Source organism: Castor canadensis, chromosome 2, assembly GCF_047511655.1.
Source record: "Castor canadensis chromosome 2, mCasCan1.hap1v2, whole genome shotgun sequence".
Classification (NCBI taxonomy): Eukaryota; Metazoa; Chordata; class Mammalia; order Rodentia; family Castoridae; genus Castor; species Castor canadensis.
Window position 1 is genome coordinate 135,490,551 of NC_133387.1, and position 71,554 is coordinate 135,562,104.

Consider the following 71,554-nt stretch of genomic DNA (forward strand, 5'->3'; position numbering starts at 1 on the left):
ACAGAATATAATCTCTAGCTGAGTAATAGAAAATATGTCTCAGGAAGATGATTGGCTTATCATTATTAAAATAATTAACATATATGTCTGGCAGTATGGTAAATGCATTGTGTGAATTTAATTATCATGATATTGCAGTATTCATACAGCAAATGGTAGGTGCTCAATAAATACTTACTGGATAAATGAATCTATGAGGTAGGTATTAGTTTTCTCCTCGTGTTAAAAATGATTAAAACTAGATATAGAAATGTTAAGCTTTACCTAAGATTGCATAACTATTAATTAATAAACCTGGTTTGCAAAGCCACACTTGGTCATAACATAGCATAGTGCAGTGGGTCAGACTGGGAACTTTGGACCCAGCTTCAGTGCTTGTTTTGGAATTCTCGCTGTGTCAATTACTAGCTGTGTGAACTTGGGGGAGCTTACTTAACCTTTTAATGCTTCAGTACTCTCATCTATAGAGTAGAAATAATAGTTCCATCCTCCTAAGGTTACAGAGAGGATTAAATGAAGTCACTCATATAGAGCACTTAACATGGTGCCTGGCTCTCTACAATTATTGTTTGGGAGAGCCTTATATTATAGGCCAATAGAACTTTAAGATTTCAAAAGAAATTTCCATAAATTATTTCATAGTACCCTTACAAGGCAAGTGATAAAATTGCAATTAATATAATAGTATGTCACTTAGCAAACATGATAATTTAGTTTTTGGCTTATAAGAATCAGGCTCAGAGGTTAAACAAATTGCTCAAGGTCACACAGCAAGCCAGTAGCTGGCCCCTGTTGGAAAAAGAGATGAAAGATGACTAACACACAGTATCGATTCTGCAGCCCTGCCATTGTGGAAAACAACTAACTCATTCAAAGCGGAATGAAGCCAAGTCCTAAAAGGGGTGCAGGTTACGTGCGGAGGAGACTGAGAGGGAGAATCAATGAATTCTGTTTGGAAGTAATATGTTTGCCAAAACTCCAATCCAACAGCCCCAAAGTGGGTCAAGCACTATTTCATGGTTCTGGAACATACTGAATTTTCTTTCAGTTTTTTGCTTTTACTAGCATACATGAAGCCAGAAAAGTTAGAAGGTCTGGGAGTAGCAATACAGAAAGAAGGGACCAAAGAAAAACTTTGAAAAATGCCTAAGCATTCATGGCTACTCCTGCACATTTTTGAGTGTGGGAGGGAAACAGTGAGATTCATTACAATGGACAAATGAAACATTCAGTCCCAAGGATAACATGAACTATGTGATTGTTCTAAGGAAAGTTCCCTATCTACTCAATTTGAGAGGATTCAGGACATGTATCGTCCTCTCTTTATCTTTAGTTTTAGAACTCAGTGGGTCAACTTCTTTGGGAGGTAGTCCTCCCACTTAAGGGTAAAGGTCATGAGATTTCTTTCCTCTCTCCTCTCTCGGGGTTTGTACTATTTTAGTGAGATCTTGTCAATCAGTAAATATAATGATGAGGCAAAGAGATATTTGTGTCTTCTCTTCTTGATCCTGGTGCCTTAGAAAATAGAAATGAAAAATTTCATCTCATTTTTTGGATTGAGTATAGCAAATCACTGGAGGAAATTTTGGTAAAGTAGGTACCTATGAATCACTTGAATAAACCATTTTCAGACAGTCTCTTCCCTATCTCTAGGTTGGGCCTTGTTTCTACTTCAGCCTATAAGGCCAGATCTTATACAATATTACTACTAGACAAGGAGTGATTATGATTTACTAAAATTCTCAGCTCTAATATACCTAGGTATAATACCCAAACCAGATTTTCTGAGATCATCCAAGCTCATCCTCCTAAATTCAAACAAAAACTAGATAAATCTCTAGAAATTGAGAAAACAGATTTAATTATTGACCAGCTAGCATTTTGCCCAATGGTGGAGTGGGGAACAAAAATGGTAAATAAAGGATGTGTACACATTTCTAGCTCACTTAAAGATCTCACTGGAGAGATGATAAAAGGTCACTTTAAATAACTGCCTTATGATACAAACAGAATGACACCACATGCATAAATGTGTGGGCAGTGCTAAAGGACCTCATGTGAAATTAGGACAAATCTGAGCCAAGCTGTGAAGGAGCTCTTCCTGGAGGAAGTTAGATTTGTATCGAGGCTTTATAGATGGATGGGCTGGAGTAAAGGATTCATTTGGGGGAGTAGATACCATTAAGTCTGCCCTCTTAGCTACTATAAGCACCCTGGATGCCATTTCCCTCCCATTTCCTGGCACACAGAATGAACAAGTGAAATGACATTGGAGACTTTCCACGACAGAGTCCTGTTTTACCAATCTATCCCTGCCATTACTCATTCACTCATTTAGCAGATTTTTATTTTATACTTAAAATAATTTAGGTTTTATGGTAGGTAAAGGGTATCCAGAGGAGAGTAAGACCCACTTTCTGTCGTTAAAGAGTGCAGACAGACAAGAATGCCATAACTAGGATACAGAATGATGGCTGCTCTGAGGAAATTCAGAGCAGGAACACTTATGTTGGAGCAGGGAACAGAGTCAAGGAAAGTGAGCAGGAAAATTGCCATAATCAAACCATTTTCAGATAGTGTCTTCCTTATTCTTTCCTCTAGGCTTCTCTGTTTTCTGACTCAGTTCCCCAAATCAGTTCTTAAATAATATTGGGCCAATGCTTAGATAAGTTTGAGGGTTTAAGCTCTAGGGTTCATTAAAATAGATTAAATTCTCAGCCCTAATATACCTCAGATATAATCCTCAAAGCAAAGTACAGCAGTTTTCTTAGCTGGATTAATACAGTGGCAAGAAAAGGAAAGACTGGAGGGATGGAGTTTAATCAAGAGGTTGTTGCAATAATCCAATTAAATCAATAAAGATGCCTATTGATAATAAGATTAGAAAAGGGTAAATAAATATTCAGCAAGTGTGTTTCTAATTGCATGTCATATTAGAACATCAGCGATGATTGTGGAGGCAATTCTGAATTTTCTTAGATTCTTGTAATGATTGATTTAACCAAAAACTTAAAAGTGTCTCAAAAGTAGAAATGATGAGTGACAAAAGTGGCAGGATGGGTGGCCTGTCAGGTGAGGGCCACCGTGAAAATCAACTTTGAGGTTCACCATGTGTACCCTGAAGAGAATGGAATGTGTCTGGATTGGATAAGATCTAATCCCCACAGCATGAGTCATCAGACTTGATTCCCTTCTTCAATCGAATTTTAGTCAACAAGAATTTATTGAACACCAACTATATGTAACAAAATTAGAAAAATATTAGAAAATAAGTGCCAAAGGGGTGGTAAAGACAAAATTGGCTGCCTTTTAGTTTCTTACACATGGAAAGCATATTCAACCTCAGGACATTGGCATAGGCTTTTCCTTCTGTTTTTTTTTTGGCTTTTCCTTCTTATTGGCACAGTCTCCCCTTACTCCTCCAGTCTTCTGCCTACTCCTACTCATCCATCAGGACTCACCTGGACTGTTACTTCCTCAGAGAGGCCTCCCCTCTTATGAAATGATGAGAAATGTACATACTAGTTCCTCTCCTGGTCCCTGAAGGGAGCTTCTAAATCCCTTGGAATTTCCTAGGTGATAGAAGTATCATTCATTCTAACAGTGTAACTTGCTGGGCCTCTAAGTAGGGGCTGGTCAACCAGAAAGACCAACCATGATTATCAGCTTGGACCTTCCAGTCCCTATCTCTGTTCTCCAGGGAGGGGGGAGGAGGTAGAAATGGAATTAATAATCGATCATGCCTATATGATGAAGACTCCGTAAACATCCATAAACTATGTGACTTGGAGAACTTCCAGGTTGGTAAACACATCTATGCAGCTAGGGGTTGGTGCACCACAACTCTACAGAACTAAAGCTCCTGAGCTCAGGTCCCTACTAGACTTTGCCTTTTGTATGTCTTCATCTGGCTGTTCATCTGTGCCCTTTTATTAATAAATTGGCAATTGTAAGCAAAGTGCCTCCCCGACTTCCATGAGCTATCCTAGAAAATTAATAAACTTGAGGTCGGGCACTGGTGGCTCACGCCCGTAATCCTAGCTACTCAGGAGGCAGAGATCAGGAGAATTGCAGTTTGAAGCCAGCCCTGGGAAATAGTTCATGAGACCCTATCTCTAAAACACCCATCACAAAAAAAAAAAAAAAAGGGCTGGTGGAGTGGTTCAAAGTGTAGGCCCTGAGTTCAAGTCCAGTACCGCAAAAAAGAACAAAACCAAAACCAAAACCAAAAAACTTGAGGAGTCAGGGAACTCCCAATTTATAGTTGGTCAGTCAGCAGCACAGGTTACAACCTGGGACTTGTGACTGACACATGAAGTGGGGGAAAGGCTTCTGGGACTGTGTCCTTAACCTGTGGGAGCTGATGCTACCTCCAGGTAGACTGTATCAGTATTAACTTGGAAGCTGAATTAGAGGACACCCAGTTGGTGTCTTCCACAGAAGTGCTTGGAGTGTGGTGAAAACTCCCACACACTTGGTGTCAGAAATATTGTTGAGTGACTCAGTGATATATGAAGGCAGAAAGAATACTTTGTTTTTTCCCTATCCTTAATATCTATCTAAAGTAGCCCTTTTCTATTTATTTCTTTCATGGAATTTTTTTTAGGGGGTAGGATTTGGGGTTGAACTCTGGGCTTTGCACTTGCAAAGCAGGTGCTCTACCTCTTGAGTCACATCTCCAATCCATTTTGCTCTGGTTACTTTGGAGATGAGGTCTCTTAAACTATTTGGCTCAAACTGCAGTCCTCCAGATCTCAACCTCTAAGTAGCAAGGATTACTGGAGTGAGCCACCAGTGCCGGGCACAAAGCAACTTTTTTTTATCACCTTTAATTATTTGGTTTATTAACTTGTTTACTGCTTTAATGCCTGGTTTCCACAGTAGACTACAAGCTTTATGAAGTTAAGAATATATATTTTTTGTTGTTTACTGCCTTATATTCAGCCTTTGGTATAGTATCTAGCATGAAGTAGATCTTCAACAAATATTTGTTTAATAAATACACAAATATAAATGTATTTATTAGATGGACAGTGCAAATCAGCATAAAGAAATTATCTTAAAATTAATTTCTAAAAATGAAGAAACAAGTAATTTCCTGAAAAATCTGTAAGAATAAGCTTTCAGAATGAAGTTTTGTGAACCAGTGCTTACAAATCATCTGTAGTCCAGAAAATATTTTCACTCCCCTTCCCTTGTCTTTATATCGTCTCAGAATAATTCTAGTATGGATGCCTGAGAAAAAACAAAAATGAAAAAAACACTTTTAGTGATGTCCTATTTGGGGGGATTTTCATCACATATTTAAGACAACACCTTTTTAGCATATTGGGTATCTGTGGAAATAAGTCACTTGATATATCTGCATGAACATGTTGAGATGAAAGCATTTGAAAATCATGCTTTTTCCACTGTGAATCTCTATATCTATCACAACTCATAATCACTGCTGATGTTCAAGTATGTCAAGGGTTGAACACAATAGGAAAATGGAAGTACACAGATTAGCATTTGTTGATTATAGCTAATTTACTCATGCTCTGGTTTAACCATTTTTTTATGCCTTCTCATAATTATGGTATGCTTCATGTACTGAAATATATTTAATATATAATATTATAGATGCTGAAGGCACAAATTCATGTATAGTCATTGTCCTAAAAAAGAAGCTGGTTTCAGTTCTTTCTTTTGAATTCTAGACATATTGGTAATTAGGAATTTTACAATTAATTATATTTAAATATAGTTATTAAAATACAGTTATGTTAATTTTAATATCAATTAGACAGATTATAACTTTGAATGTAGCAATAAAATAAACTATTGTTACATGTATCTCTTAAGAAAAAAATCTCAGAAAGGATTTTATTTAACAAAGCTGTTTAAGAAAAGCTATTTAAGTTGGAAATGTTTCTAGTCTGTAGCAGAATGAATTGTTGGGATTTTGATCTACCACTAATTATAGGATTCCAGGAAGTCTCATTTTTCTATTTAATATGGAAATTAGAATTAACTTGGAAGCTGAGTTCTACATGGACTGAGGCATATAGGAATTGTGAGAATAAGCCACTTACTGCTATGATCTAAATGTTTGGGTTTGCTACAAAGTTCGTATGTTGAGATCCCCATCCTCAAATGATAGTATTAGGAGGTGGGACTTTGGGAGATGATTAGGTCACAAGGTTGGAGTCTTCATGATATTAGTGTCCTTAGGAAAGAGGTCTCAGAGAGGTAGGGACTTCTTTCCACCATGTGAAGAAATTATGAAAAGACATATAAACTAGAAAGAAGACCCTCAGAGGACACAAATCTGCCAATGGTCTTTGACTTCCCAGCCTCCAGAACTGTATAATTTTCTGTTGTTTATAACCTACCCAGCTTATGGTATTTTGTCATAGCGGCCTGACTGACTAGGACAATATATAAAGACAACAGATTGCTTCATACACCTGGGAATGAATAGGGGAAAACCTAGTAGAAGCCACAGTTGGGAACACCAGAGCTAATGTTCCTGCAGCCTTCAGGCTTGTTGGTTCTGGACTCCCTCTAGTGGCTCAAAATTTTGGTGCTTTAATTGGGGCTCTTTAATTCATAGAATTACCAGATTTGGGGTCACACTACAAACAAATAAAAGACCACACGACTCCTATTAGAATGGTTTTCCAGAAGATTATTTAATTGAATAGTAGGATAAGTGTGGATATACAATGACTGAAATAATAGTGTTGAGAATGATCTGACCCAAAAGAAAAGAATGAATTTTACTGGCTGACTGGAAAACAGACACAGTTCTCTTGAGGATGACTGGCAAGAGTTCAGGCCCAGGAACAGGATCCCTTGTTGAGGAGGGTGAAGTGAATGCTTTTTGGCCATGAGTCCTGTAAGGTCAGAGAATTCTAATCTGACCCTGTATCAAATCAACCTCTCACACCAACCCAAAGCAGCATGTAGTTTCCTCCACATTATATCCTTAATATTATAGCCTCCACCTGTTTTAAACCAATGTAGAAAAATCTAAGGCTGATTCAATCTTTTCTTCCTTATGTTTGCTTCTGTATGTTAGCATTAGTTTATATCTTCCATATAACCATGCTCAAAATATGAGGAGGAAAAATCTTAAATTCACTACATTAAACTTTCATTTCCTGGCCAGTTCTGTACTATAGACATACATAAAAATACTAACTCTTTTACATGACAGCTCTTTATGTACTTAAGACAGTTATTGTGCCCTTATTAAGTCTTCTCTTTTCTACATCCTCAAGGCTTCTTGGAACTGGAATAAAAGAAATTTCATGAGTTACAGGCATTGTGATAGAATAATGTGACAGTCGTTTTCTTTACACCTTCAAGGGTCAGTTTAGAAAAAGCTTTTTACTTCAGAAAATGCAAGACTATTATTGAAAAGTCTGAAAACCAAAAGAAAGAAGCTAATGAGATTAAGAGAAAGAAGAAAATAGAAACGTCTGACTCACCCATCTTAGGACTTCTTCCTTCTATGTACTTTATTTTCTGGTACCTTTTAGGCATTTCCAGCACAGAAGCTGGGAAAGTAGAGACCAGATAAGTTACTGTGGAGTCTAAAAGTCTGTCATACTATCTGCCACTACATTTAGATGAATGAGGCCACAAATTGCCATTGGTCTTAAGGTTCCAAATCCCACAGTACTTTCTCTTGATAAGATACTGCCATGGCATGGGAGTTATTTGCGTAATAACAACTCCAAGCAATTTAGGCACTATCTCCAATATCAATTTTGTTATCTCACACATTTGGTTGCAGTGAAGGTGGGAAAAAAAGAGGGTGATGTGAGTAGGATTAAAAACTAAGGTCTCTCTTTCTCTCTCCATTCTCTCATCCTCTCTGCGGTACTGGGGATTGAAGTCAGGGCTTCATGCGTCCTAGGTAGATGCTTTACTGTTTGAGCCACGCCTCCAGCCCCTGTAGTTCTTTTTGAGAGAATTAAAAGAGATAGGAAATGAATTTCCTGATAAAGAGGAAAGAATTCCTTGTGGAATGGGGAGAGGGAAGGCAGAAAGCAGGTGGAAACATAACAGCAGTTGTTTTAAAAATGTAAAAGGACATAGTACTGCTGTGTTCCAAACGGGCATGAACAGAAGAGGCAAGTGATTAAGTTGTTGCCGAAGAACATTTCAAGGAGCAAATCTTGAAATGTGGAAGCAGAGCCAATAGGTGTATTACAAATATATCGATAGCCTAGTTTTCCTTCTTTCCCCTCTCCAAGGGATTTTAAATGCCACACTGTGCTTCTCTCCTATGTGGTGCTTTTCTATAGAAAAGTTGTGCCTGGACGGCTCAAACAGGTGGAACACCGGTTGTAGAAGGCGCCAGGCGGCAGTAATCACAGCTACTCCGTTAACCCAAGACATCAGCACTAGAACATTAAAAAATACCTAGTCTATGGGGGGGGCGGTAGTTGAGGTTTCATTACAAAATAGGAGTCTATAGGTTGGTATTACAACAACAGTAGTAGTGATGGTCCAGTGAAGGCCAGGAAGAGTAAGTAATGCCGGTGACGCCAACGTATAGGTGACCACCAAGGTACATGTTTAGCGCTCTCGTGAAGTTAGCTTACGTTGCCTCTCTGCAAAGACCATCTTCATCAAGCTCGGGGAAGAGAAACTGTGTTTCAGCAAAGTGGATCAAAACTACCGGAGGGCGGGCGCATTATCTTGCTTTCCCATTGGCCCTTTCGATTTTCACTCAGCTGCGAGTCATCCATGACGCATGCGCGTAGCCTGCTTCCGGCCTGGGGGCGCGGTGTTCCTGCCTTTACAGCCCGTGTGGAATTCTTGCCCCAGTTTCCTAGGCCTGCTTTTGCTTTGCGTCATGGCTCCAGACTCGGGTCCCTGCCCCGAAGGGCAGCTTTTAAAGCTGCTGCCGGTGGATGCCAGGGATCGGGGTACTCAGCGCTGCCGCCTAGGCCCGGCCGCCCTCCGCACTTTGGGCGCGCACTTGGGCTCGGCGGTGAGGATCACGCTGCCCGATGGCGGCTCCTGCCTCTGCACTGCCTGGCCGCGGCGGGATGGAGCGGACGGCTTCGTGCAGCTGGACCCGCAGTGCGCGAGCCCGGGGGCGACAATGGGGATGTCGGGGTCCGGGAGGACTCTCCATCTAAGCAGCCTCCACGTGGTGCCTTGTCCGCCCCTGCGGCGCCTCGCCGTGTGGCCGGTGTTGCGAGAGCGGGCGGGCGCGCCGGGCGCCCCGAGTCCAGCCGTGGTGCTGGAGGCTGCGCAGGAGCTGCTGAGGAACCGGCCTGTCTCCCAGGGCCACGTGGTGGCCGCTCCACCTGGTGACCCAGGTCCCGTGGCCGCCCTACACATCGTCAGCGGGGCGCCGCACCCCTACCCGGCGGGGCTGGTCACCCCTCAAACTCGCATCGCCCTCAGCGGGGAGCCGCGGTCGGAAGCGGAGCCGCGGTCCGAGGTGACCCTGGGGGGCCTTTCGGAGGCGGCCGCCTCGCTGCGGGAGCTCCTCCGCCTGCCGCTCCACTACCCGTGCGCCCTAGCCGCGCTGGGGCTGGCAGTGCCCCGCGGGGTGCTCCTGGCGGGGCCCCCCGGAGTGGGCAAGACCCAGCTGGTGCGGGCGGTGGCCCGGGAGGCGGGCGCGGAGCTGCTGGCGGCGAGCGCTCCTGAGCTGCAGGGCGCGCGGCCCGGGGAGACCGAGGAGAACGTGCGGCGGCTCTTCCAGCGCGCCTGGGAACTGGCCCGCCGCGGGCCCAGCCTCGTCTTCCTGGACGAGTTGGACGCCCTGTGTCCCCGGCGGGGCGGCCCTCACCGAGCCTCCGAGAGCCGCGTGGTGGCCCAAGTGTTGACGCTGCTGGATGGCATGGCCGGGGACCGCGAGGTGGTGGTCGTGGGAGCCACCAACCGGCCGGACGCCCTGGACCCTGCGCTGCGCAGACCTGGGAGATTTGACCGAGAAGTGAGTCTTGGCTTAGCCCTCATTCCTGGAAGTTCGCTTTGTGGATTTGCTTCTGGGAAGGCTGTGGATTAGGGCTCTTGGCAGTGAGCTCATATATAGGGTCAGTGAGACAGGACCTCATTTTTCCCAGACAAGTCAGATCGTTCAGGGAAGCAGGTATTAGTTCTGTTGTGCAGGTCCTGTGGATGAGCTCTGTAATCAATAATTTAATTATTAAGGGAACTAGGTCTGTTACAAGCCTATTAAACTAATAAATTTGAAGTGAGAATTTTAAGCAGAAGGATAGCCTCAAAAAGGGTGTTGAAATTAAAAAGAAAAGGCATTTACTCTGATTTAGTCATTCTTTCTCAGTCTGTCAGCATCCCATTCTACACCTGCTTGCAAGGGAAGATAACTGTCCTATCTGACAAGCTTGGTCCTAAATTGATTTCTAAAGAATACTTTGGGCTGGGCACTGGTGGCTCACACCTGTAATCCTAGCTACTTGGAAGGCTGAGATCAGGAGGATCATAGTTTGAGGCCAGCCCAACAAATAGTTTGCGAGATCCCATCTCCAAAATAACCAGAGCAAAATGGACTGAGGAATGGCTCAGGTGGTAGAACATCTGCTTTGCAAGTGTGAAGCCCTTGCTCTCTCTCTCTCTCTCTCTCTCTGTCTCTCTCGCACATACACACACACACACACACACACACACACACAATATTCTGAAGGTTAGTGATTTAGTGAATCCTTGTGTGTAGGATTCTAAACAGAATTGCACACTTTGAGTGTAATCTTCAGGATGAGTGGATTTCCTCCTCATACTGACTATTATATGTCTCCTGAATAAGTTCCAAAGGGCCAGAGACATATATTATCTGTCTTATTCGATCAGTAATTCCTAGATTCTGTTATTTCAAAAATAACAAACTTCTTAAGTAACACGTATAATTTTCATTGTGTGACATTTTAGCCACTTTTATTCCACTGGAAAATTAGGATTTTCATATATTCAGAATCTCAGGTATGCTTAAAACTGCATAGTATTATTTTCACTATGGTTCACTAAATTATTGCACATGTTTGTGAGGGTAAAAATATTTCAAATTGTAAACTTTAAATTTTCTGCTTTTGCTTTGCCTATAGGTTGTCATTGGGACTCCCACACTTACCCAAAGAAAGGCAATTCTGCAAGTGGTTACCTCAAAGATGCCCGTCTCCAGTCATGTTGATTTGGATCTCCTTGCAGAAATGACAGTTGGCTATGTTGGCGCTGACCTGACAGCACTCTGTAGGGAGGCGGCCATGCACGCCCTCCTTCACAGTGAGAAGGTAAATATTGACTTAGGACCAGCTATGTTAATCTTGTTTTTTTAATGTAATTTAGGGGTTAAAAACTGTGCTAAGTACATTTTCTTAGAATGGTTGGTAGTTCCACAGCTGGTTCTTAAATATATATTTGTATATATATTACTTTTTTTTTCAATACTGGGGCTTGAACTCAGCCTACACCTTAAGTCACTCTACCAGCCCTTTTTTGTGATGGGTTTTTTCGAGACGGAGTCTCAAGAACCACGATCCTCCTGAACTCTGCCTCCTGAGTAGCTATATATATATATATATGTATATATATATATATGTAGATTATAGGCATGAGCCACCGGTGCCCAGTTATATATTACATCTTAACTATATTACATCCTAATTCCATATAAATAATATAAGGTGGAAGATGGGGATGAAGGGCTGAGTCCCCCAGTTTGTTCTGCCCAGTGAATTTCCCCAATCCCACAGTAACTCCATGGTGCTGAAGTACACAGATTAGCCAGAAAGGCATGTGGCCCCAGAAGAATCAAGCAATTGTTTTTTTAATTGTGAAATTTAAAAAATTTCAGACTTAGACAAAAGTAGCAAAAATAGTAAAAAGAATTTCCATATAACCTTCACGAAGATTCTCCAATTGTAACATTTTACCACATATGCTTTATCATTCTTTCTTCATGTTGAATTCATGTTTGAATTTCTATACATTATTTTTTTTCCTGAAGCATTTGGAAATGCCCTGCAGCCTTGATGCCTCCCCCTTACCCTTGCAAACTTCAGGAGTATGTTTGCTAAAATCAAGAACTTAAACCACACTGTGACAAGTCAAGCTGAAGATACTTTTACCTAATCTAAGTAGAACTTAGTCTAGAACCATCTTTCAATGTTTCTTTTGTGACCTTAACTTTTTTAAGAGTTCAAGTCAACTATACTGTCAGCCATTGTAAGTTTGGGTTTGACTGGTGTTTCTTCATGATTCAATTCAGGTTTTGCATTTTTGGCAAGAATATCAGAAATGATCCTGTGTTTTTCTCATTGCATTTATTACACAACACATAGCTCTTTGACCTACTGAAGTTAGTTTTTTATGTCTTGGGTAAGGTGGTAAGATTTCTTCATTGTCAAGATACTATTTTTCTCTTTATTATTAATAAGTACCTTGTGAGGAAAATAATTTATCTAATCCAAGAGTAGATTGGGACCTGAGATTTAAATTTGTGATATTCAAGTCTTTAATTTACAACTACCTTTCTTAGAAATATTTAAGGTACTATCTTAAATTTTATACTTTTCAACACTACTGATTGGAAAATCAAGTCATTTGGTGTATAATAAAAAACTCTGAATTCCTAAACCTCTTCAGAAAGAAATAACTTCACCAGGCAGAGAACTCTGGAACAAAGTTTTCGACCTTGGTTATAACATCAAAATTGTCCTTTGATCTCAAATTGTAAAAGAATGATATTCTAAAGTTTGGCAAACCTTTTCCCCTAAATAGCGTATACCCTTCCTCACTTCCTTTTCCTTTATTTCTATTCTTACACTGAAGGTGGGGAGAAGTTATGTGAACTTCTAAGTCCTCCTGCTGTGGACTTAGAACCAAAACTGCTTAAAGTTTTAAAAAGTCTCATGTGAAAAGGTATAAGAGTATACATCCTTGGAGGGAGAGGATGACAGCACCAGAGGATGGGAAGGGAGATTTATATTTAGGATTCCCTCTGCTTTGAAGTTCCAGGTTTGACGTAAGCACCTCTGGCTTGGGTGGACCTATCAGCTGCTGTCATCCTAGGGGAGTCCACTGCTGCTATAACCTAAGAATAGTTACCACAGGAGATGACAGAGTTCAGAAACAACGCAGGGGAAATGGAAGAAAGGCAAAAAAGAAAAAAGGGACAGAGACATCCAGGAAGGTACTGGCGCTCCATCCTTTTCTTCCTTCCCCTACCAGGCAGCTGAGGGACTGCTGCTACCTCTATACCAGGGCAGACAAGGGATCCATTAAAATTGGTTAACATTTTTCTGAGATATTATTAAAAGATTAGAAGTATAGTCTAATATACACAGAGTAGAAAGAATTTATATGCCTGAAAGGGTTATGAGAATCAAATGAAATAATGAACGCATAGTGATCTTCATTGTAAATGAGCTTTTCAAATGTTAGTGGAAAATACCTAAAAATTAATTAGGTAATTAGTATTAATTTAATACTAACTGCCAGTAAAATTAAATGCTACAGTGATGTGCTACATAACAATGTTTTGGTGAGCAACCGTTCAGATACACAAAGGTATACACCGCATAGCCTAAGTGTGTAGTAGGCTCTACCCTCTAGGTTTGTGTAAGTATGCTCTAGGTTCTTTGTGAGAAACTAAATAAGGTAGAAAATTATAAAGAAAGCAAAATTTGTCTGAAATATCATCTCCCATAGATGACAATTGTTAACATTTTTGGAGAATACTGTTTAGAATAGGCCTATGCATATTCATCTTCTTACATTATATAAATGAGGTAGTTTGTTGAAAATGAAATTTGTAGACAACTAAATAAATGTTCAGAATTTGATGTAAGAGGGAAAATTCTTTAATAAATACATTACAGATAAAACGAATAGAAATGTTTAATGAAAAAAAAGATTGCTTCACTAGAATGATCAGGAAATCGTAAAGAAGACTCCCTATTGGCTGGGGGTGTGGTGTAAGTGATAAAGCACCCGCCAAGCAAGCAAGAGGCCCTGAGTTGCTAATAGCTAAAAAAGGACATGATTGGATAATTTGAGCATTTGGAGGTGGCAAAACAATACTACAAGTAAAGTCAAGACTAAGAAAAATGCTTTTAGCCTAATTTCCTTCATTTAGAAAGCACTTTTACAAATCAATAAGACAACACCATAATACAAGAGAAAATGGGTAACAAGATATGAACTGATGGCTGGGATGTAGCTCAGTGGTAGAGTGCTTACCTAGCATGCGTGAGGCCCTGGGTTTGATTCCCAGTGACAAAAAAAAGATGAACTGGTCGTGGACAGTAAAAGAAATACCAATAAACATGAAAAATCTTCACTCGATTTCTTTAAAAATTATTTCCTTTCAGCTTTTTAAATTTATTTTGAAATTATTTAAAACTTGAAAGTTGCAAATAGAGACGTCCCACCAATCTTTTATCCAAACTCACAATTTTTAACATTTTGCCAAATTAGCTTCATTATATTAGCTTTATTCTCTCTCTAACTCAGGAACCTCTGACCCTTCCATTTTACTGTTTCCTAAGAACAAGGATGTTCTCCTACATGACCACAGTATAATCATTACATTAAGAACTTTAACATGATTCCAAAGGTTATCAACTCTACAGTCCATATTCTCATTCATTGTGGTAATCATCTTAATCTTTGTAGTGTTTTTTTTCTCTTGTACAGGATCTAGTTCAGGAAACAGATTTTTTTTTTAAGTATTTTTAAATCTTGAACTGTTTTTTTCCCTAAGATGTTTGTCAGTGACATAAGTAATGTGGATCAGTTATTTTATAGAATGGTCAGATTCCAAGTCTACGTCCCTGTTGGGAACGCTGCATAGTCACTGTTATGGCCTTAGGGTACCACATGTGGAGGCACAAAATGTCTGTCAGCTTCTTGTTGGTGATGCTGACTTTCACAACCAGATAGGGTGGTGTCCAGTTTTTCCACTGTGTAGCTACTCTTGTTCCCTGTGTCACTAAGAAGAAATCTATGGGGAGACACTTTGAGACATGAAAATATCCTCTCATCAAACTTCCACTCATGAACTAAACAGAACTTTCTCAAAAGAAGAAATTCAAATCCAAAAAACACATGAAAAAATGCTCACCATTTCTAGCAATAAAGGAAATGCAAATTAAAACCACACTAAGATTCCACCTCATCCCTGTTAGAATAGCCATCATTAGCAACACCACCAACAACAGGTGTTGGCGAGGATTCGGGGAAAAAGGAACCCTGTTACACTGTTGGTGGGAATGTAAACTAGAACAACCACTCTGGAAAAGAATTTGGAGGCTACTTAAAAAGCTAAACATTGATCTACCAGCAATACCACTCTTGGGGATATACCCAAAAGACTGATACAGGTTACTCCAGAGGCACCTGCACACCCATGTTATTGCGGCACTATTCACAACAGCCAAGTTATGGAAACAGCCAAGATGCCCCACTACTGACGAATGGATCAAGAAAATGTATCTATACACAACGGAATTTTATGCAGCCATGAAGAAGAACAAAATGTTATCATTCGCTGGTAAATGGATGGAATTGGAGAACATCATTCTGAGTGAGGTTAGCCAGGCCCAAAAAACCAAAAATTGTATGTTCTCCCTCATATGTGGACATTAGATCAAGGGCAGACACAACAAGGGGATTGGACTTTGAGCACATGATAAAAGCTTTAGCACACAAGGGAGGTGTGAGGATAGGTAAGACACCTAAAAAATTAGCTAGCATTTGTTGCCCTTAATGCAGAGAAACTAAAGCAGATACCTTACAAGCAACTGAGGCCAATAGGAGAAGGGGACCAGGAACTAGAGAAAAGGTTAGATCAAAAAGAATTAACCTAGAAGGTAACACACACGCACAGGAAATTAATGTGAGTCAACTCCCTGTATAGCTATCCTTATCTCAACTAGCAAAAACCCTTGGTCCTTCCTATTATTGCTTATACTCTCTCTTCAACAAAATTAGAGATAAGGGCAAAATAGTTTCTGCTGGGTATTGAGGGGTGGGGGGGAGAGGGAGGGGGCAGAGTGGGTGGTAAGGGAGGGGGTGGGGGCAGGGAGTAGAAATGACCCAAGCATTGTATGCACATATGAATAATAAAACAATTAAAAAAAAAACTTCCACTTCTGCTTCCTTAGATGTAGTATCCTGTTCTTGCTCAAAACAGCCTTTACTGTGAAAGTTGAAAAAAAAAAAAGTGACTTTCTAATTCCATTATTCCCCCCATCTCACTCTGAGTTGAGGAAATTTAATTAACACAATATTGAGTACCATTTCTTCCTGTCACGTTAGCAGAAACTTAAAGATTTGGTAATATCCAGTGTTGGAGAGGTAAGGGGAGAATAGCAACTTCGTATTACTGGAGGGGAAAAAATTAATGTGGCTTCCTTTGAGGACAGTTTGATAATCACTGTTGGCTGTCAAAATTATAATTGTGTATACTCTTAAACCCAGTTATTCTACTTTGAGGGAGTTAAATAAGATACTTGAATATGGGTATAAGAATTTTTGGTTGCAGTTTTGTTTTTAATAATAAGACTGAGAATGACCTAATATTTGTTAGATAAGCTGGTGCATTTTATGCGGCTGTCCAAAAGAGTGAAACAGAACTATATTAGTTTACATGAAAAGATTTCTAAGTGAAAAAAGAAAAGTTCAGATTAATATGTACACTACACTTCAATTTGCTTTTGTCTTTTAAAGGATATACATACGCTTATTGTCATAAAACATACTTGAAGAATACACGAGAATCTGCTGACATCCTCTGGGGATGGATACTGTGGGAATTGGTGGGGAAATACTCAATTTTTTGTAGTAGGTGTATATAGGTGTATAAAATAACGATAACCAAATAGATTTACAAACTGAAAAGAATATAAGAGGAATTGTGCTATGTAGCATAAAAAAGGCCTAATTTTTATTTGGCTTTTTGGGGTGTATTTCTTTAGAATCAAGACAATCCTATAATTGATGAAACAGATTTCTTTCAAGCTTTTAAAAAGATTCAGCCCTCATCATTTAGAAGTGTCATTGGACTGATGGACATCAAGCCTATTGGCTGGGAGCAGATTGGTGGCCTTGAAGATGTGAAACTGAAGCTAAAACAGGTGACAGTTAATCTATTTAAGTCAATAGACTATTACAGATTAATATTCTGTGTGTTTATGATGAACGCATACTATACTGAAGCAGCTCTTGTGAGCTGACAACTGAATCCGGTGATCAGTTTTCAGTCTTTAGCTGAACTTGTATAGACACCAAAACCAGTTTTCATGCTTTCCCACCTCAATGCTCCTTTTGTTTGTGTTTTTACTTTTAAAGAGTTTATTACGATCTTGAACCAATTTTCTAGAAAGAGCTAGATAGTAAATGTGTTAAGCTTATTAAACCATACAGGCTGTTTTACAACCATTCATTCATCTCTATAGAGCAAAAGCAGCTGTTTCAACACATACTCACAAAAGCTATTTCAGCTATTATTAAAAATATTCCACCTTGCAGATGTACAAGGAGCATATTGTGTCTATACTGATCATATACAGACTTTTTTTTTCTTGTTATTCCCTAAGCAATACAGTATAACAACTATGTGTGTAGTATTAGTTATTTAAACAATCTGAGATGATTGGCAGTACACAGAGGATGTACTGCCCTTTTTTTTCCATGGTGTTGAAGAATGGACCCAGGGCCTTCCTCATATGCATTGTGTCATTTAATCTTCAGAGGTGCATGAGAGAAATCAGCCACACCTTCCTTGCAAACTCTCTTTCCTTAGCTTGGTTGTTAAGTTTTCCTGCTTTCTGAGCACCTTTCTCCCCTTCCTCCAAGAGGCTCCTGGGCATCTTCTTTGCAGACTGTGAGTGAATTCATAAGCTCAGTGTCCAAGACTGTCCTTGAAACCTTTTGACTCAAAAATCTCTCTACATATATATCTTAAGTAGACATTTCTTCTGGTCATTGAGTGTTTTGTTGCCTGGGCTACTGCATAATCCTGGGGCTATCAAAGTTGCTGTGTCCAAAGTCCAGCTAATCAGCTCTACTTCCATGTGGATTCCCGGCCTCAGTGAATGCAGTCAGCCACCTCCATGTCAGAAACCTGTCTTCCAAGTGCGCAGGGCCAGAACTCAGTCCCTATGTAGAATGCAGTTCCTTTTCATGTTTCATATATCCATCCCTTCTGTGCCATCTCCAACCTTATGATTTTTGTAGACTGAATCATTGAAAAAGACTCCAACTAGTCTCCCTGCCTCAAGTTTTATTTCCTTCCAACACATTCCTCAGTGTTAGCTAAAGCTTCAAGGCCCATTGTAATCTAAGTCTTACTTCCACTTCAACGCATTGCTCCTGCTTTCTCCCATCCTATACACTGCCCCTCTTTACTGCTGGGGGACTAGATTAGATGGTTTCATGCATCTCTGTATGTAGTGTTCCTTCTTGTAGCACTCTCTTCTGGCCTGGTTGTTAGTTTACAAGCGCGTTTCCCTAGGTACAGGGATCTTGTCCTATACTTGTTTTTTTGTGGGGAAGTGTGTGTGGGGGGGTGCATTGAGAGGTTATCTATCAGTAGTTAAAAGAGGATACTCTGGAGTTACATTGCCTTGGTTCTGCCACCTCACTAACAAAAGAACTGGGGAAGTAAACTTTTCTAAGCCTGAGCTGCTGCATCTGTAAAATTGTGATAAAACCATTTATCTTTGCAGACTCATGCATTATTCAGTTAACATTGAAACCCTAGTTTGGGCAGGTGTCATTCCAGGTGTTAAGGATTTAGAGGTGAACTTTTAGCAAGAGCAGAACAACAAACCCAATACGGAACAATAATAATAGCAAATTAATAAGTGCTCTAAGACTAAAACGTGGGCAAGTAGCACAGGCGGTGACTAGGAGGGTTTCTGCTTTGACTAGGGTGGTTAGGGAAGACCTCTCCAAGGAAATGACATTTGGGCTGAGGCCTTGAATGAGGAGGACTAGCCTCACAGGAATGTTGAGGGGAAAGTTCAGGTAGAGAGAGTATAGTAAGTAAAGAAATGTGAACAGGCCATGTGTTTGGGGGTTAGATTCTGTAAGGCCTTGTGAACTGTGGTATGTAAGGAGTTTGGATTTGGATTTTATTCTGGTCCTGATGAGAAGTCATTAGAGGGCTTTAAGAAGGAGGTGATTGGACCTAATTTAAATTGTAAACTCCCTTGCTGCTGTTTGGAAAATAGACTGCATTTCAGCTCATAACAGGTGCCTGAGAACTGCTGAATGAGTAAAGGAATTTACTGAATTATCAGGCATGTGATTGTTGTACTAAAATAACTCTTCTCTTTTTGACTATTTACAGAGCATTGAGTGGCCTCTGAAATTCCCTCAGGAATTTGTTAGGATGGGTCTGACACCACCAAAGGGGCTTCTGCTCTATGGGCCCCCTGGATGTGCTAAAACTACCCTGGTGAGGGCACTGGCTACAAGCTGTCACTGCTCTTTTGTTTCAGTGAGCGGAGCTGATCTCTTTTCACCTTTTGTTGGAGAATCAGAAAAAGTCTTGTCTCAGGTCTGTTTATTTAAGTTTACTTTTGACTATTTCATGCCTAATAGATAAGCCTTATTTTTAAAAATATAACTAGTTTTATTTTCCAATTATAAAAGTTACTCAGGTTTGTTTACAGAAAATTTAGAAAACAGAAAAGTTTAAATAAGAGACCCTCCATAATCCTTCTCTTTATTGTTAACATTTTATTGAATTTCCTTTGTCTTTTTTTTAAAAACAAAGTAAAGGTCAGGTTTTTAAATCTATCTACAGCCTTATCCTTCTTTTTTAACGTAATGCTATCACTTTTGAAATTCCATGTTAAATATCCTTTGCAAATATGATTTTTAACTTGTACATATCATCCATTGCTCCTTGTTTTATTTATGCATTCTCCAATTCTTAGGATTTAAAATCTTCCTTTTTATAAAAGTTATAAATAGTAGTGCAGAGAACATGGATTAAATGAATAGTGTATAACATTAGCTTTCTCATGTGTTTTTTTTTTCCTCCAACAAAAGGTATTTCGACAAGCAAGAGCAAATACTCCAGCAATTGTGTTTTTGGATGAAATTGACTCAATCTTGGGGTCTCGCTCAGTCAGCAACTCAGGATGTGATGTTCAAGAGCGAGTTCTTTCTGTTCTCCTGAATGAGTTAGATGGTGTGGGCCTTAAGACAATAGAGAGAAGAGGAAGTAAATCAGATCAACAGGGTAAATACCAGGAGCTGAAAAAAATGAAGAGGTATTTATTAGCTAGAATACATGAAAAATCCAGGCCAACATTAAGGAGAATTCCTACATGGTGTGGCTTTTCCTCTGCTGAGTTTATCTTATAGAGGGATTTCAATTTGACTCTGTTGGGAGGTTTGTTTTCTTTCTTTCTTTCTTTCTTTTTTTTTTTTTGTGGCACTGAGGATCAAAAACTCAGGACCTTGAACGTGCTAGGCAAGCACTCTTCTACTGAGCTACATCCCTAGTCACTCTGTTGGGATTTTTACAGGACTGGTAAAAATTGTAATTTGGCCAGGAAAGATTAAATAAATTATTTTATATGTGTATGAATGTGATCTTTACTTTTCTTGAGAATGAGAAATACAATTTTATTTACTGCTAATGAGAAGGGAGTTTATACTCTGAAGAACCACTCTTCATCCCTTTCTCAAAATTTTTTTCTTTTTTTTTTTTTTTTTGGTATTGGAGTTTGAACTCAGGGCTTATACCTGAAGCCACTCCACTAGCTCTGTTTTGTGATGGGTTTTTTCAAGATAGGGTCTTGTGATCAAACCATGATCCTCCTGGTCTCTGCCTCCTGAGTAGTTAGGATTATAGGCATGAGCCACCAGCACCTGGCTCTCAGTTTTTTATTTTTTTGGTGTACTGGGGGTTGACCTCAGGGCTTCATGGTTGCTAGGCAGGAGCTCTATCACTTGAACCATTCCACCAGCCCACTTTTTGACGGTGTCTATGTAAAACAAAACATTAGTATTTCAATAATTTTAGTTGTTGAAAACTTCCTGTTATCTTGAGGAGTGGGTTTCCTTGGCTATAAGGAAGTTTTAAAATGACAGTTGGAAGTCCTTTTCCTCTCTCTCTGAATCTGTTCTCCAGGTATAATTTAGTCTCACTTAATTATCCCTGACAGATCATTTTTCTTTTTTTTTTATTCTTATGTTATTACTTGGTTCCCATATTAAAAATTGATTAATGGAAGAAGCATTTTAACAGCTTGATGGAATCATAGTGCACTAGAGTTTGAAGGGGCCCATGAGGTTATCCAATTCAATCTTTTCATAATGCAGGAGTTCTTATACAACATCTGGCAGGTGTTTACCCAGCCTGGGAAACTGCATGCAGATTTGGGAACTCTTTTCTTTGAGGGATTGCATCATGAAAAGCTGCTCTGATTATTCAGTTTGAGAAATGACTTTGAGTGCTTAGTGTACATAAGGCCTTGCCCTGTCTGCTTTTAAACGCTATGCGTGGTGTGCTTAACTGCAGCTTAGGTTAATTGTTATTATTTCTGCTTCTGGAAGGAAAAATAAAAAGTGAAGTAAATCTACCTCTTTGAGGATATGATAGGCAAATCTTTTCTCTTTATTTTGTGGTGCTGGGAACTTGAACTCGGGGCCTCATGCTTGCTGGGCAAGTGCTCTTACTGCTTGAGCCACTCCGCCAGCCCTGGCAAGTCTTTTCAGAGCCATACATCTCCACATGTTTGTCAGGGGCTTCTGTCATTTCAAGTAGTCCCTTGAAGCTGTAATATTGAGGGTTCAGGGGCATTCGATCACCAGCTAGGTGTTCTTTGCTGTGCTATAAGGCTTTTCATCAGTTCTCACGGGGAAAAATGTCTCTGAGGACTAACTACTCCACACACACTAAGTAGTTCTTTGATTCATGTCCAGGGTACCTTGAGAACAAAAAGGTGGTCTGGATAGGGGGTGTAAGCATTCAGGTCCCAAGAAAAGGTTATCCCTATTTAAAAACGGCTAGAGGCATGGCTCAGGCAATAGGGTGCCTGTCTGATAAAGGGTGAAGCCCTGAGTTGAAATACTTGTAATGCAAAAAACAAAAACAAATTCACTTTCTGATGTGTAACGATTTTTTTATAGGTATCAATTTATTGACATTACTTTTTGTGTTTCCCTCAGAGTTTCAAGAAGTTTTTAATCGATATGTCATGATTGTTGCTGCAACAAATAGGCCTGATGTGCTAGATGAGGCCTTGTTACGACCTGGAAGATTAGATAAAGTGATCTATATTCCCCCTCCAGATCAAAAGGTAATCACTGCATGCTTTTACTCTGACCTCCTCAACAGTACATCAACATCTGCCCCAGGAGATGTGTGTGGTGATTATGGCTTCCTACAGCTGCTCACACTAGCCTTGTATTCTTCCTTGCCTGGTTGCCCTTCATAAAATCATTATCTTGATCTGGCATTTCAGAGAAACATGAGCCTAAAAGTAAGGTAGTTACTTGATGTCAGTGTGGTAGCAGATTGGTGCTGAGTCTATATGACATTATTTTGCAACTAGAGTGGAGGACTCTCAAGGGGCTGGAAGGGTTCTGGAGATGATCTGGGTCAGCATCCTCCTTACAGAGGAGAGGTCTGAAGATTGATGATGACATTATTTCTACCATTGTGATGTGGACCACTGATGACTTGATCTTCTTACCCTTCAGAAGCAAGAAGTGTTTTTTTTTTTTTATTTGTATCTCAAATATATTTGTACTTTCTCTGTAATATAAAAAATTCAAATTTTAAAATGTTTACTATATCTCTGTATCAAACATAAATGTTAGATTATAAATATATTGCTTTAAATTTTGTTGCAGAGCAGGCTTTCTATTTTACAAGTCTGTACACAAAATATGCCACTGGGGCCTGATGTTTCCTTAGAAAACCTAGCAGCAGAAACCTGTTTTTTCTCTGGAGCTGATCTTAAAAATCTCTGCAAAGAAGTAAGTTAATTAATGAAATAATCTGTGGCTCAAAACATTTCTTCATCTATTCAAATCTTCCTTCACTCAGAAGACTTCCATGTGACAAATGCCTTGCAATGTGAAACAGACAAGTGCAGCCTCTTTCCTCACAGAGCATACAGGTGGTGGAGGTACACAGGATGGCAAATCCTAACACTCAGTGGGCAATTAAAAATACATACTGAATTGGGAAAGCTTAGGGTGTTGTGGGAGCACTAGGAAGGACATTGGACTTGGGAACGTCAGAGAAAGTTTTCTGAGAGGGGATATGCAACCTGAAATTAGAATGCTGCTCAGGGAGTTAGCTAGCCAGAGAAAGAAGGCTACAGTGTGAAGCAGAGGGAGTAAAATGCAGATAAGAGATAATATGGCACTATTGAATCTTAGATTGAAGAATAGTAATAACTAAACCTGAAGTGAACAGCAGCCAGATTGCTAGATCCTTGTAAGTCACCTGAAGGTGTTTAGGTTTTGTTTTGAGGGCAGAATAAGCCATGTATGTTTTTCCTTTTCTCTAAGCTTTTGCTAAATATATAATGCAGAAAAATGCACAGATCATAAGGATATAGTTTATTGAATTAATGTAAAGTGATCACACTTTTATAACCACCACTTGTGTCAAGAAATAGGTTATTACCAACATTCTACAATCTTCCTTTTGACTCTTTTCCACCCTATATCCTCTTCTGCCTCCTAACACTGGAGACTAGTTTCGCCAGCTTTTGAACTTCCTATAAACAGAACCATAGTGTATGGTACTTTCTGTCTACTTCTTTAACTCAAAATGGTGTTTGAAATTTATCTAGGGTTTTGTGTATAGTTGTGGTTTGTTTCTATTGCTTTATAATGTTCTAGTATGTGAATATTCTACGTTTACTTATCCATTCTCAAATTTTTGAACATTTAGGTTTCTGCTTTTGTGCTGTTATGAGTTTTTCTATGAACAGTTTTGCACATGGCTACTGGTACAGGTGTGCAGCTATAGCTGTGTCACACATGTATGTATCTATGAGGAGAATTACTGGGTCATAGGGTGTTTGATCTTTTCCTTTATGATCATCAGTACTTTCTGAAACTTTCCTTCTCTGAGGTCATTTATCTTTAAAAATACATGGATTCATACTCAGTGTGCTTTTGCTTTTTCTCATTGAAGGCTAAATTTTTAATGTAAGGGAAATTATGATCTACTAAGTAGATTTTCTTTTTTAATCACTTTAACTTTTGGCTTAATGGTTTTTTTTTTTTTTTTGGTGGTGGTAGTGGGAATTGAACTCAGGGCCCTTGCACTTGCTAGGCAAGCACTCTTACCACTTGAACACATTCCCAGCCCTAGCTTAATGTTTTTAACAACTCAAACATTGGAATCCTATGAAATGTAACTGAGGTTTTGCATTCAGATTTTAAAGTATTACCATCTAGTGTTAATTTTAAAATGAAGCAAATACACTTGTTTCCTTTGCTTGTGTCTTGAAGGCTGCCTTGCTGGCTCTGCAGGAAGATGGGCTGGAAGCAAATGCAGTGGAGCAACAACACTTCTTGAAGTCACTCAAGACTGTGAGACCGTCCCTAAGCCAGAAGGACTTGACCTCATATGAAAACTTATTTAAGAGAGAAGGGTTTTCTAATTTGGAAGATATTTAAAAATTACATCTATGTTGAGTTGTTCACATTAATTGAAACGTAAACTTGCCTATAGTTTGCAACTTTATACTTTCAGAGTTCACGTGTGTATTTTGTATAAATAAAATAAAAAACAAAAACAAAGCAAACGTGTGTCTGATGAATTAAGGTTTATCTTATTTCTGAAAGGTAAATTAAAATATTGTAATTTAGGAGAAAAGTGTGTGCGTGGGGGGGATTGATTTCATAAGGTAATTGTTTTGGTTGATTGCTTCTTTTGTAACTGAAATAATTTCATGCTTTACAGAAAAGTTGCAAGAATAGTACAAAGAATTCTTGTATTCTCAAACCCAGATTCGCCAGTTTTTCTTTTTTTCTTCAGTACTGGGGTTTGAACTCAGGGCTGCACGCTTTCTAGGCAAGCACTCTACCATTTAAGCCATGCCTTCAGCCCTTTCTGTTTTAGTTACTTTCACAATAGGATGGAAATTTTTGCCTGGGAAGGCATGGAGCACAATCCTGTTTACACTTCCATATAGCTGGGGATGACAGCCTGTACTACTATACCCAGCAAATTGGTTTGAGATGGGGTTTTGCTAACTTTCTGCTTGACTGGCCTGGAACTGCAATCCTCCTGTCTCCCTGCCAAGTAGCTTGGATTGTAGGTGTGAGCTACCAAGCCCAGCCTAGACTGAGCATGGTTTTTTTTTTGACATTTTGCCATATTTGCCTCCCTCCTCACCACCCCCACAGAATTTTTCTCAACAATTCGAGATTAGAATATGGTCATGTATTGCTTAATGATGGAAGATCTGTTCTTTAATCCTTCCCCCTCAAATAAATTCAAATTTTTGGGTATCCTAGTGGAGATTTCCAGGGAATTGAGGTTGAATTACCCATTTTGTCTATTAAAGCTGCACTTCCTTGATGCAGTTCTGCTTGGGTCTGAAAAGAGAAAGAGACAAGAACTTTATAGTCCGTTTCTTTTATATTCTGAATTAGGTTATATAAACCTGTCCTCTAGCCATCTACTGTTTGGAAGAGGTCCCCATTCTTCAGTGAGCGATTTCATCCCAGACTTACCAGGATGTTGAGTAAATAAAACACTGAGTCCCAATATCCCAAGTGTGCAATAAGCACACTCTGCCCCTTTCTGACAGCTCCTAAAGTTGCTTCCAGCAAGCAGAGTGGTAGCGCTCTTATCTTTCCTTGACAGCAATGTTCTTGTTCTCTGGTCTCATCAACAAACAGGGCAGCTCTGATTTTCACTGGTATCTTTAACATATATAAGGTCCCATTAGGGTATTTTTAGAGATGATTTTTAGAGGGGATGGTGCTTATATAAAAATCTCAGGGATTAAGTTTATCATTTTCTACTGAGTTGCAGTTTTTGCCTATGACCATTCAGGTGGATCACAGAATAAAAGATGCTGAATTATGCTGATAGCAGAACCCTAGGGAAGAGCAGTAAGTTTATCTGTCAAATCAAACCAATACAAAGACAAGTATGTCAAAGTCCTATCAGATTTCAAACAAATGGGACATTTCCCTCTGGGGCAATATAGATAAAGGATATAAATGAAATGGGCCAAGAGACTAACAACTTCTTGTTCAAACCATTTTAAAAATAAGAATGAAAAATAAATGTTAGAATCTGGGTATGAAAACAGAAAAGGATCTAGGGAGCCAAGTGTCCTCAGATAAGCAAGAGCTTGCAGACAGCTTATTTAATTTCTTCTGCATTACAGCAAAAAGTGGGAACATGGGACAGGAGGAGAGACAGTCATATAGCAAGGATAAAGGTCATAGGATTGGGTCACAATTCTATTTGTTGTGGATCACAAAGGCACTTGTCTAGGACTAGCTTCTGTGATTGTCACATTGTGTCAGTCTGTCCTAACATAGGTCTTTCCTGTCTTTGGAGACAAGGATGAACGTAGTACACAGTGGATTAGACTTGGTGATGTCTTCCTGAACAGCCTTTAGTGTTTCATCTAACCCAGAGGTGGGGTATGAATCCTACCTAGGGAAAACCCTGCTCTTAAGAACAAGCACTCATGCACTGTGGTTTGACCCAGAAAATCAAAGAAAAGAGTTAATTGTAGAAACACGAGGTAAAAGTCAAAAAGCCTTTAAATAAACTTCCCATGAGTGTGTGGAAATCTCTCATATTGTTGTGGTCCTGGGGGAGTCACTATAAGAATGTCACTCCTACTGGGAGTGAGGACGGAGGAAGTCCTCTTGGAGGGGCAGGGACCTCAACTTGCTCCCCATCATGGCTCAGTAGCAAGAAACAATTCAGGGACAAATTGTTTATTTGCAAGCAAGCACACTCAGGGTAGCATGTAGGTGAGAATGTGACACACTTCTGTCTTTAGCAGAGCATTCAGACCTTTTGGGGCTGCCTTCTTGAAATCCTAATCTATACTGGATTTCTTTGTTCTACCATACGGCCCAAATAATTTCTCATAGCCCCTTACCTAAAAGATTTTATCTTAGTGCTTTTGTGACTTCAGACAGTAAAGGAGTTAAATCCATGGTGCCTAATCATTTGCTTACTATCTTACAGAAATACATTTGAAGTTGCTAGGGATATTTTAACATGTTTTCTTTTCAAGGTCCAGTGCTTTAATTAAGCTGTTTGCAGTTCTCTGTGGGATTTCTCTGGGTGGAGTGTGAGTTCTGCATGCAGGAATAAACACGGCACAATGTAGACAGATTTATTTGGATATTTCTTTTTATTTATTTTTCCTTTTCCTGTCCTCTTATGTTTTCTCCAGCTCATTTTGACCCATGATTTTTTTTTCAACTTTGTGACGGTGGGGAAGTGATACCCATTCAGTTGAAACTGTTCTTCAAATTGTGAATTTTGATCTTTGCCAGGCTGGTGATAAGTGGTGTGATACTGTCTTGTATGCTGGGCAGCGGCTCCCAGGCAGCTGTGCCATCATAAGGGTAAACAACCTACATTCTGCAGTGCACTGTGTTGCTAAGCTGCGACGTTTGTAGGTTAGGTGTATCACAGGCAGTTTCAGCTTACAGTTTATCTGGATGTAGCTCCATTGTAAATCAAGAAGTGCGTCCATATTCTTTCAATATTTTCTCATGTCTGGGCTTTATTTAAATGTCTCCAACCCCCTCCTAACCCCCCCACCAAAAACCCTGTCTTTTTATGGTTATTTTTCTATTTTTGTGGTCAAAAAAGCGTTCTCACCCTTGGTAAATTTTCTCAGTCTTCTTTAATCAGAATTAATCACCTGTCTTTGGAACCACATCATGTCTTGAGTTAGAGATATTTATGGGTATAAATTGTAAGCACCTTGAAGGGATTTGTGTCTTGTTTTTATAATTTCATCATGACTCCATCCCTACCATAACGTCTAGACGACTACAAACCAGTACTACATTTCAAAAAGAAGTGACATTTGCAAAGCATGGCTTTGAGTTTGAGGTCATTGGTAGGCAAGAGTTACATATTTTAATTTAAATTTGATTCATTCCTGTAAGGTTTCTTCCTGCCTCTCTTTCTCCCTTTTGTCCCCTTTCCCTTTGTTTATTCTTTCCTTCTATGCTTCTTTCCTTTCTAGAGAAACTTTGTTAACAAAATGAGACTTTTAAAGAATCTTCTGACAAAAGTAGCCTTAGAAATCTTGCAGAAGCATTAAAAGGCTCCTCTGACTGACATAGCACAACCAAAAAGAATTCATGTTGAATTTTCTTTGAAGTAGCTCATGTGGCAAATGTCTCTGGCAAGAGTTCTGGGATTGCACAATAAGAATAAGCCAGAGGAAGTGGGTGGAAACACATTTTTGATCTGCCTTACATAAAAACTTTGTTGAATGTGCGGTAGGCTCACACCTGTGATCCTAGCTAATCGGTAGGCTGAGATTGGGAGGATCGTGATTCAACTCCAGCCCAGGCAAATAGTTTGAGACACCCAATCTCCACAATAATCAGAGCAAAATGGACCGGAAGCATGGCTGAAGTGATAAAGCACCTGCTTTGCTACTGGAAAGCCCTGGGATCAAGCCTCAGTCCCACCAAAAAAACAAAACAAAAACTACATACACTGTAAAATTTCCCCCCACTCCCACCTGAGTTAGGTTTATCCCCATTTTGCAGATACGTAAAATGCAACTCATGAAGGTTAAGTAGCTTACTCCAAATCAGCAAATAAGGGTGGCAGGGGTGGGCTTTGTACTCAGGCTCATTTGACTGCAAGCCCATGTTCGTAATTCAAATGGAATTGCAATAGAACCGGATCTTCTGTTTCTAGGAAATGTTCAAAGGTTTCTCTTTTTGTGGGTATGGTGGTGCACACCTCTAATCCCAGCACTTGGGAGGTTGAGGCTGGAGTATGGATGGTCCAGGTCAGCCTGGGCTACATAGCAAAACTTAAGAAAAAAAAAGTTTCTCTTTTAGTTTCATCTTGCAGTTTGAACTTCTGTTTTTGGATAGTCGTTTTTAAGTAACCAGGTTCTGCTCTTGACAATAGCTGTAGCAGAGAGAGGTGCAGGAGAGCTGGTGTTGGGCGGGAGGACCTGCGCTGTGATTGCATCTCCGCCATCTCTAGCTATTTACCTTGAGTTCCTCTGCGTCTTAAACGAACCCTCCATGTAAACATGTCAGAAGAATGAGGCTCAGTGTCTGGTACACAGCCTCTGGCTTAGTGGAATTATTTTTTCCAGAAGGAACTGCGAAGTGAGGTTGCTGTCTTAGGGGAGAGTTAGGAGGGGACCCAGCGACAAAGCCAGCCGACAGTCATGCGTAGAAATACTTTTTTTTTTTTTTTTTGGGCGGGGGAACTTTTCCAGTTGAATTTTGTTTCCTCTCCCTCAACCTTGATTTTTTTTTTCTCCATGGAAAAATCAGGACATCCTGGGAGTTTTCTGAAATGAACTTTACAACTTAATTTCAATTATCTTCATATGTGCGCTGCATCGCATTGATTCTAATTTAACCTCCTGCACCAGGGATCCTCCCCTGAGGCTCAGGCTGCGGCGGGGGGGGGGGGGGGGGGGGGGGGCAGTCAATCCTGGGACTCCTACCTCTGTCAACTTTTTTTAGGATTCCCTTTTAAAAGGGTTGGTTTTCTTCCACCCAGACATTGGCCATCAGATTGCTCTCAGCTTTCCCTTTCCATACCCAAACCTCCCAGGCAGGCCCCTTGCCGGCACTGGGGTGACCGAGATCCCCTAAAGCTACAGGTAAGGACCTCGGTCCGCGGCGGCGGCGCCCCTGCACCTGCCCGGCGTCTGTGTGCTCGGCGGCCTGCAGGGGGCGCTCAGGAGCCGGGCGCCGAGCGCAAAAGTCCGGTCCCGCAAGCTCCCTGCGGCCCGCGTGACCCGAACGCCGGCCCGGCCCTTCCGGAGCGGTTGCGGGCTGTACGTATATAAGGCGGGGTGGCCGAGGACCCGCTCGGCTCTGGGCGTTAGCATCCTCGGCGCGTCGTCCCGCTCGCCTCGCTGCAGGTGAGAACGGCGCTGCGGGTCCTTGAACTTGGCGGGGTTTGGTGGGGTTGAGTCCTAGTGGCCGACGTTTTATCAATAGCTTGGCTTTTTTATTTATTTTCCTTTTTCTCTAGATTTGGCATTCTACATTGAAGTCACCATGGGCGTTTTCCAAACCCTGATGAAAAAGAAGGAAGTAAGTTTTTAAAGCCATTGAAAAATTTTGACTCCAGGTGTTAAGGTTTTAAAGATGAAAAGGTGCAGTGCGGACTTGGAAGAAAATATAAAAGTGATGTATAGTTATTTTGCTGTATTTCAGAGGTTTCATATTGAATTTCCCCCCAATCTGTTATCTGTTAGCTCATTCCTTTGGCGGTGATCATGACTGTGGCAGCGGGTGGAGCCTCATCGTTTGCTTTATATTCTCTGAAAAAAACCGACGTCATGTAAGTAGGCTTCAATGTGTAAAAACGTTTTTGATGGTGATTAGTTGACTTTCTGTTTCTGGAATAATATCAGTTTCCTGGGATTTTTCCCAATAGATGGGGCGAACTTGTTTAGAATACACTGTTCAGAATCCATCTATGGGATTATCACAATGAAACCCCCTTGTACTGCTAACTTTTATTAATAGAAAATAGTAAAAAATGCAATCATAGGTCAAAAAAAGAATGTTAACGTGTGGACTTGGAATCAGGTTTAAAAAGCATCCTGATATCAGAAAGGCTATTAAATTATGATATTGAGGACATCTGTTTTCTTATGTCTAAATATCTTTTCATTCTTTGGCCCTCCCCTATTCTTCTGCAGTTCATCTTTTTAAACTTAGGTTTTGAAATTTAAAGTTCTTAAATTACATTGGGAGATATGTATCCTCAAACTTAATCATTTTAAGTTTTAAATTTTCAACTTAGTAGAAAGATCTTTCCTAGTATGGTTAAATTGATACATCAAGTTGTCTGTAACGAACCCTAATCTCAACTTTGGATAAAAGAAGGTTAAACAAAAAACATATTTCCTGGAATATGAAGCAGAGATAAGTGTGAAACCAGCAGTGTCCTGTGGAGGGCTGGAGAGGGCAATAACTCTGACTGCTGGCAAGAGGGGACCAGTGCCCCGGAGTTAATAGCACACAGAGTTCAAGTAGGCTTGGCCCTTCCCAGAAACCTGGTAAGATCCTTAATGCTTGTCCTTCGCCTGGCAATTCCACCCCTATTGTTATGCTGTTTCTGGGAGCATTCTGCAGTCTAGCCCAATGAGAACAGATCTGCCTGCAGAGGAACTGATATTTAGTGTTTGAACCAAATTATGACAGTACTTTAGTGGATTTTTTTTGCATCAACTTCAATTACTACTGGTGGTTTCAAATAGTTCGCTAACAGAGGAAAGCCTAAGTATGGATACTAGGGCTGTCTTTAGCAAGTTCACAGACTCTATAATCAGTGTTAGTTTAAATGTACTTACTTTAATTAGCCACCTTTTATTTTTAGTGTTGACCGGAAAAGAAATCCAGAACCTTGGGAAACTGTGGATCCTACTGTACCTCAAAAGGTATTGCTAAGTTTATAATAAGTATTTACATTTAACCCAGACCATAACACTTTTGTCAGAAAAGTAGACTTAGTACCTTATACTTACAGAGTACAATTTCATTTAGTAATAAAAGCAATAGTGTAGAGGATTGGGGTGTGGCTCAAGTGGTAGAGCGCCTGCCCAGCAAGCACAAGGTCCTGAGTTCAAACCCCAGTACTGCAATAATGATAATAATAATAGTAATAATAAATTAAAAGAAAATAGTATAGAGTTTTAGAGATCTAGTCCAAGTCCTTACTCAATTATTTACAGGCGACTTTATAAGTTAAAAGAATTAAAGAAAATAAAATACATAGAGCCTTTTAACACAGTGCCTAGTGCATAGTTAGTACTCAAATATAAACTTTTACTATTACTGGAATACTTTTATCTCATTTTTTCTATTATCTAAAGTTAAGCCGGGCACCACTGACTCCTGTAATCCTAGCTACTCAGGAGGCAGAGATCAAGAGGATCTCGGTTCAAAGCCAGCCTGGTCAAGTAGTTTGAGGGACCCTATCTGGAAAAACCCTTCATAAAAAATAGGGTTGGTGGAGTGGCTCAAGGTGAAAGCCCCAGTACCACAAAAATAAATAAATAAATAAAGTTAATATAAGGTGTATTTGATAAATAATAGATGCTCCTAGATAAATAATAGATCCTCTTTAAATGAACCTAATATCTATTAATTCTTTTAAGACTATTGCAGAGGTTTTACTTTGTACAATGTACTTGTACATTTTAAGTATTTTGGTTTTTTTTTTTTTAATTTTAAGTATTTTGGAAGCTACAAACATTAGGTCTGTCTGTCCCAACACTAGTTAGGACTGTCGGCAAAGACTTTTAAAACAAAAATACAAAACTCTCAGGTAACAGTTTGACCTAGTGAAGGACATTCATGGTCTTTATAACTACCTTCATTTCCTGGGTCCTGGGATAATGCACCATGAGTGAGGATAAGTCACTCCAAGTGAGTTTCTTGGAAATCAGGAGTTGTTCATGGCTCTCTTCCTTTTCCCTAATTGTGTAACTTAGATCATCTGTGCCTTCATTGAGCAACTGCAGTGAGGAAATTTTATTAGGTGCCTACTGTGTGCCGAGCACCGTGCTAGGGACATTGTACTTTTGAACTTATAGGTCACATGCTATCTTGGCAAATTAAAAAATCTGGAGACTGCCAGTGAAAGTATGACTTCTCTCTGATCTCGTAACACTTTTTAGAAGGATGGAGTGGTACAACTCAGCCTAGGTTAGTATTTTGTACATGTTTTAGAGATGGGAAGAGGTAGCTCTTTGATTATAAATACTAGTATGCTTTTCCTAAAGGAAGTGTGGACAAATCCCAAAAGGGGATGTGAGAGTGAAGGGCAGATCCTTAAAAAAATTATTAGCTGGGCATCAGTGGTGCATACCTGTAATCCTAGCTACTTGGGATCAGGAGGATTGTGGTTCTGGGCCAGTCCTGGCAAATAGTTCGCAAGACCCCATCTCCAAAATAGCCAGAACAAAGTGGACTGGAAGTGTGGCTCAAGTGGTAGAGCACCTGCTTTGCGAGTGTAAAGCCCCGAGTTCAAACTCCACCCCACCACACACACAAAAACGTATTTCCTTTTTTTTTTTTTAAAAGCTTATAACAATCAACCAACAGTGGAAGCCTGTCGAAGAGTTGCAGAAGGTTCGAAGGGTGACCAGATGACCAGTTCTTGCTTCTTTCTTCCAAAGATTACTCTATGAATCTAGTGGAAACATTTCTGCACAAACTAGATTATGGAACCAGTGTGCGGAAGTGCTTCTGCTACATTTTTAGGGTTTGCCTACATTCTTTGGACTCTGGATAAGGAATTAAAGGTAGTGCAGAAATAACCACGTCATCCAAAAATAAGTTTCTGTGTTTATTGTTGTAAATTTGTATTCTACATGTTGAAAATTTGCAGTGCCTGAATATTTCCTTGAAATACATAAAGATTTGTAAATTAGATCGTTATCTGTAATAAAATGCCATTTGTGCAAGATAATCTCAAAAAGTAAATATCTTTTTAAGTGGAGAACATCTTTTTTTATGGAATAAAACACATTTTGAAACACAAATCTTCATCTGTTATAATATCCGTTATAATTTCTGTTTTTCTTCCAAGCTTATTCATTCCCTAGAAATTTTAGCAAAGCCAAAAATTGGACAGAGATGAATAAAGATAGTAAGTACACTGAAGAAAATGAAGTGGAGATGGATGTGAGTCTTGTGTGAGAGTCAGCCTTGGAGGAAGTGCTGGAATTTGGGGTGAATAGGAATAAGGGCATGCTGAGATCAGCCATACAGATGCCAGTGCAAAGTATGGTTCTTCTGTGAGGACTTGGGAGGGGAGCTTTGCCAGCACATGCAGAGTCTGGGTCACTCTTCATTCTGGCCAATGGTGACTTTGAGATAGTCATACTCAGCGTGCCCCTGGGCTCTCTTGAGTTTCCTTAAAAATGGGATCAGATAGAAAGTTGCTTTTCATTAACTTTAAAAAAATGATATATAATTCACCCATTTAAATTGCACAGTTCACTGGTTTTTATATTTACAAAGTTGTGTAATTATATCCACCAACTAATTTAGGACATTCTCTGTACCCATGAGCAATCACTCCACTGTTCCTGACCCCTCTTCTTCCAGCCCAAGGCGAACACTGAAAAGTTTTGTCTCTAGGATTTGCTTGTTCTGGACATTTCTTGTGTCTGGCTTCACCTTCAAGAAATGTTTTCAAAAGTCACTCGTGTTGTAGTGCATTATCAGTACTTCATCCCTTTTTCTGAGGATTGCATGGCTCTACCACATAGCATTTATTCATTTGCCCATTGACAGACATTTGAGATGTCTGTACTTTTTGGCTGTGATGACTAATGCTAGTCTGAATAGTCATGAGTAAGTTTGTTTTGTTTTGGTAGGACTGGGGTTTGAACTCCGGGACTTGTGCTTGCTAGACAAGCACTCTACCACTTGAGCCGCTCCCTCCAGTTCATGAGCAAGTTTCTGTGTGGCCACATGTTTTCATTTCTCTTGATTATGTACCTAAATTTGTTAATTCTGAAATCAGAATAAAAAATGATTTTTTTCTTAATTTTTATATGAATATAATGGAAATATAAGAAGAGGGCTAAGTTCCTTTTTGTCTTTTTAAAATAAGCATATATTGTAGAAAGAGGTCTCACTGTGATATTTCCATGGAAATATCTTTCTACAATATATGCTTATGTACTTTATATATGTACATTATATACGTACTTTGATCAAATTCACCCTGGAGGGCTAAGTTCTTGTCACCTTCATAGCAATAAAAAATAACCTGCACTTTCCAGAAACTTGCCAATTCTGAAAGGATTAGAGTAAAACTGCTTGCCCCAACCCTTGTTGCTTCCTTATTACCTCAAATTTTCCCAGAGGAAAATCTGATGGTTGATCCCTAGGAATTACGTGTAGCAATTGGGAAGCATATTTTTATTTGCTTAAGCTTCGAAAGCAGAATGTGATATCATTCAGGTAAATAAAAATGAACAGACTGGCAATGATTGGCCATCTAGGAGAGCAAATTGAAAAGTGCTTTTTGAAGGACAACTGTGCCTTTCATCTTTAAAACACAAAAAATGCAGTGACTTCATGGTGTGAGTAAGACAACAGAAGGTACTCTTCAGAAGGTTTAGGAAGGAGAGAGGTCAAGAGCAAAGCTGACAATGTGGGGGGCGGGGAAGGAGAGATTCTTTTCCTGCTATTGTTAAAGATCCACACCCCATGACAAAAGGTGAGATAACGAGAGAAAAGCATAACATTCATGTGATCATAGTTCTATATGACAAGGGAGTCCAAACTAAGAACAAAGAACCAGGGTGAGTTATCTGTTTTTATGTTTAGATTCCATGAAGCAAGGTCAGTTATACAGACAGATATGTGATTAGACAAAGAAAGGTGACAGAGAAGAAAGAGGCAGAGGGGGAAACCCCAGGAAAGCCGGTCCAGATTCTTCTTGACCTGACTGTGCACATTCTTTCCAGACATGGGAAGGAAACTTTCTGGAATGGGGATCTTTTATTTTTTTTTATGAGCCCAGGGCCTCACGCTTGCTAGGCAAGTGCTTTACCACTTGAGCTACACTCTCAGTCCTTTTGTTTGTATTTTGCTTTTGAGATAGGGTGTCAGTAACTCTCCCTGGGCTGGCCTTGAACTTGGGATCCTTTTGTCTCCACCTCTTGTGTTGCTGAGGTTACAGACATTATCCTCCTTGCCCTGGGCTCTGGAAGGACTTACAATTCTCTGACTTACAATCCAAGATAGGCCAAGCCAGGCTTCAGTGGCTCGGGCCTGTTATCCTAGTTACTTGGGAGGCTGAGATCAGGAGGATCATGGTTCAAGGCCAGCCTGGGCACAGCTTTCACACAGAAAGGTGAGGGAGAGTTAGAGTAATATTTTTAGATTATTATGGCTGGATTTGGGGAAAAGGAATTTTGTTTTCTACAACCTGGCTTGGGAAGCAGGAATTCTGGTTCCTATGGCTTGCCTCTGGGAGGATGAGGGAAGGCAGGAGGCTAGGAAGGCAGAAGGTTAGAAACTTTGCCTCCGAAGCCTGTGCTTTGGCCTGTATTTTCTGAGCTCTAACAACACTTGAATTTCAAAAGATTTGATTTTAAAAATTGTGTTCTTAGCCTTTCCCCCAAATGTTTTACTTTTTTTAACTTCAAGAAGTTGAAAGTTTAGTACGAAGAACACTCAGGCTTTTTTATCAGTTGACATTTTGCTACATTCGCTCAGAATATACCTGTTATTTGAAAATAAACTCTTTGACAATAAGTTATAATCCTAAAGTTTTTTTCCCTAAGTTCAGCATGTACTTACTACCTGAGGGAAAGGACATTCTAGCTGACTACAACACCGTCATCATTCCATTGATTTAATGAGGTCACCTTTTGTAAAATCCATTTCCTCTAATTGTCTCAGGAATATCACATATACATATACATGTGTATATATGACACACACGTGTGCGCACACACACATTACAGGGTCTCCCACTGTGACTCAGGCTAGCCTCAAACTTACAATCCTCCTGCTTCAGCCTCCCAAGTACTGCTGGGCTACATGTGTACACCACTGTGCCCAGCAACAGGTGTAATTTTAAGTTTAGAATCCAATCTGGGTGTCACTTGTTACAATTGGTTGTTAGGTTGTACTGAGTACTTGACAAATACATGGTCATGAAAATAACGTCCAAGGAGAATTCTTATCTGTACAGACAGCAAGAACATTATCCAGGTAAGATTGTCTTGCATGTGGACTTAAAATTTTTTTATCTGATACCCAATAGTGGCATTTTAATGTAATTTATCTAAGAAGTCAGACATTTACTGAACACTCACTGTGTGCTAGGCATTGTGCTGGCCTCCTGTCTGACAGCCTAGGAAAGGGAGACACTCTTGTGAGAAAATCAGTGTCAGGACAATAAAGAAGAACAGAAATGGCACAAAGAATACTGTTCTAAAGAAGGCGGATCCCTCAAAGACTGAGCAGACCAATTTCTTGAAAAAATAATAAGCATCAGCAAGATAATTGAAATAGAAGCACATCTATTCTGTTATAGGCAGAGAGGTCTAAAATAGATGTCTTCTGGAAACTTTAATACACGGAATTTTTTAATGTTGAAGTGTGAAGTAGGAGAGGTGACTGAAAAAAATAGCAGCTGGAATGTGTAGGGCCTGTTATCCCCAAACCAAAAGGAACCAGACAGGGTTTTCAGCCGAAGAAGTTGATGGTATAGTTTCCTTAATGGAGAGTTGTTTATGACAAACGGAGGTGGCAGATGCATATTGACAGGGACTTTAGTTGGAGGCCAGAGACCAATTGCTGCCAGTTGCTCAGGGGACAGGTGGTTGAGAGCCATGACAAACCCAAGCAATGGCAGAAGGAATGGGGGAAAAAAGAAAATGCATTTGACAGTGATTGAGGAAAACTCAATGCGAAGGTATTTAGGTTAAGGATGTCCAAAATGACTCCAGATTTCTCACCGGGGTAGCCAAGACAGGAAAAAAAAAATGGAATGTGGGTCGGGGTAGACAAAGAAGAGAATGAGTCAGGTCCAGTGAGTGCCTGAGGGTGCTCCACCTGGCAGCAAGTTACGGGTGTTAAGACCAGGGCATGGATGGGCCACCTGTGAAGGGCTTCGCGAGTGGAATGGAGGCTGAATGGAGAGCAATGTCGTCCTATAGGTGGAATGCAGGCAAAGAGGATCTCAGTGATTGAAGCCCAGAGAAAAGGAAACACTATTCTCTGTAGTGAGATTAGTACAGTTTGCAAGTAAGCCAAAGCCCAGAGACCTTTCAACTTTTGGCTTTGAGCCATAAGCAAACATCCATAACTCCTTTTACATGCAAATACAATGTGAAGTGAGTTTTCTTAATAAAAAAGCTAAAACACCGTATCTCCAAGAGCTGGACTGAGATCTAACTGAATACTCATTTATTCTTTTTTAAAAATTTCTTGAAGAAATCTTCTCACATTTCAGCTGTGACTTTGTGGTAGAGGATGAAATTACAGGCTCTGAAATCAGACTGCTCTACCACTTTATGATGTTGCAGAATCCCAAATCCTCATCCATAAAATTGGGTTAATTAGTACCTCTCTGATTAGCTGTAAAGATTAAAAGTACCTAACATGGTACTTAATACGTATTAGTTGTTCAATAAGTATTCCATTCTCTCTTTTAAAAATGTTTTGAGAATGATTAGCACTATAAACTAAAAAGCTCTTAATGTGTTTAAGATCATATTCTCCCGCAAGTGGGAGAATAATTTGTTTACACTACATACATACATACCTCTGGTGACTTGTGGTCCACCTTTGTTTCACAATGCTCCAATTACCAACTTTTAAGGGAGCATGTACACACCCGTAGATAAGTGCTTCTCACAGTCACTCTCACCTACATAGATATCTAGCAAAAGACAAGAGCCCTTGTGTATAGGTACACATAGATGACCTTACATCCAGAAGAAATATAGTAACAAAATAATATCATTACATATATCTTCTTAGAAACAAATGTCCTTATTTTAGTAATCATTATACAGTGTATTCATCCAGCACATTACAAAGATTCTCACAATCAACAGACTGGTGTGTGGTTTGAAGAAGGAAGAAGGGTGAAGTTAGGAACATGTACCTAAGACAGTAATAAGAATGGAATTAATTTTTGTGGTAAGCGTGTGGTTTCCTCAGGCCTAGAGGATTGCCTCAAGTAATTTTGTAATTTCTTTCCAGAAATTGGAATTGTTTTTCAGTTTTGATTTCGGTAGTGTTTTACTATATCATTTGCCTGTGCACATACCACTTAATTTTAAAATGAAAATTAGAATAAAGTTAAAGAAAGCCCCACACTTTAGTATATATCTTACAGACATGCTAAAACCAACCTGCCTGTTCAGCTGGCATGGATTATAGTACATACATAATATAATATTGCTTACTTGGAAAGTGGGCCTATGCTTTAAAAATTAAATTCCATTTTTATATTTATATGGAGTAATATATATGTGATTTTCTTTACTTAGGTGTGTAATCATGAAGTTGATACTATTTCTTGGTATTCGTTAGGTCTATATTGCTTCAGGCAAGTTACTCTGATTTATTTTATAATGCCTTGGTTATCTGAAGTCTCCCCTCTCAACTTCAGAGATGGATTAATGCCGCAAGGCAAATGTGACATATTGTTTGCTTATTATTTTGGAGACAATTTCACTAAACCAACTACTGTTTCTCAAATTTTAAATGTTTCATTTTTTTGAAATTATACCACTTACTTTAAAATTATGATTTTTAATCATTGAACTGTAGTTTTACTACAATAAGATGAACAGATCTTAATGGCTCAGTTCAAGGAAGTTTAGATAATTGCATGTACCCATGAAACAATCTTGCAAAACCACATGTCAAATGTTTCTATCACTCCAGGAAGTTATCTTGTGGCATCATTTAGTTTTTAAATAATAAAAACAAACCTGTCAGCATTTCCACCATTGCTGGAAGTACTTGGTATTGAGGTTGATAACTATCATGGTGGCTTCTAGTAATTTGACCTCACCTTCACTGTATGGGCTTCTGACCACCTCTCTGAAATTTCATATTATTGGAGCCTCCATTTCTCCTTGAGGGTTCAGCTTTCTCTACAAGTTTGTTGTGGCTGAACCAAGAAGCAAGGCATATACATGTTTCTATAAAAATTATAACTCCATGAGGGGTTTCAAAGAAATGAAGAAGACCCATGTCTTTGAGTATGAAGTGATTTTGGAAAGTGAAGAATTTCTTCGGACTGAATTTCATAGACGTTTATCACTAACCTGTGATCTTGAACTATGAGACAGGAATATGTGAGCTAAGACATAGCCTTCCCGTGATAAATAGACAATTAACAAAATTTAAAACCCTACTGAGTTGCACACATTTTTTTGTGGCGATACTGAGGTTTGAACTCAGAGCCTTATGCTTGGTAGGCAGGTACTCTTACTACCTGAGCCACCAACAGCCCTGTTTTGTGATGGGTATTTCCAGGATAGGGTCTTGTGAACTATTTGCCTGGGCTGTCTTTGAGCTGTGATTCTCTTGATCTCTAGCTCCTGAGTAGCTAGGATCACAAGTGTAAGCCATCGGCACCTGGTAAGTTGTATTCTTTAAAAGGGTGATTTTTATGGCACATGAGTTACATTGCCCAAAAAAGGCCTACTGTACATTTGCTTGCTATCTCACTTTAAAATAACAAGAGATAACTACCATTTTTCCACTGTGTAAAGCAACCCTACCCCCTATTTATTACATTTGATTTGCTTTCACCCCCCAAAACAGGAAATTTGAAACTCTGAACAAGACCAGTTGAGCCAGGTCTTATAATACTCTATCCCTGTAGTGACAACAGGCTTCCCCAGGCTCTGGAAACAGTGTAGACATTGGGATTACCTCATGTCTAAGGATGCAAATATTATCCCCACCAACAGAGGAAGGCCCCCGCAGAGTGCATGAGGTACCTTAGCAACAACACTGTCCTGGTCAAAAGTCCTCCCCAGGGCCAGGCTGCAACCAAAGGAGGCAGAAAGGTTATAGCTGACTTCACAGCTGGTGAACATGTACTTTCTGGACTCCTCTTCCACAGGTGATGTGATGTCAGAGCTCACCCAGAGAGCAGGGAACCCCTTGTCTCCCCAAACCAAAGCCTTGCAAACCACACTAGAAAACTGGCTTACTCTTACAGTGGAGCAGCAGTTCTCAAACTTTAATTGGGCATGAGAAGCTCCTGGAAGCTATGTGGAAATGTGGTCTGCTGGGACTCAACTTTGAAGTTGTGGTAGGTCTGAGGTAGGACCCATTTCTAACGAGTTTCCAGGGGAAGCTGAGGCTTAGGCTGCTGGTCTGTGGACCACGCTTGAGAAACACTGTGCTAAAGCTCTCTGCTCCTTGTAACATTTGCTAATAAGGTGGGGATTCTTGAGCTGTCTGAGCCATTGGTCATACTTAGGCTATTGGGAGAGGAGGATATTAGGCCAGGCACAGAAGACCCAAGGGTGGGAATGCCCCTCCAGGCTGGGCTGATCTGGCCATCCTGATCTGGGGATCATGGATTTATCAGGTGTATGGACAGAAACATGTATGTTTGTGAATTGTCCTTTGTATGCAGAGATGACAGTGCTGACCAGCTATGTCAGGGTAGTCTGATGATGGTTCTGCCAATGACAGTCAAGTCTTAGACTATTTCAGCTTCACAGTTGACTCAGTGGCCAGGAGCAAGTGGACAGGTCAGCATGTGAATTCAGGTTCTGCCAATCCAGAGCCCTGGACCTGGGAAGATCACCTAACTTCTCAGAACTTTACTGTGCAAAGGAGGATTCACCTCAGGGGCAAACCTGTGACGTGCCAATGGATGAATGCTATTACTCCAGAATGGGCTCCTGATTAAAGGATGGGTTCAGCTCCCTACCTCCCCCATATGCTCTCTTGCCTGCCCATCTTCCACTATAATATTACACAACAGCAAAAGACCCTTGACCTGGGACTTCTCAACCTCCAGAACTGTGAAAAATAGATCACTTTTCTTTATAATTTACCTAGTTTCAGATATTCCATTATAACAGTACAAAATGGACTAACACAATGGCTAAAATTTGAGAAGCTCTGGCCTAGAACCAAGAAGTAACAATGTAGGAGCTTCAAAATCCACAGCTGAGACCACAGAAAAAAGTCACCATGCGTCTGTTGTGTGCAGAATGTCAAGAGAGGAGGGTTTTTCTTTGGAGCACAAAGCTTGGGAAATGGAGCACAGAAGAGTCAGGAAGAATTTGTGACACCATTTCTACACCTGAATGGGAAAACAGTTTGGTCAGCAAGAAGGAAAGAAACATCATTTGGGGGTGAGACTAGAACTCTGAGGACTTGCAATGTCTTTTTCAGCCCCCGCTCAAAGACCCCACAAGGCCTTGGCTTGTTATTGTTTACTGGGTATGTCAGACGCACAAGAGCTTGCAGTAACTCATAGATAAGAGGCAGAGTCAAAAGCTGTTCATTGGCTTTTCATCATTATAACAATTGCCTGAGATAATGAACTTATAAAGAGAAAAGGTTTATTTTGGCTCACAGTTTTTGAAGTTTCAGTTCATGATCAGTTGACCCATTGCTTTGAACAAAAGCATGGTGGGAACACGTGGTCCAGCAAAACCACTCACTCATGGCTGGGAAATATGAAGAGAGAGGAAGAAGAATGAGCCAGGGTCCCACTACCCCTTTCAAGGGCACACCCCTAATGACCTGCAGACCTCCCACTAGGCCCCACCTCTTAAAGTTTCCACCACCTCTCAGTAGCGCCAAGGGCTGGGACCAAGGCTTTAAAACTTAACCAAACCATAGCAGAAGGGCTGAGAAGATTTCCCATGTCACTTGGAACCCCAATTTATTAAAAGTGGGGAGACAGGAAGCAAGTTGGGAGAAAGAACTGAGCAGAAAGTCAGAGAAAAGTCGAGGCGAGAACAACATGTGATGAGCTAAGAGCCCTGAAAATCAGTGAGGACAGCTTGAGAGGGAGCAGAGCTGTCACCTTGTCCTGACTCATGATGGTCAGTGAGACCCAAGCGCCTCCAGGCCTGCTTATGACCTCACTCTGAGCTGGGACGGGGAAGATTCCATCTGGGTTTGTCTCTCAAGGACCTTTGGCAATGGAGGAACTGGTGCTGAGGAGGGGATCCCCTGAGGAAGGGCCTGGGAGGCACCTGGCTCTGCTTCTCTGCCTGTTGGGCAACCTGGGTGTGGCCCCACAGTTCCTGGAGAGTGGCTCTTTGTTTCTCAGACGCCCATGATGATGTTAGTTTCAGTTGAAAATGCTTTGCATGAAAACAAAAACTCTCTTTCTCATACCTAAATGCTTTTTGACTGTGGTGTCAAGGACTGGTAGTCAGGAGATGCGGATTTCCTCTTGCTCTGCGGGACCTCAGGAAAATGACGGCCAGAGATTGTGTCAGGTGCTCAAAGTGTGCCAGGCACCTTCACGTGACAAATGTCATTCCATGGGCTCCTCATCACAGCCCAGGAGGCAGATGCCCCCTTCCTCAGCTTCTTGCATGCTGGGAGTGGGTGCTTTGCCAGCCTCACACGGTCCTGTGACCATCAGAGCTGGGATTTATGTTTGTGGTGGTCCAGGGTAAACCGAGGTGTAGGGCAGCTCTGAGCCCTCCCAGGTGCCCAAACTTCCTGCTCCTCTAGTTCTGAGTCACGGGCCATCTGTCCCTGGAGATCATCCCTGAGACTGGCCATTCCTGTTCTAATCCTGGGGGCAGGATGTTCCCTACAGTTGCAAACCCAGGGAGACCCAGGACAAAGAGTGTCCCCTGCTTCCTGCAGCTTCCTTTATAGGAAGAAAGAGGTAAGATGCTACAGCAGTCAGAGTAAAGGCACAGGTCTCACCATTAGCCTGCACGTTATTTATTTTTTAAGAGTTGAGACCTATTTTCCTTACTTTTGTGTAAGTGCTCCCTCCAAGTACAGAGTACATGGGACATTAATTTCCCAAATGTGCATAAAATGTCAGCTATGATAACGCCACCGAAGGAAAGAGCACAGGACTATGGACACAGACAAGAGGCGCTGCCCTGCCAGCGTTCAGGACAAGATTCCTGGTCCACCCACCATTCATCAACCATTCACAGTGGGCCACGTTTCAGAGGGGGCTCCTTTTCCCATAGGCTACCGGACCCTCTATTCAGTTAAGAGAATTAAGCTAGTTTGAGATCATACTACACACATATTCAGTTATCAAAAACAAAAATATGAAAGCCCTGCCTGACAAAGGTGTAGGAAATAGGTATAAGTGGTATATTTCTTTCTTTTTTTTTCTTTTTATTATTCATATGTGCACACAAGGCTTGGGTCATTTCTCCCCCCTGCCCCCACCCCCTCCCTTACCACCCACTCCACCTCCTCCCGCTCCCCACCTCAATACCCAGCAGAAACTATTTTGCCCTTATTTCTAATTTTGTTGTAGAGAGAGTATAAGCCATAATAGGAAGGAACAAGGGTTTTTGCTGGTTGAGATAAGGATAGCTATACAGGGAGTTGACTCACATTCATTTCCTGTGTGTGTGTGTTACCTTCTAGGTTAATTCTTTTTGATCTCACCTTTTCTCTAGTTCCTGGTCCCCTTTTCCTATTGGCCTCAGTTGCTTTTAAGGCATCTGCTTTAGTTTCTCTGCGTTAAGGACAACAAATGCTAGCTAGTTTTTTAGGTGTCTTACCTATCTTCATCCCTCCCTTGTGTGCTCTCGCTTTTATCATGTGCTCAAAGTCCAATCCCATTGTTGTGTTTGCCCTTGATCTAATGTCCACATATGAGGGAGAACATTCGACTTTTGGTCTTTTGGGCCAGGCTAACCTCACTCAGAATGATGTTCTCCAATTCCATCCATTTACCAGCGAATGATAACATTTCGTTCTTCTTCATGGCTGCATAAAATTCCATTGTGTATAGATAAAAGTGGTATATTTCTAATACGTCAGTTGAGCTTTTCTGGAGAATAACCTGGCAGCATGAAACCAGACCTTCAGACACTGTTCTCCAGAAAGCCCACTCTGAGGCGTATCCCTAAAGACAATTCAGTGCTATGACAACAAAATGTTTTAAAAAGGAAACAAGCTAATGTGCAACAAAAAGTTAAACTATCATATATGAAAGACATCCAGAGGCAGCGGAGTGGCTCAAGCAGTAAGAGCGCATGCCTAGCAAGTGTGAGGCCCTGAGTTCAAATCCCAGTGTAGCCAAAAAAAAAGAAAAGAAAGAGAGAAAAAGAGAAAGAGAAAAAAGAGAGATTGAAAGGCAACATCCATTAGAAGTGAAAAAGCTCTCGGGAGGTGGGGGTGTGAGGATCTTGAGTTCAAGGCCAGCCTGGGATATGTAGTGAGACTCTGGTTCAACAATAAAAGAGAAAAAGACAGAGAAGAAAGAGACATGGAGGGACACAACATTTATGAGTGTGTGAAATTTTGGTCCTACTGGGATTTGTGGTCAGGAACTTGCACTTCCTAGGCAAACACTCTATCATTTGAGCCACACATCCAGTTCTTGGTTTGTAATTTTATTTATTTATTATTTATTTATTCATTTAGTTTTTCTACTGTTACTGTGTAGTCCAGGCTGGTTTTGAACTGTCAATCTTCCTGTCTCAGTCTCTGGAGTATAGGTACATGCTACCATGCCTGGCATAATTTTTATTTTCAATAAACATTCAAAATAAAATATTTTATGTTGAAAAACAGAAAAGTTGTAAAAATAGTTTGAAAAGGGCTGGGGTGAGGCTTGAATGGTAGAGTAGCTGCCTAGCAAGTATGAGGTACTGAGTTCAAACCCAGTACTTTCAAAATAAATTAAATAAATAAACAGTTTAAAGAACCTTTATATCACTTCATTCAGATTTCTACCTGGAAATATTTTACCACATTTTCCTTAGAATTTTATCTGTCTGTTTATCTATCTATCTATCTATTACCTATCTACCTATCCACCCATCTAGTCAGTGTATTATCTACCTATCTGTCTGTCTAGCCATATATATATATATTTTGTTTATTTTATTTTTTTATTTTTATTTTTTTATTCATGTGTGCATACAATGTTTGGGTCATTTCTCTCCCCTTCCCCCATCCCCTCCCTTATCCCCATATTTTTTTTTCTGAGGCAGTTGAAATTAAGTGGAAGACACGATGCCTCATTATCCTTAAGGACCTTAGGGTGCATTCCTTAAAAGACAGGACAAGTTTTAAGTCAAGTTTTAAGATTTGCTACAAATCTAAGAGTGAAATAATATGAATTTCCACAAAGGAGCTGGAGAAGCTAGTACCTGGAGGTGACCTCTCCCTATTCGCCACCTCCAGTGGGCAGAAAGGACTGCAGGGCACAAACAGAGTGTGGGAGGGGATCAGATGAGTGAGACTTCCTGAGAAAAAAGGCACCATGGATGCCCAGCGGGAATGGGGACTGTCCGCCTCTGACAGTGTAGTGCTCCTGCCTCCAGCCAGTGCCTCTCTGGTGGCAGGTCTCCCATCCCAGTAGAAAGAAGTCTCCCTGTCTCAGCTGGGTCTCCTATTGCCTTTCCCAGGGCCAGAGCCATCTCTAGGCCCTGGGTGGTGGGCACCTGACAGCAGGTGACAATGGGTCATGATCTTCATGTGCCACTCCTTTGACACTCACAACACATCTATGAGGAACAGGAGGTTCAAAACACCCAGGAAATGAAGGCAAGTGAGTGTCCTGTGTCCCCTACATGTATCCTATGTTGCCAACTTCTGACCTACTGGGCCCCAGGCTCTCCCCTGCAAGGACTCTCTCCAGTGGGCAAGGGAGCTGAGGTCACTGTCTGCTTTCAGTATTTGTCCCTGAGTCACTGCTTGGGCCTAAGAAGGGGAAACCCAGCCCTTGCTGGCTGCAGCAGCCACACAGCTTGGCTCCAGTGTCCACCAAGGACAGCAGTGTGACAGTGCAGCTAGGAGACTCTCCAGCTCTGCTGCCTCTGCCCACAGAGCCTGTCTCTCTTTCTCCCTCTGTGTTGTTTTCCAGTCCCTTCTATCCTGTGTCAGGTCTGCAGCCCAGGATCCACCCGATCAGGGTCCTCTGTCTTCACTGTGCCCTGCAGCCATGGCCCCTGAAAACTGGGTGGGGCACTGGTGGACATATGAGTCCTTGCATGGAAACCATGGCGTTTCCCCAGTAAGGAGTCATTGGCAACTCCAGGTCACAGGACAGTCACAGGGGTGAGACACAAAAAGAATGAGGGGGAGGAAGCACCAGCTCTGCCCACACCGCCAGGGGCCTCTCCCAAGTGGGTAAGATAGATTTGTGTTCCCACAAACGGGACCCCAAAGCTTCCAGGGAGCATCTGGCTGCGGGTGAGTCTTACCTTGCACACTTTATGCCATATCCTTTCCTGTTTACACTGGTGGTTCTCAGCATTAGGGCCATCTGGTCTCAGGCTGTACTTTGGAGCAGCCATGTCAGAATCAGTTTTTTACTTTATACAATTCATTAGGTGTTTGCTGGGTGCAAACAAGGATGAGACCACAAATTAAAAAAAAATAATATTCTTATACCTGATCTAATATAGTTTGCCATGTACTACTGCATCTCTGAAGTCCTGTTTGTCCTGCAAGGTGGATCTCAGATGTACTTCTTCAGTGAAGCTTTCCTGGCCCCCATGTTTCTTTCCCAAGGCAAAGTCAGTTGCCCCCATCCATCATCAGCTCTCAGGAACTGTGCTTGGGCATGTAGGGTCAAATCCTAAACTAATTAGTATCGGCCATTGCCAAGTGTGACAGCCTCAATTTCCTCATCTGTAAAATGGGAATAATAATAAAAGTGCCTACTTTCAAGGCTTAAGGTACAATTAAGTGCAATAATCTGCTTAAAACAGGTGGTCAGTAAGTGCTAGCTTTTCCTTATAACTCATGTTCTTTTCTGCCTTATCAGAACCTTCAAAATGGAAAATTCCTCTAGGGCAGAGTGTGTGTCTACCCCGGCTTTGTGTCCCCAGGACTTTGTCTACACAGTACTTTGCATGTAGCAGCATTCAATAAATATTTGATGAACAAATGAATCAAAAGGGAATCCTTGTGTAACATTAAGATTTGCTTCTTTACTTAGCCCTGCAATAAATCAAATCCACACATGGATTTGTTTTTTCCCCTTTATCCACTGTCTACTATGGGCTGGACACTCTGAATTTAAAGATAAAGACGCAGCTGATGCCACTGAGGAGTTGACAGTCTGGTGGAGGACACAGGTCCATGACCTTGTTTTCTTTTTAGTGCTGAAACTTGGTGCTGTAACTGAGTGCATCAAGGTGGGGGGTGGAGGAGAAAGTGGGCAAAGAGGGAAATAGGAGGACACTCGCCACGTGCAGAAGCACAGAAGGACACTGGAGGCTGAGAAAACAGCAGTGTCTACAAGCTGGGGAGCCCCTGAGGGTGTGGTGCAACCTTGGGATGGCACGAGATGACAGGAAAGAGCTTGGGTACAGCTGGTGGCTGCACTGGGAGAGGCCCAAGAGCCGGACTAAGAGGTGGAGACTTTACCCTGCCAGCTGAGAATGTATACAGAGCACACCTGTGCAGGTTTCCTACTTTAAGTCATCCTGGCATTGCTTACCTGCAGAGCCCCCCCGTCCTGCTTGGCAGAGGCCTGTCAGGTAGGTCAAGCTCTGTCCCCCGCCTCTGGCAGATGAAAGAGAGTGGGTGTGGAGGAGGATGTAGAAAGGGGTGTCGATGGTCCATCCCTGTAAGTTTCATCCGGGGCAGCCTATGAGAAAGAAGGCAGAGTGGTAGGGCTTAACACGAGGGATTTTTCTATGTGTTTGTTTGTTTTCATTCCCGACTTTGACCTTACCTGCTGTGACACTTTGGGTACTTACTCCTCCCAGTTTTATCTGCAAAATGTAGGGGTTGGACCAGGTGATCTGATTCTGTAATTCCAAGTAAGAAGGAAGGCCGGGCAGGGAGCAGTGTGGGACTTTATAGATAAGCTGCCAAGGGTGGGGAGCCAAGGGTGCGGTCTCCCAGCAGGACAAAGTCTTTTCTAGAGATGATGGTAGACTTTCAGAGTGGGTAGTTCTGAGCAAGTAGAAGAATAACAAACGTAGTTGCTCCACCTGTATATTCTCTACACCGATCACCTCTACAATCCCAAAATACGCAGGAACCGTGCCCCATCAGCAAGCAAGTGGCTGTCCTGTGGACACCAGCTGGAGGTCCTCCAATTCCATTCTGGCACAGTCTACCTGTAAGTAGTGTCAGACCCCACAGGTCGAGGGCTCAGTCCCCAAGACTGCAGATCTCTGGAACTTCTGACTGACCAGCTGCCAAGAGGGGTTCCCACAAGTCACCCTGAAGGTGTGGTTAATGTACTAGACTGGCTCACAGAAAAACGTGTTCCAGCTTATTATAAAGAATACTTGAAAGGACACAAATAAGCAGCCCGATGGAGAGAAGCCTAGGGCGAGGTCTGGAAAGGTTCAGCGTGCAGAGCTTTGTCCCTGTGAAGCACAAAAGCCACATGCAGACAGGACGTGCCCAGAGGACCATGGCTGGGACCCAATAGAAATTTGCTGCAAAGAAGGTGAATTTGGCCTGCAGGCTGAAACTTGCCAATTACTAGCTTAAATTATTGATTTTTATTTAAGAAATTAAAAACAAATTGTGTTTGAATTATTAAACAAAAAAAGTTTGGAGCCAGGCTCCAGTGGCTTGTGCCTGTAATCCTAGCTGCTTGGAAGATTGAGATTGGGAGGATCTTGGTTTGAGACCAACATGGGCCAAATAGTTCAGGAGACCCCATGTCCAAAATAACCAGAGCAAAATGGACTGAAGCTGTGGCTCAAGTGGTAGAGTGTCTTTTTGCAAGTGTGAAGCCCTGAGTTCAAACCCAAGTCCCACACTCCAAAACCAAATCTGGCAGGTTTACCACTGTGGTTTGGTAGCACTGTGAACACATCCCCGTTGTTGTCCTTACTTGGGGGTGCTGCTCTTCACTCTCTATGTGACCTTGAGCCCTGGAGCACCAGAACCAGGCCCTATTCACCTGTGTACTCCTCAGACCTAGCACAGCTCGGGCACAGTAAGTGTTAATGGATGAAATTCTGACTGGAAGTTGTAAATACCACTTTATTTTCAAGAGTGGGAGGCCAGTTAGAATTTAGTAAATGCAATAGCATATGCACCTTTCAAGGTGTGGTGCACATAAAAAAAAAGTCACTTGGTCTGTGGAGCTGTGTTCAGAGGACTGGGGAGGACAGCATGGGGAACCCTGGGCTTTGTGGAGGAGGCAGAGAGCTCCTTGGGCCACTGGACCCAGGTGGCCTGCTAGGGCTGGCAGCTACATCTGATGCTGCCTCTCTACCTGAGAGAGTTTGGAGGAGAGGTGAGGGGTCAGTGTATGGGCTCAAGGCTTGACATGTGAATTAGAAGATGCTAGAAGTCTCAGGTGTGAGTATGAAGATGTGGAGAGGAGTGTGGGGTTGACTTGGAGAAAGAGCTTAAGGAGGGGCACAGGAGTGAGTGGCCAGTTCCCACCTCAGGACACTGAGCCCTGTTGCTCTGTTTGCAGAACCCTCTTCACTGCTACCCCAGGAACCCAAGCAGGGGTGGCAAAAGGCCAGCACTTTATTGGAACCCACAGGCTTCAGTTTCTGTTATGTCTCACGTCCCTTTAGTGGTCACAAGGTTGCAAACGTCTGTGGCTCTCCTTGTGTCTTCACAAGGCCAGCTTCCCCCAAGGCCAGTTTCGTTTCTTAACTGAACTTGTTACCTTCCTCAGAGCCCTGGCTTTCCTTCCGGGTTCCCTCAGATCAGTCCTGCCACCCATGTGAACTTGGCTCTTCCTGGCCATGCCCTGGATGGGGTCAAGGGTGTTTCCTGGGCACCTTTCCCATCTCTACCCTGCTTTCCCTGCCCTATCCTCTGGTCTGACTGAGAAAAGACCCAAGGCTGGCAGCTATGGCTGAGCGACCCAGAGCCACCAGCCTCCCATTGCTGTACCATGCATATCTCAGGAGTCAGAATTAGGAAAACACATACAGCAGCCCCCTGCCATACAGCAGCTCCACCCTCACCTTGAGAGCATCTGTCACCACAAATAGTGGCATAATGATTAGGAAGGGATGAGTTGAGTAGTTATTGCTTTTAAAAATATCTTATTGGCTGGGCATGGTGACATACACTTGTAATACCAGCTACTTGGGAGGCAGAGATCAGGAGGATTGAGATTCAAAGCCAGCCTGGGCAAAAAGTGTAGCGTCATGCACCTGTCATCCCAGCAACTTGGTGAGTGTAGGTAGGAGGATTGTGGTCTAGAACCAGTCCTGGGCAAATACTCAAAACCCTATCTGAAAAAATAACTAAGGCAAAAAGCTGAGGGTAACTAAACAAAGCTGAGAGTGTAGCTGAAGTGGTATAGCACCTGCCTGGCAAGCGTGAGGTCCTGAGTTAACCCTTACTCATACTGTTATTTTCTCATAAGTTTGTATAATTCAACGTTTAAAGTAATAATGGCTTAACATCTACTTTGTGAAACTAAAAATGTAACAGCTCTTGTGAGCAGTACAAAACCTGAGCAACTGCAAACCACAAACTCTAGGGGGCACAGTTTACATGGCTGGGGTGGTGGTGGTGGTGGGGGGGTCCTCTCCTGTCCAAGTGATTGGACATCAGGCCTAGAAATCTCAATAAAGTCAGAGCAGCAGGAGTAGAGCCTGGACCTGGCCCGGCCGCTGCCCTGGCAGTCACACCCTTTCCAGGCCTTGACTGTAGGGCCTGTGCTTGCCCCAGCCCCAGCCTCCAGACACCAACCCCAAGAGCCCTAGAGCCAGGAAGTTTTCATGGTGCAATGTCCTTCCCCAGGGTGTGAAACTCTGTGAGGGCTGGAATTTCTACATTGCTCAGACCTGTGTTGCCCAATCCTCCTGATGAGGTAAACAAAGGCAGCCAAAGCACTTTCTGATCCTCTGTCCCCAAGGGCCAGGGTCCTGAACTGGACAGAAGCAAGCTTTGGGATGCAGCTCTGCCCCCAGACACTTCTGAATGATGAGAATGGAAAACAACGGGGAGTTCACTTACCAGATTCTAAGGGTCCCCATCTTTGCAGTGGGCCTTGGGGATATCAGAGGTGGTGAGTCATGGATGATGATAACCCTGTCTTGGTTCCCCCAGGGAATGAATCACATCTCTGGCTGTGTTCCTGTAACCAAAGAAATGAGTCCTGTCCTGGTCTTGGGCATGCTGGAGAAAAAGGCCACCTTCCACATGGGCCTCACACCCTGGGCTATGTCCCTCAGCTGAGGATGCCTCTCTGTCCCTCATAGGCACAAACAACCCAGCCCCCATGGCTGAAGGCTCTCTTGCTCCCTCTTGCAGGAGCCTCTACCTGCAAGGCTCTCTGGGTTTGTCCTTTTGAGTGTGGGCCATGTGTACTTGGTTCCTAAGCTGAAGAAGGAGAGGACTTTGTCATCCGTTCATTCAGCCAGGGCAAGAGGTGGATGCTGGGTAGGAGGAGGGAAGAGATTAGGTTTTCCCAAGCCCCAGTGAGGGGCAGCTCCAGCTAGGGGAGCTCAGCCCTGAGTGTAAACCAGTGAGCCAGAGGGGGGCAGGCTGCTCTTCACCTTCAAAACTCGGGATCAGGACATTTTCACTCAAGTACCTTTCTTTTTCTTTTTGCAGTACTGGAGTTTGAACTCAGGGCTTACACCTTGAGCCACTCCACCAGCCCTTTCTAGTGAAGGGTTTTTTCAAGACAGGGTCTCACGAAATATTTGCCCAGGCTGGCTTTGAACACCGACCCTACTGATCTCTGCCTCCTAAGTAGCTGGGATTACAGGTGTGAGCCACCTGTGCCTGGCATTCAAGTACCTTTCTATCAGAGCAAGTGGATCTGGTTTCCCACTAGGTTTCTGAGGCACACTGAGTCAGTGTTGAGCAAGTAAATACAATGAATGAAAACAAATCGGGGAAGAGGAATATGAAAAGGGAGATAACCAAATCCCCACTTAACCGTGTGATGGTGGGTGCCTGCCTTTGTTTTGTTGCTGTTGTCTTTGAGACAGGGTCTCACTACATATCTCAGGCTGACCTTGAGCTCACGATCTTCTTTGGCCTCCCAGGTGTGTGTCACTATGTCTGGCTGGCTCTTGTCTTTCATAAACAGTGACAGAACCACAAGTGTCCCTGTGCTACATATGGTAGTTATTACTTTTTTTTTTTTTTGGGCTCATGTGTGTATTTTATTTTATTTATTTATTTTTTTTCTTTTATTAGTTATTACATTTGTGAATGAACCTTCAGGTGACTCCTCAGAGGGTGTTCGCAGATTCCACTTGTCCCCGTCTGTCTCAGGATACCATCACCAGGGCTCCCTGCCTTTTGGCAATGGCCTTTCTGTTTCTCCATTTTGTTTCCCCCCATAGATTAATATATTGCTCCCATCAAGAGGGCCAGATCTGGGCCAGGTGTTTAGCTCACAGCTGTAATCCCAGCTACGTGGGAGGTGGAGATGGGAAGGTGTAGGTTCCGGGCCACACAAAGTGGGTGGGAACCTCCAAAGTGGGAGATCATGTCTGAAAAATAACTAAATCAAAAAGGGCTGGGGCGTGACTCAAGTGGTAGAACACTTGCCTTAAAAGAAAAAAGGAGAACCAGTCTAGCTGTTTCCATCTATTTATGATAATTAAAAGTTTAATCTCTCTTTAGCTTTGCTTACTTGCAAAATATTGTGGGAGGTTAGGTGAAATTCAGACACAGCGAGTGGAAGGTTCAGGCGCAAGGCTTGGGCGCCGCCTACTGGCCTATTCTGACTATGACAAGATTGAATTTGCAAGCAGTATTCTTACATACAGGTGAAAATGAGCTGTTTTCAAAATTAAAGGTGGAAAGTCATGTGCAACAACACATATAACTGTCGAAGGATTTGTGTCAGAATATATGCCGAGCTCTTACCAGGCAATTAAAAAATTCAATAGAAAAACGAGCAAGAGACTTAAAGGGGCCACTTGGGAAAGAGGGTATTCAAATGAACAATGAATTTATGAAATTCAACGTTTTACTCTTAAAGACTCTTAGGAAGAAGAGGTGGAAGAAAGTCCAGGGAAACCTATATGCCCTATCCTCTGTACTGGACCACCGCTAAACCCTGAAAACAAAAAAAACCCCCAATACACTCCTAGATAATTAAGATTTTGACCACTAGGGGGCGTTCCTTCGATTTACCTTTTACACTAGGAAAATGCAAATTAAATCCACAATGAACTATCACTGCCTACCCTCCAAAAGGATTAAAATTAAGACTGACAATGGCAACTTGACAAAAATATGGAGCAGCGAGGATTCTCATACTCTGCTGGAAGGAGTGCAAATTGGTCCAATTTTGGAAAATTGTTCCACATAATGTAAAAAAAAAAAAAAAGGCATATTCTACCACACAGCAACTCGATTCCTTGCTATATATTCAACAAAGATGTGTGCACATGAACACCAAGAGACATACAAGATTGTTTATTACGGTATTATTGGTACCAGTCAACAAACTGAAACAATTCAAATGTTCATGAAGAATAGACGGCATAAATTGTAGTATCTCGATGCAATGGAATGCCTAACAGAACAAACAAGCAAATAAAAAAAAACTGTGTCTATGGCACAGAAAAATATAGGTAAATTCTACAAACAGCGTTGATCAAAAGAAGTCAGGAATAAAATAATGCATATGTATTAAAATTATGTAATAATTTTAATGTCAAAAGCAAGATGGAAGGGGCGATGTAACCTATGTTCAATGTAAAGCTATTCAGAACAGTCACAACTCCCCCCCACTACAACGAATATATGCTAATAAAATGGAAGGGAAAAGGGTCAAAAACCAGCAAAACGTTTAGTAGGGCTGAATGTCAGGATAACAGGGGTCTCAAATGCAGAGGCTGGTGATTCTGATTTTCCTCACTAGGGGGAGTGCCTCTCCTTGTCCTGAGAATGTTGGTCCTATGGAAACATTTTGTTTTGACCTTTTTTTTCCTTCCTTGAATTATTCCCGGGGGGAATATTTCTGTGCTTGGAACAATGTGGTCAAAGAGTCCAGCCATTTTAATGTCTTATTTTATAAACTGCCAGATTGTCTTCCAGAAAGGGATTGATGGCACCCCACCAATTCTCAAAGTAAGTTCCCCAGAGCCTTCCACACTAGACTCAAAGCAGGATTTTAGGAGCTGGTTAACTTAGCCTGCAGAACGTACCTAAGTGGATTACTTTCTGCTTCTGTAATCGTTAGCGAAACTCAGCGTTTTCCTTTGAAATGCTTTGACAATAATTTCCTCTTCCACATACTTCTTGATCAAGGTGACCTTTACCTAGTTGTCTAGTGAGAAGTCTGTTTTCTTTATGCACCTGCGTTTGATTTTTATATATTTTATAATATTTTTAATGCCGCAATTGCTGTAATTTTCCCAGTCTAATGGTTACTCCCTTTCCTTCACTTCCCTTTCTTTCTTCCCTTCCCTTCTTCCCTTCCTTCCCTTCTTGTCCTGGGGATTGAATTTGGGGCCTTGCACAGCTAGGCAAGTGCTCTATCATTTGAGCCATGTTCCCTCCCAATGGTGACTGTTTAATCTCAATCTTTGTCACTTTCTCTCTGAATATATTTCAGTGTTCCTGTAGCTACACTTTATCATTTTTAACTCTAATTTTTCTATTACCTCAATAGCAAGTGATTTATATATTCCTTCCTAAATTGATATAGATATGTTTTCTCCTAAACAATGTTTCCTCAAACTTATTTCCTCTTATTTCTTTGGTGTTAAGAAATTTCTGAAGGGAGCTGGGCATCGTGGTACACTCCTATAGGGGCAGCGCTTTGCTGTGTATTTCCAGAAGAGTGACACAGTATACAGATTTTCTCTAATGTATGAGTTAAAATTATGTATCATTTATTTAATCTTTTATACTGTGTTACAGAATAACCTAAACTAGACTTGGTTGCAATATGAAGTGAAAGATATAAATCAACCTTTTTTTTTTTTCTCAGTACTGGAGTTTGAACTCAGGGCCTGGAACTTGAGCCATGCCCTGGCCCTTTTTGCTTTAGTTGTTTTTTGGCTAGGATCCCATGCTTTTGCTCTGGGGCAGCCTTGGCCTTTGATTCTCCTATCCATGCCTTCTGCATAGCTGGGAATGCAGGTATGTCTCACCATGCACAGACTTAGCTTTGATTAATCCACATTATTTAGCAGAATTTATTAAATATGATTTTTTGGTGGTTTTTGTTGTCCTCCATTCTTTGGATAGAACTTTTTCTATAATTTGGGGGTTTCTGGCCTAGTTGTTTTGTTTCACTGACATATTTCTGGGCAGTGTAATGAATGAACTTTGCCTCGTTCTATAAAAAGGAGTAAGAGCATCTCACTTTCCCTGCCATTGACTGTTGCTAAGATAACAGGTGCCTTGGACCCTCAGTTTTTTGCAGCACCTGCTAGCAGGAGGCACAATGTGAGAGTAACAGGCGTCAAGTCATTGGGGACACAGTCTCCATGGATCTACTGGGCCACCAGATGGCTAGTGGAGTTGGGGGAGGACTGTAAGGGAGACTGTTAGTTATTGAGTACTTGCTAGGTATATGTCCATTGTGTGACCCTGGGTAATTGCCGCCTGGTGTGTAAGTATGGAAACTGAGGTATTCAGCTGCTCTTACACTAGACTCACTGTGGTGTCCAGCTCCTCCTCCCATATTTATGACTGTCTCTCTTTTCTCTCCTGTGGACTTTTGCTTATAATTAGTTGATTTCATAGTTCAGATTAGCAGAAAAGCATGGTCTCTGCTTCTCCCAAACTAGGGGGCACACCAATACCTAATATACCCACAAAAGTGGGAGTTGTGAGCTTCGTGCTGTGGTTCAAGGCTGATGCCCTTTCTGATGGCTATGAACATAAACAGGGCAACCATGGAGGCAGATGGCTCCATGTCAACTGAAAGCCCCTTGTACTTGTTAGGAAGTTTTATTTCTGCGCTTGCTTCCTAGGAACTTCCCCAGGAATGTCTGAGCTTTTCCAGGCTGAACTTGAGAAGAACAGGGCTCTGGGGGAACTTCAGCCTTGAAGGAGGAAGCAAGAGAGATGAGGCAGGGGTCAGAGAGGTGAGAGACCTCTCTTTTGACTAGGAGACAGCACAGACACAGAGCCAAGGAGGTGAGTCTCCAGGGGCACTGGGCAGCAGGATCAAAACTGGCAGATCCTGTGAGAGAGAACTCAAGCAACAGGCCTGAGGAGGCTCTGCAAGCCTGATGGGGAAGATCACCATGATAACATTCTCAGTGAAGAGAGCTCAGTGTTCATATCACACTTGCTTTTGTATGGGTGGGTGTGTAAGTGGGGGATGAAATCTGGGAGAAGCACCCAGGAAGCTAATACAAGTGGTTACTTCTGGGGAACAGACAGTGGGGACAATGGGAGCAAGACAGTGAGACATTTGCTGCTTAGCTTTTCATATTGCCTTATATCTGAACCATATGAAGGCTTATCCATGGAAAAAATGAAAAATGTAGTAATTTAAAGGACTGAAACATGTCTAGGGGCTTTGCCACTTAGAAGAGCACTGTTGATTTCATGGTGATATTTTGGTTCAGTGGGAGGCAGTGAAATCCAAGAGTAATAAATGAGGGGTGAAAGGACTTAGCCTGGGAAGGGCAGTGGCCAGAGGTGAACTCAGGGTCTGGGTGGCTTGGTTTGTTGTCCTTTTAGCTCTCTATTTTTGTTGTCTTGGAATTTCTTGAGTGTCTCCTGTACATTTTGGTTGACCCTATCCAGTATCATCTCTATAAAATTCTCACTGAGTACCCGTAGTATGTCTTCTTTTAAATTATTCTTGTGGGCTTCATTGGGTTCTTTGGCATAGTTTATCTTCATTTTGTTGGAGTCTGGATCTGAGTATCTGTTTTCTTCATTCCCCTCTGGTTCCTGTACTAATTTTTTGCTGTGCGGAAACTGGTTTTTCTGTTTTTTCTGTCTACCCATCATTGCCCTTGATATTGTTTTTGTCCCTGTACTGTGTGCAATTAAGTATTTTCTGGCTTGTAATAATAGCACTAGTGATATTTAGAATGGAAGGGTGAGATTGGATGGAAAGCAAAGAAGTTAAAGGAAAAGGGAAAAACAAATAATCAAGTAGAAAAAAAACAAAAGAAAGAAACAAACAAAAAAAGTTTCAAAGATATAAACAGGGAGAGACAGTGTACTAATCAACCATAAGCTGAAAAGGCATTAGAGAGACAGAGAGAGGATTGAAAATAAAAAATAAAAAGAGTAAAGATAAGAATAAAAATAAAAAATAAGTAAATGAAATAAAATAAAATAAAAAACAAAACTTCCAAGTTCAAATGCAATGAAATTTCAGTCTTAATAATTTTGGTGTTTGTCCCTCAGCCTCCACCTGGGGAAAAAAGAGAAACTGAGTAATAAGCAACAAGAACAATAAAGACACATGGCAAAGAGGGTGGGGCGCCCTGAGCTCCAAAGTGGGGGGAGGGGACTCCTTCCTGGAACTGTAAATAAACAAGCCAGGCCTGGCCAGAGAGATTCCGGCGGCGGGAGCGGGGGCACGCACCCAGCAACCAGGAGCGGGAAAGCTTGTGAGAGTGGCAGAGGGAGGAAAACTCCACAGGAGAGTGGGGAAGACCCACCTCCCACATGAGCTGTAAATAAACACACAGGCCTGAGAAAGCAGGTGCAGTGTCACCTCCCCCAGTATGCTTGGAAAGGGGAAAGCTTGTAGCAGTGGCTCACGCACAGGAGAACTCTGAGTAAACAAAGCCTGTGGAGCCAGGTGAGTGTTAAGCTCACTCCTGAGATCAGTATAAATAAAGCCTCCAGCAACAGCAAGCTGACAACAGTGGGCAGGCAAGCCACAGCCGCAGATACCATACCATTCACAGAACTGTCTCCAGACTCTTTTTTTTTTCTCTCTCCCTACCTTTGATGAGAAAACAACCATACTACACCTGCATGCTGAAAAACTTACTGAAACTGTATTGCACTTGAACTTGGGACACTTTGTGGGGTTTTTTTGTGCAGTTTTGTTCTACTTTATGTGTCCCCTTTGATGAGACAACTACAGAACAACATCTGAGGCACCATCTCCAGGATTGGAGACTGAGACAGACACCAAAATTATTAAGACTGAAACTTCATTGCATTTGAACTTGGAGGGTTTTTTTTTATTTTCTATTTTTCATTTTGTTTTATTTTATTTATATATATAAATTTCTTATTTTTTATTTTTATTCTTATCTTTATTCTTTTTATTTTTTATTTTCAATCCTCTCTCTGTCTCTCTAATGCCTGTTCAGCTTACTGTCGATTAATACACTAACACTCCGTTTATACCTTTGAAACTTTTTTGTCTGATTCCTTGTTTTGTTTTTTCCTACTTGTCTGTTTATTTGTTTTTCCCTTTTCTTTAACTTCTTGCTTTCCATCTCAGCTCACCTTTCCATTCTAATTATTACCATTGTTATTACTACAAGATAGAAAATACTTAATTGCACACATTACAAGGACAGTAACAACACCAAGGACAATGACAGGAAGACAGAAAAAAAAGGGAAACCAGTTTCCGCACAGCAAAAAATTAGTACAGGAACCAGAGGGGAATGAAGAAAACAGATACTCAGATCCAGACTCCAACAAAATGAAGATAAACTATGCCAAAGAACCCAATGAAGCCCACAAGAATAATTTAAAAGAAGACATACTACAGGTATTCAATGAGAATTTTATAGAGATGATACTGGATAGGGTCAATCAAAATGTACAGGAGACACTCAAGAAATTCCAAGACAACAAAAATAGAGAATTTGAAAAAGCAAAAGAAGAAATAAAGGAAACCATAGAAGCACTGTATAAACACCAAAGGGAAACAGAGAACATGATTAATAAACAGATAAATGAACTCAGGACAAAAATAGACAACATTAAAGAGGAAACCACCCAGGATATGGAAAACCTCAGAAAAAAGAATGAAACAGAACTGCAAAACAAAATGGAAGGCAAATCCAGCAGAACAGAACAAACAGAAGACAGAATCTCAGAACTTGAAGATGAAATGGTAATTAAAGGAAAAACCAAAGAACTATTAATTAAACAACTCAAGACCTGTGAAAAGAAAATGCAAGAACTCACCGACTCCATCAAAAGACCAAACATGTGAATCATGGGCATCAAAGAAGAAGAGGTGCAAGCGAAGGGAATGCGTAATATATTCAACAAAATAATAACAGAAAATTTCCCAAATCTAGAGAAAGATATTCCCATACAGATGTAAGAGGCCTCCAGGACACCAAACAGACCAGATCAAATAGAACTACCCCATGACATATCATTACTAAAACAACAAGTTCAGAAACTAGGGAAAGAATATTGAAGGCTGTAGAGAGAAAAAACAAATAACATACAAAGGTAAACCCAACAAAATCACAGCAGACTTCTCAACAGAAACATTAAAAGCAAGAAGACCGTGGGGTGAGATCTTCCAGGCACGGAATGAAGATAACTTCAACCCTAAGGACTCTACCCAGCAAAACTATCATTCAAAATAGATGGAGCAATAAAAGTCTTCCATGATAAGCAGAAACTAAAACAATATGTGAACACAAAGCCACCACTACAAAAGATTCTTCAAGAGATTCTGCACACAGAAAGTGAAACCCAACTTAACCATAAAAAGACAGGCAGCACCAAACCACAGGATAAGAAACAGCAAGAAAGTAGAGAGTAACCTCAACTTAGGTACACACAATGAAACCTTCAAACAACTAAGACAACTAAATGGCAGGAATCACCACATACCTATCAGTACTAACGCTTAATGTTAACGGACTTAATTCACCCATCAAAAGGAACTGCTTGATGAAATGGATTAAAAAAGAAGATCCAACAATTTGTTGCTTACAGGAGACCCATCTCACTGATGGAAATAAGCATAAGCTTAGGATGAAAGGCTGGAAGAAGATTTACCAAGCCAATGGCCCCCCAAAACAGGCAGGAGTAGCAATACTTATCTCTGACAAAGTAGACTTCAAACCTACATTGATCAAACGAGATAAAGAAGGACATTCCATACTAATAAAAGGGGAAATAGACCAAAAGGAAATAATAATCATTAACCTGTATGCACCTAGTGTCAACACACCCAATTTCATCAAACATACCCTGAAAGACCTAAAAGCATATATTAACACCAACACAGTGGTTGTGGGAGACTTTAACACCCCATTATCATCAATAGATAGGTCATCCAAACAAAAAATCAATAAAGAAATCCAAGATCTAAAATATGCAATAGATCAAATGGACCTACTTGATGTCTACAGAACATTTCATCCAACTTCTACACAATATACATTCTTCTCAGCAGCCCATGGAACCTTCTCCAAAACAGATCATATCCTAGGGCACAAAGCAAGCCTCAGCAAATATAAGAAAATAGAAATTATACCGTGCATACTATCTGATCACAATGCAGTGAAAGTAGAACTCAACAACAAAAGTAAAGACAAAAAGCATGCAAACAGCTGGAAACTATATAACTCATTACTTAACGAACAATGGGTCATTGATGAAATAAAAGAGGAAATTAAAAAGTTCCTGGAAGTCAATGAAAATGAAAACACAACCTACCGGAACCTATGGGACACAGCTAAGGCAGTCCTGAGAGGAAAGTTTATAGCCATGAGTGCATATATTAAAAAGACTGAAAGATCCCAAATCAATGACCTAATGATACATCTCAAACGCCTAGAAAAAAAAGAACAAGCAAATTCCAAAACAAATAGAAGGAGAGAAATAATAAAAATAAGAGCTGAAATCAACGAAATAGAAACCAAAAAAACCATACAAAGAATTAATGAAACAAAAAGTTGGTTCTTTGAAAAATAAACAAGATCGATAGACCCCGGGCAAACCTGACTAAAATTAAGACAAAAAAAACCCAAAGTAGTAGAATCAAGAATGCAAAAGGGGAGATAACAACAAACACTATGGAAGTCCAGGTAATCATCAGAGACTACTTCGAGAACCTATATTCAAATAAATTAGAAAATCTTAACGATATGGACAGATTTCTAGATACTTATGATCATCCAAAACTGAACCAAGAGGAAATTAATCACCTGAATAGATCTATAACACAAAATGAAATTGAAGCAGCAATCAAGAGTCTCCCCAAAAAGAAAAGTCCAGGACATGATGGATTCTCTGCTGAATTCTATCAGACCTTTAAAGAAGAACTGATACCAACCCTCCTTAAACTATTCCATGAAATAGAAAGGGAAGGAAAACTGCCAAACACATTTTATGAAGCCAGTATTACACTTATCCCAAAACCAGGCAAAGACACCTCCAAAAAGGAGAACTATAGGCCAATCTCCTTCATGAACATTGACACAAAAATCCTCAAGAAAATAATGGCAAACTAAATTCAACAACACATCAAAAAGATTATTCACCATGACCAAGTAGCTTCATCCCAGGAATGCAGGGGTGGTTCAACATACAAAAATGAATAAACATAATAAACCACATTAACAAAAGCAAAGACAAAAACCACTTGATCATCTCAACAGATGCAGAAAAAGCCTTTGATAAGATCCAACACCATTTCATGATAAAGGCTCTAAGAAAACTAGGAATAGAAGGAAAGTACCTCAACATTATAAAAGCTATATATGACAAACCTACAGCCAGCATTATACTTAATGGAGAAAAACTGAAACCATTCCCTCTAAAATCAGGAACCAGACAAGGATGCCCACTATCTCCACTCCTATTCAACATAGTACTGGAATTCCTAGCCAGAGCAATTAGGCAAGAAGAAGGAATAAAAGGAATACAAATAGGTAAAGAAACTGTCAAAATATGCCTATTTGCAGATGACATGATTCTATACCTTAAAGACCCAAAAAACTCTACTCAGAGGCTTCTAGACATCATCAATTGCTACAGCAAGGTAGCAGGATATAAAATCAACATAGAAAAATCATTAGCATTTCTATACACTAACAATGAGCAAATTGAAAAAGAATGTATGAAAACAATTCCATTTACAATAGCCTCAAAAAAAATCAAATACCTAGGTGTAAACCTAACAAAAGATGTGAATGACCTCTACAAGGAAAAGTATATACTTCTGAAGAAAGAGATTGAGGAAGACTATAGAAAGTGGAGAGATCTCCCATGCTCATGGATTGGTAGAATCAACATAGTAAAAATGTCTATACTCCCGAAAGTAATCTACATGTTTAATGCAATTCCCATCAAAATTCCAATGACATTCATTAAAGAGATTGAAAAATCTACCATTAAATTTATATGGAAACACAAGAGGCCATGAATAGCCAAGGCAATACTCAGTCAAAAGAACAATGCTGGAGGTATCACGATACCTGACTTCAAACTATATTACAAAGCAATAACGATAAAAACAGCATGGTACTGGCACAAAAACAGACATGAAGACCAGTGGAACAGAATAGAGGACCCAGATATAAAGCCAAACAACTATAACCAACTTGTCTTTGACAAAGGAGCTAAAAATATACAATGGAGAAATAGCAGCCTCTTCAACAAAAACTCTGGGAAAACTGGTTAGCAGTCTGCAAAAAACTGAAACTAGATCCATGTATATCACCCTATGCCAATATTAACTCAAAACAGATCAAGGACCTTAATATCAGACCCCAAACTCTAAAGTTGGTACAGGAAAGAGTAGGAAATACTCTGGAGTTAGTAGGTATAGGTAAGAACTTTCTGTATGGAACCCCAGCAGCACAGCAACTAAGAGATAGCTTAGATAAATGAGACCTCATAAAAGTAAAAAGCTTCTGCTCAACAAAAGAAATGGTCTCTAAACTGAAGAGACCACCCACAGAGTGGGAGAAAATATTTGCCAGCTATACATCAGACAAAGAACTAATAACCAGAATATATAGGGAACTTAAAAAACTAAATTCTCCCAAAATTAATGAACCAATAAAGAAATGGGCAAGTGAACTAAACAGAACTTTCTCAAAAGAAGAAATTCAAATGGCCAAAAAACACATGAAAAAATGCTCACCATCTCTAGCAATGAAAGAAATGCAAATTAAAACCACACTAAGATTCCACCTCACCCATGTTAGAATAGCCATCATTAGCAACACCACTAACAACAGGTGTTGGCGAGGATGCAGGGAAAAGGAACCCTCTTACACTGTTGGTGGGAATGTAAACTCATACAGCCACTCTGGAAAAAAATTTGGAGGCTACTTAAAAATCTAAACATTGATCTACCATATGATCCAGCAATACCACTCTTGGGGATATACCCAAAAGACTGTGACACAGGTTACTTCAGAGGCACCTGCACACCCATGTTTATTGCGGCACTATTCACAATAGCCAAGTTATGGAAACAGCCAAGATGCCCCACCACCGACAAATGGATTAAGAAAATGTGGTATCTATACACAATGGAATTTTATGCAGCCATGAAGAAGAATGAAATGTTATCATTCGCTGGTAAATGGATGGAATTGGAGAACATCATTCTGAGTGAGGTTAGCCTGGCCCAAAAGACCAAAAATCATATGTTCTCCCTCATATGTGGACATTAGATCAAGGGCAAACACAACAAGGGGATTGGACTTTGAGCACATGATAAAAGTGAGAGCACACAAGGGAGGGGTGAGGATAGGTAAGACACCTAAAAAATTAGCTAGCATTTGTTGCCCTTAACACAGAGAAACTAAAGCAGATACTTTAAAGCAACTGAGGCCAATAGGAAAAGGGGACCAGGAACTAGAGAAAAGGTTAGATCAAAAAGAATTAACCTAGAAGGTAACACACACGCACAGGAAATTAATGTGAGTCAACTCCCTGTATAGCTATCCTTATCTCAACTAGCAAAAAACCCTTGTTCCTTCCTATTATGGCTTATACTCTCTCTACAACAAAATTAGAAATAAGGGCAAAATAGTTTCTGCCGGGTATTGAGGGGGTGAGGGGGAGATGGAGGGGGCGGAGTGGGTAGTAAGGGAGGGGGTGGGGGCAGAGGGGAGAAATGACCCAAGCCTTGTATGCACATATGAATAATAAAACAATAAAATAAAAAAAAGAGCAGATAGGGAGAAGACTTAGAGAGAAAAGAGATGGAAAAGATGTAAACTCCTTGCCTAGCATAACAACAATTCCTAGAGAATGCCTTACATTAGGAACCCAGATCATGACAGAATGCTCATGTCGCTAAAAGATTCCCTCTAATGAGTGGGTCCCAAGGGTAGCCAAGTGTGGAATGGGGTACTTCCACTTTTCATCAGAGGAGATTTTGCAAAACTATCTGATTTTTAAGTGTGCACATTATCACTTCAGTAAAATGAACATTTTAAGCAAAGAAACTAGCATTTGGAAATCTTTTGGCCTTAGCAGGAATCAAATATTCTCCCTTATTTTATGATAGTCTTCTTGGGGGAAAAACTACTCCAATGAAAAAAAAGGAGAAAAATATCAGAGTATATTTTCACGGTTAAGCAAATTCTCTAGAAATGAAACCATAGCTATATTTCAATTTTTCTTCTAAATGTTAATAGGCAAAAAGTCTTGTTTTAGCGACTGAAACAAATTAAATCCATTCTTCAGAGCAGATCAACATGAGAATTTTAATTTTAATTTAATGTAAGCATTAAAGACCTGGGAATGAAATTTTCATAGGTACTAGGTACAAAATGTATAGCAAATTGTCATTTTGCTAATTAAAATGACAACTATTAAAGCATATGAAACCATACCATTCCTTTCTGACAGATCACTGGAAACACAAACATTAAATGTTTTTCCTTTTTTTTTTTTTGGTGGAAGTGGGGTCTGAACTCAAGGCCTCACATTTGCTAGGCAGGTGCTCTACCTCTTGAGCCACTTCGCTAGCCCTTTTTTGTGTTGGATATTTTTGAGATGGGGTCTCGCAAACTATTTCCCTGAGCTGGCTTTGAACTGTGATCCTCCTGATCTTTGCCTCCTGAGTAGCTAGGATTACAAGCATGAGCCGCCAGTACCTGGCCCACTAAACTAGTTTTTAAGAAATAACAAATTATTTTCGTCCAAGAAAAAAGACAAAGAAGACTTTATAAGTTATTTCTCAAAAGAGAAAATGGAAATTACATAGAATTTGAATTATAAATGCATAACCCTGTATGTTACATCAACATATGTAAACATTTGTCATGATACCTATTGATGAATATACAAAATTATATGTATTGAGACAATATATTTAATCTGAAGAGTTTCAAGAAATGAAATTCTAGTGCTCTACAAGTCTTTCTCCTCATGCCCACAGGGCTCTTTCTACATATAGTAACCAGAACTGAATGAAAAGAAATAAAAGCACTGAGTTGCCATTTAAAAAACATTTGCAGCTTGCTTGCTTTATTTATTTATTTAATTCATTTATTCATATGTGCATACATTGTTTGGGCCATTTACCCCTCCTACACCCCATCTACTTGCTCTCCCCCCAAACCCCCCTTCCACTTCCAGGCAGAACCTGTTCTGCCCTTATCTCTAATTTTGTTGAAGAGAAGACATAAGCATAATAAGGAAGACAAAGCGTTTTTGCTAGCTGAGTTAAGGATAGCTATACAGAGAGATTCCTAGCATTGCTTCCATGTACAAATATGTTACAATCCAAATTGATTCATCTCTAACTGATCTTTACACTGGTTCCTGATTCCCTTCCCATGTTGACCTCTGTCGTTAAGGGTTCTGTGTTAATTCCTCTGGAGTGGGGACATCCAATGCTTTCATGTTTTGTGTTTCTTACCTAACCCCATACCTCCCATGTGTGCTCTCCGCTTATCATGTGCTCCAAGTCCAACCACATTGCTGTATTTGCCCTAGATCTGAAGTCTGCATATGAGGGATTTGACATGCAAAAGCGATACAAATAAAGAAAACTGTTTCTCTAAAAAAAGATATTCAAGTTTCAGTAGAAAGGCAAAACATTTTTAAGTGTAAAAGAAAGAAGGATAAAAATGTTTAGGCTTTTAAAATACTTCAGGAAAAAGAGAAAGGAGGGAGAAGTTTATATAGACAGTTAAAAGTTAGAAACAGAAAGAAGACAAAAATATAGCAGAATATTGACAGCTATTATGTCTCAGTGGTAAAAAAGGACAAAAATGATGTAATATCCAATAATACCTGATATCAAGGTGCATTAAAGAAAAAACCTTTAGAAAGTAAAGGCACATGTGTCAAAGTACCTATCTACACACACACACACACACACACACACACACACACACACACTTATATGTATTTATCTGTTTTAGCTAATAATCTTATTTCTGAAAATGTACTCCAAGGAAATGATGCAAATGACTAAAAAGAATATACCAGGAGGAGGTATTTACAGAGTTCACTAAGTGTAAAGAAATAGTAGGTAGCCCATAGTAGAGTATCAGATAGCCTCTCAAAACTGCCATCTCACCTTGAGAACTGTGAGAAACATAAAAAGTACATACAGTAGTGAAAAGGCCAGATCAGTGTTGCATAAATACTAAGACAACTGCTATTTAAGGAACACAATTTTGAGCCAGATGCCAATGGCTCACGCCTGTAATCCTAGCTACTCAGGAGGATCATGGTTTGAAGCCAGCCCTGGGCAAAGTTTGTGAGACCCTATTTTGAAGAAACCCACCACAAAAAAAGGGCTGGTGGAGTGGCTCAAGGTGTAGGCCCAGAGTTCAAACACCAGTACTATAAAAAAAAAAAAAGAAGCAATTTTGTATATGATAAAGACTAGTAGGCAAAATGCAAAAATAAAAATTATATTTGCATTACAGTTGAGAAATTAAAAGTGATTTTCCCTAAAACATCCATTTTTTCCTACCAGTCAGATGGATACACCTAATTAGAAAACATTAATACCTAAACTTATGACTTAAACTTTAATATTTTAAAATATGCATTCAAATTAAAATACTATCATTTCTATAAAATTATGTCACACATATTTTTGAAAAAAATTCATTTAAAATCAGAAGCAACAAAATGAGGAAAAAATATATTAGCCAATTCAAAACTGTCAATTACCATATCATCAGTACATTTTAAAAAATTTATTTCATTTCATTCCTTAACAGTAAACCTGGTAATGATCTCAAAAGAAAGCTCAAAAGCAAAATAATTACTCAGAGAGAGTAGAATAAACTTGAAATAGGTTGAATTTATTCTTTTTAACATTAAGATAAAAATTTTATAGACAGCTAGAGTAATAAATAAGTACATGTGTAAAGCGTGTATCTATCCATATGTTTTATATATATGCATATGATTCATTTCCTTACATTATCTTCTGTCTTATAAAGATACTAAAATACTTAACCCAAATAACAATTTAATTTCACTGTGATAAGAATGATTAATAAAACAGCAACATACTTACTCCAGGAACAATAAGCAGGTATAATCTCTCTAGGGTAGCAACAAATGCTCCATAAAGGTTTTTCCAAGGCATCTTCACAGCTAATTTACCTAAAGAAACAATTTCATCCTTATGTCCTTATTTGACAGCTCAAGAGAATATGAATTTCTCACTTTCAAGTAGAAGTATAACAAGACTCCATGAATACTTTATGTATATCACTCAGAAAAAATGAAGAACCCCAAACATTAAAGTTTACAAAGATATCTTTACACGTAAGTTTATATGTATCTTTTGATATTACAATTAAATATTCACATTATACTTAATACTTTGTGAAACTTTTGATAGCTATTCTCTCACTTAATATTTCAAAACTGTAAGATAAATGAAGTAGCTATTATTCCAATTTGGGAGAAAAAGGAAAAACTCAGTACCAGAGAGGTTAAACTAACTGCTTGAGTCCACTCAGGCAAAAACTTCCACTTCCAAGATAGATGAACTATGGCCCTAATATTATTAACCTGCCTGGGAAAAAAGCCTATACAGGACAGAAGAGAGAAGACAGCTCAATTTTGAAATGCGTAAAATCTGCCTTGGGTGTCTTCTCATCTTTCTTTCTTTATCCTTTTCCTATTTGCTAGTGTCCTTCTTTCCAAGTCTCTCAGCAGGGAATGACCCTGTCGCCTCAATAGCACTATAGCAATTCTGCCCAAACCTTACCTACCCCTAAAATTTTCCATGTTCCAAAAATAAAATACCTTCTTCCTCATTATTAATTTTGAATAATGCTACTTTTAATGTGTTGGTTCTCTTGATACTGCTCATCAAGACATTTAGGAGAAAAGAATCTTGACTTAGCTCATACATGAATGAGTCACACTAGAATCACTAGCATTTTTAAATGAAGATGCTCAAAGTTCACAGAATTGATAATATACCAAGCTGAAGAAGAAATGATGTTATGTAAGGGAGATTATTCTGGTCACCTGGTTAGGGATGTAATCAAGCCAGTTTTACCTGGGAATTTACTCCCAGGGTTAATACATCAAATTATTTCTCCATTATAAATTCCAGCCTGGCACCAGTGGCTCACACCTATAATTTAAGCTACTGTGAGGCAGAACTCAGGAGAAATGTGGTTCAAAGCCAGCCTGGGCAAAAAGTTCATGAGACCCTATCTTGAAAATATCTAATGCAAAACAGGGCTGTTAGAGTGGCTCAAGTGGTAGAGTACCTGCCTAGCCAGTACAGATGCTCTGAGTTCAAACTCCCATACCTCCAAAATAAAAAAAAAAATTAAAAAATTTAATTTCTTTTTGACTTGTAAACCTCTGAGTTTTTTAAATGGTTCTGAGGTCAGGGGAAGTCTAGAGGTATACCAGTCTAGAAGTATACCAGTATACTTCACTGTCACCTTTAAGTCTGATATTTTTTATTGGATATCATCTTTACTAATTTTGGATATTATTTATAGTCATCTCTTAACAAAACTTGATTGCCTTTTTTAGTGGTAAGATGAAAATGTAGGAAATGCTCCTTTAACTAATTTAATAAAACAGGACTATCTTCCCTAAATCTTTTTTCTGTCCCTTTATTGTAATTCATTATGTCTTGTATTTCAAAAAGGTCTTGGAATTCAGTTAGTTGTACTACTGTCTCCCTTTATAAATCAGAAATAATTACTTTTTTTTTAATTTGAGTAAAAGGATAAGTCAGGGGCAACTTCAAATATAGCCAGCTCTTAGAAAATCAAATCATACTTGAGCTTACTTAGCCAAAATGACTCTACAGGTTAAGTGGTAACACTTCAACCTAAGCAGAAATTTAATAACTAATATGAATGCTCCTAAGAAGGGCAAAATGAGGAAAATATGCTTGCAACCTTATATGTAATGGGACTCTTACAACTCAGTGAGTAAACCTGGAGAAGCTAGTAAATCCTTTTGATACGTTAGAAGCAAAAAGAACAGATGTTAGGCCATTATGAAACCTCCTTGGTAAGAATATAGAGAATAAGGCAAAATTTCCTTAGTTACTATAACTCATCCACTACACTGGAAATACAATTTTAATCTACGTCCTAATTTTAAACCTGTACAACTTCCTGGAAGACAAAGATATCATATTCACCCTTGCCTCGCCCACAGCTACCTGGGTAGTCTTGTACATAGCATGTGCTTATAAATATTTCAGAACGGAAAGGATGAGTGAATGGTAATATCTTCTACATGCTGGGATGCTGACTGAGCATGCAGAACAGCAATGCCTCCAGAGCACTGCCCATGTGACAGTCAGCACTACAAACCAGAAACATGTATTTCTAAACATTTGATCTCATTCTCATTTTTATATTCCAGAAACAATTTTCACACCAAATAAATGAAAAACCCCATTTCAAAGTAAAACCTCACCAATCTAGCAAAACAGGGAAAGGAGGTTAGCTTGAATTCACAGAGAATATAAATCAGAAATATTTTACAATTAATTTTTTAAATTTTTATTTTCAGTACGTTAAATTTACTCATAAAAACATTCTAAAAATGTACAATTTTTCCTTTTTAACAAAGTATAATAAAACATAAAAATCCCAAAAACAGAATACTTGACATTTACAATTCAAAATCAAATTAGCAGAATATTAAATATTGACAAAACTGTATCTTTTAAAAACATTTATAAGTTACATGCAATTTTGTAGAACTGACAAAAGAATGACTCAAAAATGGGGAGAATTTTCCCTCATTTGTAAAAAGAAAATATGCCCAATAGAAGCTGTGAAGTTTTTCAGGCTCAGTACCAACGCCTCAGCCGTGTGCATATTCAAAACTGACGATGCCAAGGGTTCCCCATAGCCCACGAGAGCCAGAGAGGGGACTGGGGCCACTGCCCCCTTGTGTGTCAGTGACCTGGACCTTTGGCCTCCACCAGCACAGTATAGGGTTTTCTAGAATATTGCGAGTATTGATTAAAGATGCCTACTTTCACTCAGACCCTGGCCTGCTCAACAGTCCAGCCTCTTCCAGTGCCACCTGACATGACCTTCGGGAGCTTGGAGAGGACAGCTGACCCTGCTCAGTTCCATGGGACCATCCTCAGGGACGAAGCTGGGCAGGGGGACAGTTTCCCTTACCACCTGTAAGCTTCAGCAGGTAGTGCTGCCACACCACAGTTAATTTTCACCAAAATTCCACCTAGGCTATCCCAGGGTTCAGTCTGTCTTCTAAGTATGTACATCCTGTGTCCCCTGCCCCACAATTCTATTTATACTTAATTTTCATAAAATATTAACATAAATTGAGAAAAATAAGCGTCATTCCTATCTCTAGCACGATTTCTAAGTTTTAGATAAATTTTAACGTTGTGGCATGCCATATACAGAGAGGGAAAGAACAATTCTAA

At 40.4% G+C, this 71,554-nt stretch overlaps 2 protein-coding genes and 2 long non-coding RNA genes across 6 annotated transcripts in view; 2 read left to right on the forward strand and 2 right to left on the reverse strand.

The window, feature by feature from the left end:
- Nucleotides 1-5,845: 5,845 nt before the first annotated feature.
- Afg2b (AFG2 AAA ATPase homolog B) lies at nucleotides 5,846-24,764 on the forward strand. 3 transcript variants are annotated; one of them, XM_074065870.1, is made up of 8 exons: nucleotides 5,856-9,946; nucleotides 11,073-11,258; nucleotides 16,947-17,105; nucleotides 19,325-19,534; nucleotides 20,032-20,224; nucleotides 22,162-22,292; nucleotides 22,849-22,974; nucleotides 24,469-24,764. In XM_074065870.1, the coding sequence occupies exons 1-8, from the start codon at nucleotides 8,750-8,752 to the stop codon at nucleotides 24,634-24,636; spliced, it is 2,370 nt and encodes a 789-aa protein (XP_073921971.1). In that variant the 5' UTR covers nucleotides 5,856-8,749; the 3' UTR covers nucleotides 24,637-24,764. The 3 variants fall into 3 exon arrangements, 2 of the variants coding, with proteins under 2 accessions (XP_073921972.1, XP_073921971.1); XR_012445444.1 differs by lacking the exon at nucleotides 24,469-24,764 and having other exon boundaries at nucleotides 5,846-9,946; nucleotides 20,032-20,255; nucleotides 22,849-22,973; XM_074065871.1 differs by lacking the exon at nucleotides 16,947-17,105 and having other exon boundaries at nucleotides 5,852-9,946.
- A 5,204-nt stretch (nucleotides 24,765-29,968) lies between these two features.
- Nucleotides 29,969-33,725, forward strand: C2H15orf48 (chromosome 2 C15orf48 homolog). The gene is made up of 5 exons (XM_020173517.2): nucleotides 29,969-30,086; nucleotides 30,200-30,261; nucleotides 30,426-30,511; nucleotides 31,556-31,616; nucleotides 33,265-33,725. The coding sequence occupies exons 2-5, from the start codon at nucleotides 30,226-30,228 to the stop codon at nucleotides 33,331-33,333; spliced, it is 252 nt and encodes an 83-aa protein (XP_020029106.1). The 5' UTR covers nucleotides 29,969-30,086; nucleotides 30,200-30,225; the 3' UTR covers nucleotides 33,334-33,725.
- Nucleotides 33,632-51,907, reverse strand: LOC141417488 (uncharacterized). Its single transcript, XR_012442067.1, has 3 exons — nucleotides 51,787-51,907; nucleotides 48,326-48,475; nucleotides 33,632-34,099 (listed from the first exon to the last, which is right to left on the reverse strand). It is a non-coding gene; the product is annotated as an uncharacterized lncRNA (long non-coding RNA).
- A 16,027-nt stretch (nucleotides 51,908-67,934) lies between these two features.
- LOC141420797 (uncharacterized) overlaps nucleotides 67,935-71,554 on the reverse strand; it is an 8,415-nt gene continuing 4,795 nt past the window's right edge. Inside the window, exon 4 of the long non-coding RNA XR_012445445.1 lies at nucleotides 67,935-71,554. This exon is cut by the window's right edge and continues 321 nt beyond it. This is a non-coding gene — a long non-coding RNA (uncharacterized lncRNA).

What these genes read in the sequence shown, in the direction of transcription:
- C2H15orf48 (XM_020173517.2), top strand. Translation starts at nt 30,226, where the DNA reads ATGGGCGTTTTCCAAACCCTGATGAAAAAGAAGGAA. An exon ending in CCCTGATGAAAAAGAAGGAA is followed by an intron (nt 30,262 to 30,425) that starts GTAAGTTTTTAA and finishes GTTATCTGTTAG; the next exon opens with CTCATTCCTTTGGCGGTGAT. An exon ending in CTGAAAAAAACCGACGTCAT is followed by an intron (nt 30,512 to 31,555) that starts GTAAGTAGGCTT and finishes TTTTATTTTTAG; the next exon opens with TGTTGACCGGAAAAGAAATC.
- Afg2b (XM_074065870.1), top strand. Translation starts at nt 8,750, where the DNA reads ATGCGCGTAGCCTGCTTCCGGCCTGGGGGCGCGGTGTTCCTGCCTTTA. An exon ending in TGAAACTGAAGCTAAAACAG is followed by an intron (nt 17,106 to 19,324) that starts GTGACAGTTAAT and finishes GACTATTTACAG; the next exon opens with AGCATTGAGTGGCCTCTGAA. An exon ending in TTAAAAATCTCTGCAAAGAA is followed by an intron (nt 22,975 to 24,468) that starts GTAAGTTAATTA and finishes TGTGTCTTGAAG; the next exon opens with GCTGCCTTGCTGGCTCTGCA.